Genomic DNA, 72,089 nt, shown 5'->3' with positions numbered 1-72,089 from the left:
TTCTCCCAGCCCACCCTTGGAACTGCAAAGAACAGACTTAAAACTGCAGTCACCTGTTATATCTACTTACAGTGTAGTGATAGCACCGACTTAGGTTATCACTTCTGGTTCTCAAAAGGAAGATTTGTGAAGATTCCTTGATTTGGGGGCTTTGTCTCTAGCAATAACACCTGTCAACTTTAGTGAAAATCTGACCATCCCCTTTTGAGAAAAAATAGGGCCCCAAACTTAGCTTTATCACTTCTGGTTCTAGAGAAATATTCAAATATATTCAAATATATATATATATATATATATATATATATATTCAAATATTCAAAATATTCCTTAATTTGGGAGAGGCATTTGGGTCCCTGTGGGCTCCCCTCACCCCCCCCCCCCCCCCCCATGGGTGGTTGCTCACTGAGCCTTCTTCTCAGGTGAGCTAAAAATGAACTAGAAAACACAAGCACAAATTAACTTTCAAGGCACATGTTCCCTGCACTTATACCATTGGACATAATATGGGTCTCGTTCGTAGCTAGGTTGGAGAGGATGGATGAGGTGGTCCCATTCCAGTTTTTATTCTACAATTTGCAATCAATCAAGACATCACTTACCTCACAACAGCCTCATCAGAACTTGGCTGGATAGGATAAAGAGATGCATGGCACATCACTAACATATGGCCCTGACTGCCACAGCATAGCCCAGTAACTGACGAAAGCATAGATGGGTAACATAATGAGAGCATCCCCATTCACTCTTCTTCTATCTGTCAAGCTCATGTTCTTCTTTTCTCTCTCTCTCTCTCTCTCTCTCCCTCTCTTACATTTACACACACACACACACACACACACACACATGCTCTTTCGCTCTCACTTCCTCCATCATAAACTGATATACACACACATTATTCCTCCCTATACTTCCCTTGCTCAATTTCAGTCTGTCTGTCTCTATCTGTCCCTCTCTCCTATTTTATTTTTTAGTCCACTGCCCAAATAGAAGAACTAGGTATAGTTGGATGGATTAAAAATACTGCATTAACAAGAAAACTATAGCGGTGTTTTTCTTCTTTTTTTTAAAGTGATCTCAACATTCTTTGGACCAGGAGAAGGTGTGTGTGTGTGAGTGTGAGAGAGAGAGAGGGAGAGAGAGAGTGAGAGAGAGAGAGAGTGATAGTGAGTGAGAAAGCACTTATCTTGCAAGTGTCAATCAGCATACATATCAATAATGACAGTACAGAGCTATCCACGACCATTTAATTATAAGAAGTGGTGTCACATGTGGACGTGCTCTGCAAATAATGGGCGACACACATTCAACCACCACTACTGTATACATCAAACAGCCCTGCTTGGCATTTGGTAAATGACAATGCATTGTACTAATGATACATTTAAGCTGTGTAGTGTACTTCCACAGAGTAAAACCAAACAAACAGAATGATAGAAGTCTGATCTAAACTGGATCTATGTGAAAAAATCCAATTTTGATGAAACTTCTCATTTTCTGTTTGATTTAACTGCACTCATTAAAGTCAACTTGTAATATGGCGTAGAAGTGCATTTTAACCCACTGAGGATTGGGGTTTCTCCTCTCGATCATTACACTCTGGTCTGAATCAACTTCAGCTTTTAGTACAACATAGCAAGCATGTCTTTTAAAGTCTGAAAGCAAGGCAAGGCGCAGTGTCATGATTGATGTTCGAGTGTCATCAAAAGCACTATTTACATCACTCACTCAGTCTGAAGGAGTTGAGAGTGAATCTGAATTGCGAGGACATTGAAGACTTGCACAAACTTAGACACGTCACAAGACAGATACAAAAAATCTTTCAGTCTCATGACACTCAAGTATCTTATGCTGGTCAGGTGACTTTGATGTCACTGTATTGTCCCATTGTACTCATATGTATGTGAAATGCCAGAGAGAGAAAAGAGAAAATGTTTCTTCACCGTTCATCCTAAGATGCATGACGGACAATATACACGCCTTCTAATCCCAAAAAGACAAACATGGGTAAATATCGTCTTAAGAATGAATTCTGGAAACATTCGGGGGGGAAGGGGGGAATGGGGGGGGGGGGGAGTTCGTCATTAAGAGATTACCCATATTAATGATTTCTACAGGAGTGAGGTCAATATAACATAACCATAATATGTTTATTAGTTGTTGGTTTTTTTTTTTCATAAGAGCAAGAACATGTCATGCTTGATGAGAGACTGGTATTCAAATTTGTATCACTTCATCATCATAAATATGTGACATATCATTCAGAGTATCATAAATACTCATGCACTCTTTTCGTTTCATTGTATTTTGAATGAAAATTACCTATGCTGCACAAAACCTCATTTAAAAAAAAAACAAACACACACTTTGGTGTAACAGAAGCACAATTGAAAAAAAAAAATGGATTTCCCTACAGGACTCTCATCACTTCTCTGCTTCTCTGCAGCAATTACCGTTAACAGCTCAAAAGCCTGTCAAGAGGCAGCGAGAAAGGAGTCTTCGCAACCACTTCTACAACTGGCGTGAATCCGCTGGACAACCCGATGAGACATCCAGGGTCAAACACCCCATTAGACCACTCTGCATCACAGTGTCAAGTGTTCTCTGGTGTATCACTGAGTGTGTATGTGTAGATGCAAAGAGAATTGTTCACATGCCTGCTCAAAAGAGTGTCAGTGCCTCTTTCTTCATACCAAGGTATTACCAGTAAGTAGGATGCTTCATATACTAGCTACTTTTGTTGTTTCCTATTGAGAAAAGAGATTGTTCATCTCTTTGCTTGTTTATTTTGATTTCTTCTTCTTCTTCTTCTTCTTCTTCTTCTTTGCAAGGTTCGATACTTAACCCTATTTTAACTGGGCTATTTGAGACCAAGTTTTTACTGGGGGGGGGGGGGGAGGGGAAATTGACCCCCCCCCCCCCTTCAGATCTCGGCCGCCGATCACATGATCGCCACAAAATTTTGCCTGAACATAGAGCCGGATGTCAACTACAAGATTACATGGTCATACGATAGAAAAATGCTGATTTTGTATTTTTTAATAAATTAATTATGCAAATTTATGCATGAAATCATATTTTCACCTATAACTCTATCAAAAAGACTGAAGGATTGCTGAATTTTTGTGTCAGAGTTCCTCAAGACACATCAAACAATTTTCTTGTAAAAAAAATAGCACAATCATTTATTGTTTTGTTCATTTCTTATGTATTTTACTGTTTTTTCGGCCTTTTGTTTTCTATTGTTTTTTGGCCAAAATTTGTTGCAGGCACTTTTTCAAGCCTATCTACATTAGAACTGATTAATTTCAATATATCAATTAAACAAACAAAAACACAATTTGCATTGGATTTGCACACGAAATCATGAATTTGAGCTGTTTTCGGGTTGACATGCATATGCCAAACATTGCGTAACTTCAGAACGGTGTACCGGGACGTCGCAAATTTGGTTTCAAAATATGCGGGAGACTTCAATGAAAAAAGCCACGGAATCGTGGCGCGAAATGTCGAGGGGGGGGTCAATTTGACCCCCCCCCCCCCCCCAGTTAAAATAGGGTTAAGGTCTATAAATTACATTTCAAGCTGATAGCAGCAATTTTAGAAAACAACGAGAAAAAAAAATGAGAGAATTGCAGTATGACAACATTATGTGTTTTGAATGAGAACATAAACATCTAAAGAAATATACTGTGGATGGGGAAATGTCAGTCATGTCAGTGTTTACCTATATCCTGTCTTGACCCACCCTCCTCACTGTCTATTACCAATGACAAGGCATGAGGAGGACTCCTGCCTCCTTTTGTTCATGTCAGGGAAAGCCAATCACCCCTATTGTGATTTTGGAAAAAATGAATAGAAAATGGCTTTATCAACTCTATTAATGTCTAGACTCCAATTTTGTATTCTCTGCAGCTGCAATTATACAACACCTAAAAAGAATGTAGCTATCCGATTGGTCGATTGCCTACCACATGACATTCAGCTAAAAGTTCCATTGCATGCTGTGGCTGTCAGCCGTGCAATTTTGCTTGAGCAAAAATGGATAGTGCATGGCTGACATCACCCATTTCCATTGACTCCCGTGTTAAACTCACAATTGACTTGAAGTTTTTGTTCCATGGCTCTGATGTCACAATAAACAAACATTTGCCATGCACACTCAACATTACAACCATGCTTACAAGCCCATACTTTTGTCACTCATTTTCTTACACAACTTCAACCGATTGGTTTCGCGTACGTATTTGTACATAGCACGGTGACAGTGACTGTGCGGCTACTCATTCGTCTTTCGCGGAAAATGGTTGCCATTTCTGTGCTATTATGAGTTCAAGAATCTGTGTGGACCACATCTGTTGACATTCGAGGTGTTGTATAAAACAAATAGCGTATGGTCTTTACTTGTGCAATGGAACAATATTTCACACTTGTGACCATTCACTATTTGTTTACTAGTAGAACATAAAATGATAACTGATATAGAACAGGTTTTTGTAATGATCAATTTTCTTTCTTGTTTTTTTGTTCTGAGGGAGGGTGGGGATGGAGATGGGGCTTTTTTTTATGACAGAATGTTTTAAAACCCTTGTGTTCAGGTAGGGAGGTAGGGAAGCTCTTTGACAGCCTACGCGAAGTGCAACTAGCCTATGATGAAAATTGCCTTGGGTTGGACATTTTCATATTTAGATCACAGCTTTTTATCCTTCTTCCTCCATACAAATGCATATTTAGTCACACAAGCAGTGTATTACGGAGGCATTATCAGACTCAAATTTGCCGACACAATATCCTTGTCCTTCTGGCTGGGAATGCTCACCATGCGACCTCAAACGATAGATCACGCGACAAGCAACATTAACTCGTGCCAACACCACTTGCTGTCGGAGATGAGCTACCGAGAGCACATGATTGGTATCTATCGGAGAGATGCCGATTGTCATCACCGCAGCCCACAAGTCAGTAAAAAAAAAAGAGCAAGCTGTTGGATTTCCCTGCGGGGGTATCCATCACGCAGAAGTGTGCGGAATATTGATGACCCCCAAAAGCTGGGCTAAGTGATTCTTCTTCTCCTGTCTAATATATTTTTCAATGACTTTGCTACAGACACTAATGTTTCTTCCTGCAATCACATTTATTTCTTCCTTACACTTCCTCTACTCTATCTGTTTTTCCTATCCTTATTCCTCTTCTATGTAAATTATTTCTCATGGAATAAAATTCAGTATCTTCATCATTTCCCCACTCATCGCTTTTCGGTTGTTCTCTCCATCTTCATCATTTTCTCCTTACAACCATGTGTTTTCTTCTTCCTTTCCCATATATTTCTTTTTTGTTATTCTCCTCTTTATACCACTTATTTCAGTCCTAGTTTAATTCTTTTTCTTTCCAATCCTTTGTCTGTTCTACCTTCTCTCCACCCAACCATGTCTGCTGCCTTTCATCCCCTTGTTTTCTTTCATGACTATCTCCTTCTTTCCCATGTAACCACCTCTGAGTAAATGCTCTTTTTGTCTTCTATCTAACCCTGACTGATTTCTCCATCTAGTGATCTAACCTAGATCTATGCCAGCTTTCAATTCATTTCAATTCAATTCAATTCAATTCAATTCAATTCAATTCAATTCAATTCAATTCAACTTTCTCCTTTACTTTCCCCCTTTCTTCTGAGCCTGCTTTCTCCAAGTGACTACACATTGTAGTATTGCTTTAGAATCTATTCTATCTCTTGCTAATGTCATACTCTCCTCATTATTACCCTGGGTGGGTACTTTTTCCTTCTTCCTTTTTTTGACCAATTTGTTGTCTAAATTCCCATTTTCCATTTCACCCTCTGTTGTCTGGGGCAAATCATTGTTGGTGCAGTGAGGAGAATTAGAAGAAAAAATGCTTGAAATTACAAGCCTTGTTATGACTGTGCCACAGCAAAAAAAAAAAAAAAAAAATGTCTCATCAATCACAGTATATGCCTAATGGACAAATGTATAACTCTTGCAACCCTCAATGATGTTAAGATATCTTTTAGAAAAATTGTATGAAAGTAGCAAGAATGAAGTCATAAAATATTTTCCTTATTTATGGCTCAACCAGTCATAAAGCAGGGCAGAAATGTGGCTCATGCTAATCTGGATTTAAAAAAAAAACAATGTACATATTAAAGACACTTGGCAATACTTTAAAAGATAGGCTCAATTTTACTTTGCTTGTTTAAAATGCATACTACATGTGCCATATAAAGTTTATATGCCATTTATCTGGACATGTAAGACCATACTGCAAGTGGTTGAATTCACAATTAAGAACCATAATAATAATAAAAATGACTAATGATTTATATCTCTTTTTGTTAGAAAGGTCAGCAAGTTTCCATCCTGGAGACAATACACATTGCATTTTTGCAGTAGTAAGCAATTAAAGGTAGTGAGTAGTTAATTTCACTAATATCAGTATGTTTGTAAAATTTGCAAAAATTGCAAGAAACAAGTAACAAGAAAACTGCATACATCCCAAACAGCCAAAAAGTACATAACAACGACTGAGAAAGGATATTCCATTCACCACAACAATAATGAAAAGGTTTGAAACTGCTGATGAATACATCCCATCCACTACAGGCCATCCTGATGAGAGTGAAAATAATGATAGCAATAATGACAACTATAGTAATAGCAATACTAGTAATGTGTAATACACAAATAACTGAAACAGTAATTTTTGGTTCCAGTGATGAAGGGATCAAAAGATCATAGCTGATGACACCATATGATCATAGCTTCGCACAATTACCCCCCACTCAGTGAGTGGCAAGATTTTCTTTATGTATCTCTTTACCTGGGGCCATCTTCCTCGTCAAGCTTAGCTTATGATGATGGTCCCCTGCATTTCATTTTTATCATTTCCTATTGCTTCCTTTCATATATGATATTCGTTCTTGAAAAAAAAGATAATGTATGTAAGATCCAAACGCTACGAATATTAGCTGTGTAAATGACTATGTAAGTATTTTGTTGATTTGTATTGATTTTGAAATGCAGAAATAAAAACTGAACTGAACTGAACTGAACTGAACACCCAAATGCTGAGGTGGAGTCTACTCACATGAGAAAGTTGTGTTAAATTGTGCAGAGACTTATGGACAAGATATCAGTGAATTTCTGAGAGAAAATTGGACAAATATGACTGTCATAGCCATTTGAATATCAACAATACTGACATTTCATATGAACCAAGAATAAACAGCCTTGCTTACATACCATGACATTGCTTGCTTGACTGTGTCATTACTTTCACAGTTATCCTCATATTATTATTTGTTGAAATCATATCAATGAATACACATTTTTTTTTTTTTATGATTCTGGTTAAGAGTTGTCACTGTCAACATTTTTTTAACCCACTGGCTACAAGAGAGCTGCTTGATCCACTTTTACACATTAACAAATGTTCATGTCTAGGTTCAGAGTAAACATGGAACATGACATCAACAACTGATGCAATGATAGTCTTGTGTTTTTAAGATTGCCCCCCTCAAAAAAAAATACAAAAAAAAACCACTTGTTGAATGATAAACCATAGCTCATAGCAAACCGATATATTTGAATCTCTGAGGAAATGTTCGTATCTTAGAGGACAATGGCTCAAAATGGCCATGAATTCTCTGCTGCATTCTGGTCACTTCACATTTTTATTGATAAGTCAGACAAATGCTAATGGTTTTAACTCCATTTTTCTGAGCTGGACTGAACTGAACTGTTCTCTTTTTTGAAGGCCAATTCTATAGTTTCAAGATCCCACACTTCAAATTATTCTACTTTGTAACTAGATCTTCTATTGTTACATTTATTTCATTTCATTTCATTGATTTTATCTATGGGTTTCAGGAAGTTAAAATACATACACAAAATATGATGAAACAATGGAAACATTTTGATTTTGTGACATGCATTGATATGATATTACACGTTTAATGTAAACAATGAGCAATATGGATTGTATTTTATATTACAGAATGCTTAATGAGGTTGCAGATGTTGACACAAAAAGCAAAACTTAAAAGCGTGATATTTCTTTAGTCTCTGTTCTAGATGGTTTACACAATATTGTTCTTCTTTTCTAGGACAATTCAAACACGATTTCAACACACATCCTTTTCTTTCAGTTTCTTTCTCTTTCCACAGAAATGTACCATTATTTTTATCCTATCCTTCAAAGTTCATTTCCCTGTCTTTTTCTTAAATACACACTACCATCAACATCAGTTACATCAATCTGTCTGTTTGTCTGTCTGCCTGTCTGTTGGTCCGTCTCTAAATACTGGTTCCACTTTTTTTCCCTTCTATCCTTGTTCTATGCTGGTGCCACATCAGACCAAACAGACTGAAAATATACATGAGGACAGAGTGCAATTGCATTACTGTGGGGATTGTTAGGAGAGAAAGGTTGCACACTACAGGCAGAGTGACAACATGTATCTACTACAAGTCTTTGGCTCACATGTAGAGGAAGAGACAACAGGATTTGACAGGACAGCTCTTACGGAAATGGACAGCTCTCAGACCTTTTGGGGGCGGAGTAATGTGCCCGGAGACACTGCCAGTTGTCATCTAGAAAGAGCGAAAGAAGATAGAAAGCCCCTCCTTCACAGTAATGATCCTCTCTTTAAAAGCTTTGGAGAAAGCTTGCTAATTACATGTACAAATTCTATTTGTAGTCTTTTTTTTTCATTATTGACAAAAGGAGGGGAGTGAGTTTAGGCAATGATCAACTATAGGAACGGTGTAAACTGTTCATCTTTAGTGCGAGAAACTTAATGCAAGAGAGGAGACAGGAACACACCACAATTTGAATGCAAAACTCTGCTACATATCTGACTTGACTTTATGAGATGGAGTGCTGTCTAATGAACAGAATGGTACAAGTTCCATCAAAATCGCATGCATGACATAGGGTTTTTTTGTCCTTATACCTCTGCCAAAGAGGTGATTTTTTTTTTCTGGTACTTATTTGTTTTTTACTTGAAAAGGTTTTAAACACGTCTACTGTCCCTGCTGGAAAGAGAGTTCTCTGTGAAACTGGAGTATGTCACCATGATGTGTTCTCTCCAGTAGGGGTAGTAAAAGCATAAAACAATTTCTTATCTTTTTGTGGTAAACTGGATCATGATCACAAGATTTTTGTTGAGGATGTGGACAGAGATTCTCAGTTTTGTGGTGTTAGTAACCCTATGGCTTTGGCCAAGGTTTGTAATCTCTGAGGACGCATAGCTTTTTGAGTGTGCACATTCAGTGGATGAAACATATGGGACAACCTGATGGCCAGGTTATTCCTTTCACACATGTCAAAGGCTGTAAAAGCTGCAAATTATAGGCAGAACAAATACTTCAGACCAAAGTATGTATAGGTGCACATTATAACTTGATTCCAACAAGAAAGTAGATATTCTCCTTAAAAAAAAAAAAAAAAAAAAAAAAAAAATATATATATATATATATATATATATATATATATATCGGGAAATCACAGGTATGTAGAAGTTTGATCATTTTTTTTTTTTTTTGGAAAAAGTATGCACTGAAAATGTCAAGTCCCTATTGCCAAAAAGATAGTAGTTATCAGCTCTATGACAGTCCCTAAAGATTTGAAGGGAGCTTTGGCATTAAACAAAAACAGCTAAGTCTTCTCATCTGCTTTCCTTTATTTTCATTCTATTCTGTTATTCCCTACTCTCTTTTTTCTCTGTCCCACCAGAGTTAATCACCTAAAATACTAATATCATATCCTTGACTGTCAAAAAGAAATGACAATGTAAAAAAAAAAATGAATGAAATCCTTGGAACATTCTGGCAGACTTTCTAAAATGCAATACAATGCATTATCTAAGACCTTGGAAGTCATCAGACTACAGGAAAATAGCTTTGTTGATGACTGAGTTGGCTGCCATTCATTACACAATTGGTTTGTGGTAACAGATCTTGAGTGTGCATATGAAATCTGCTGTACCTGTTGCATTATATACAAAGCAGAACATTAATTTTTCAGCACAATGCATAGGCACTAAAATTTGTACACGTGGCCTGATCATTCTCTGGGAAGCATTAACGACATTGTGTCAGACCCATCACACTTTATCTGATAATCAAGAGATGGAAAAGGCAAACAAGGCAAACAGTCTCCTTTGTCTCTCTAAACATCTCTCTGGCCATGAACCTTTTTTTCTTTCCTCTCCCCATCTCTCTCCCTCCCTCTCCCTTTTTCCTGTCTCTATCTATCCGTCTCTCCCCTCTCCTCTTTCATTCCTTTCGTTCTCTCTATATATATCTCTCTCTTCTCTGTGTCTCTTTTCTACATCTCAAATCTTTTCTTTTCTGTACCTATCTATCTCTTATCTGCGTATCTCTCTCTCTCTCTCATTTTCTCTCCTCTCTGTCTCCATATATATCTCCCCTCTCTCTCCCGCTCTCACTTTCTATATTTTTTTTTCTCTCTCTATTTATCATATAAGTATATATATATATATATATATATATATATATATATATATATAAGATTAAAACCTAAAATGGCACTAAAACGCTTTATCCTGGCGAGGAAAGCGCATGTTTTAGAAACAAGACACCAAACAGGTTAGTCATCGCATTCTTCATCAGCGACCAGGAATATATATATATATATATATATTTATATATATACACTTATGTACATATTGGAAACTATAAAACTGATTTTAGGAAGAAAATTATGAAATATTACATATTTATGATGGTGCCTACAGCTTAGATTAATCCTAGGAAAACAACAATCCTTCAAGCACAGAAATCCACGATTTGAACTTTATCTATAATACAGATGACTTAATCCCTGACATATTTGAATCAGAACAAAGTTCTTATTCCCCGGACATCCCAATTAAAAGTTAGCATCAGTCTTTGCTTATATCTCCTTGTCTTTCTATTTCTGTATTCCTAATTCTATGTTTCTCACTTAATTTCACACTCTATTACCCTTCTGTACCTTTTCTTACCTATATGAAGAGTTTGTTTGCAAAAACCGATAAGTCCATATTTGCCAAATGGAGATATTTGCGATTAAAGGTCAAGAAAAATAAAGAGGATAATAAGAAAAATATGGCTTCTTTTGACCATAACTTCAAAAATGTACCTTTATATGTAGTGACCAATATATCATTTAAAAGGTATTATTTTGTACTTTATGACAGAGATTGTACTTTAAAATCTTCAAAAATGGACTTATCGGTTTTTGCAAACAAACTCTTCATATGTTTCTCCTTTCCACGCACCCAGTTATCTCTTGAAAGTTCCACTATTCTCTTCCTCATTTTCTCTCTTTTCTATCTATTTCCATACTTATCTATCTCTTCATCCACTTGTATATCTGATAACAGTCAATTTGTCTCATCATTATTGTCATCATTAGTTTCTTTCAGTAAATAGAATCATAGAATGTTGATCATTAAGTAGGATTTGCATAAACCTGTCTGTTCTTGTATGAAGAAAACAGTGTTGTGTTTTATGGAGTAGCTGGAGAGCGTTACGTAAAACACAATATTTTCGCGGCATGACATTTTTGCAAATTGGAGCGAACGGCCTCTTTCACAGCATGAAATTTTCGCAAGTTGCCTCTAACATTCAATGCATATAGTATAAACAAGAACTTTTGCATGCATTTCAATTTCGCGAATCTTGGCACTCGCGAAATTCACAAAATTAAAATGCATGCAAACATTCCTCGTTTTACAGTATGTAAACACACACACAAATTATGCATGGTCTATAAACTTTGCCTGTGAAAACATAACATTTCCATCCTTCCCCCTTTGTGCAGAGAGCTAGCATCCTTTTTTTTTTTCTCACTGCGAGCCCAAATCCAAAAGTGGACATAAGTAAGAAACTCCCTAAAGGGCACTCTTTTTTGACATACAAATGGACTTTCCACTTAATGCAAGCGGTACTTTGGTGTACCATGCAGCCACTCTCTCCATTACTCTGATGGTCAATGTTACATTGTTTTGTTACTGTGTCTTGCTTTGCTTTGTCTTCCTTTGTGTTCTTTGCATATTTATGGGACAGTCATTGCAAACATTTTGTATATAAAATATTGTATATCTGCCTGAGTGTTGGACAAACATTGATCTTTATAGAATTTAAGCTGTTTCTTGTTATGTTGCATGCCAGACTGTGCAACCTCAATGTGGCAGGAATGCCAACATTGGCTATGTGAGAGGATTTACATAATGGCTGGCTCAGGAGTGAACATACAGAATGTTTTGTCCGAAGGGTTTAAAATGCTATTGAGAGGGTTGTATGTCCTGAGACAAAGTCAACTGAATTGTTACCCTCCAAAACAGCCTTTCAAACCATGAGGTTATAGTACATTTAGCAGATTCCATACAGGAGTCACGCTCTATCACATATCACATCATGTACATGTTTTTCAGAGTACTTTGAGAGTACCACATATTTCCAATTTGAATTTCATATCATATAAATTGCTGCAGGTAACCATAAGAAAAAATCACAAAGCCTCAATGTCTTTTCTGTCCAAAGCACATATGTGCACATACAAATTACAAGCTATAATCTTATGCACTACTTCCTTTATTTGCCATTTGTTCACACATAAACATTTTCTGTACATGATATTTGAAGACAAAGACTTTGTCTGAAATCCTATTGGAATCATAACTTTCTTAACCTTATATAACATATTCTTCTTTTCTTCATTTTTGGCACATACATTGCATTTATCACTGAAATATCCTGTCATTTACACAAGTGCTATAAATTTAAGTATAAATTTACAAGGCTCAAACTTAAAGGGACTGTAAAGTACTGGTTGAGATGGGGATTCATGTTTGACACATTCCTAAGTGAGATAATGAGAAACCTCTTCTGAAATATGAAAGAGCATGTAATTCTAAGAAGGGTTCGACATTTATTTGATGAAAATTGGTTTTCAACTGACTGAGATATCCACAAAAAAAAATGATAATAATAAAAGGCGACAGGCCACAACTTTATTAGGATCTCTTTGTTTCACCTTGTTTTTGGATATCTCAGCCATTTCAAACTGATTTTCATCAAATAAACTTGTGATACCCCATGGAATTACATGCTCTTTGACATCTCATAAAGTGGTTTCTGAATATCTTGCAAAATGTTAAAAGCTAAATCCTCACCTCAACCAGAACTGTACACACCCTTTAAGCATTTTAAAAGCTTACATTGTAGCAATTCAGCTGGCCTGCTATTCAGACCAAGCATTACTGGAAAAAAACACCTTGCCTTTGCCTTAGACAATATGATCTATTGCTGTTACAGTACTGTGCCATATTCATTACAGTCTACTGAATGTGACATGACTGAATGGTTCCTTGGCCTTGTTTTTTCCTGATCTCACTTTTCACACAGCTACTTGTTATGAACCACCAGATGAAAGTATTAATTTGCAAAGAGCATGCCAGTGTCGAGATCTTTTCATTTAGCTGAATGGATCTTCACTTTTAATTTACCTATTTATAGTAATCCCATGAGTAGTAATCACAAATTTGGTCTCAACTTTCAAGGCCTGATCTCAGACAAAGTAATCCAAGCCTTTTTATATTAAATAGATTGCACCTAATGAACAACAGCATTAGCAGTTTTGTGTACTAAGCTTCATCAAACCATTTTCTCTTGCTGTTGCTAGGCACTGCATAAAACAAGAAATTGCCAAACTTTGAGCTTGGCCATTTTGTGACAGTACAAATACATATGATAATTTAAATTTAGTCAGTTCATTTTAATTAGACTTAGAACATCTGTCTCCATAGAGATGGAGACACACCAGTGGATGCATTGCTTGATCAGCAAAGCAGTGCAAAGTTGACAAAAATATATAGCAGAGTCATATACCACTCCATGATCAAATTAAATGTGATAAAGGGAATGATATGAAAATGACAGACTGGCTCAAGTAAGTCATTAAAATCAGACATGAGAAGGAAAGGTATGGCATTTCATAGTTTCAGATACTCCAATACATGGTGATATTGGTCATATGTATATTCAAATAAGAAGAGATGCTGATACGGTCGTGGAATCACAAGTTTTTCATTGTCCTTTAATAAGTTTCCTGTTTGTTTGTTTTTTATTCATATCACATCCAAATCAATAGTTTTATATCCATCACAAAATAGACTTGCAATAGCTATGAAAGAATAATGACGAAAGGGTAGGGGTGTATAGTTCCTGAATTATTCACCAAAGTCATATTGTTTTAGTATATTTATGTACAGACCAATAGCAAAGTTGCAAGGCACTAACATTATCCGCCCATCTACTTGGAATTATTTGTGAGACTTCTTTCTATCTTTTGTAAAAATATATAAAACAGTACTTTTCCATAATTTACAGCTCTAAACACACAAACATAACTTGCCATAGTTGAAGAATTAATGAATCAGCTGATAGCGTTCAATGTGCAATTCTGCACAATGTTCAACCTGACTTTGATAAACATGATGAAAATCTAACAATAAGGATATCATGATGTAGGGCCTATAAATGCTTCATCAAAATCAGACAGACATGAAATAAGAGAGTTAAGTTATGGTATGTTCAAATTTCATGTTTTCACTACATATCCTCATGTGCAATTAGTTGAGGTGATAATGCCACCATATCACAACTCTCCTTTTGGTTCATACAAAAGAATGTCACCAAAATCATATGTTTGGTGAATGATTTAAAAAGTGTAATGCTTTCTATCTTGTGTCATCATGCCTACATTACTGTAACATGACTAAAGTTTGATGTGAAAGATAACTATTTTGTTTTGTTAAGCTTTGTGGTTTTACATCTACTGTAAAGGTGGAAATTTTCACGGTGTTGAAATTTTAGTGCATTTTGCGCAACTAAATAAAAGCTAGCGCAAAAAAAAAAAAAGCACACAAATATTTTTGCTTGCCATATGTCCCTGTGTGTGATGTCTTGAATTAAATTAAAATTGATTAGAATTAAAAACATGTGAAATTCTTCTTGCCCGGCCAAGCATGAAAAATTAGTTGCACGAAAATATCCACTTTTACAATATAAGAAGGAAAATTTGCGGCTAAAGATTAATCTGCATCCATGGTTGCTGACAATGTCACTCCTGCATGAAAACATGTAAAAATCATAAATTCTATACAATGTCTATCCTACGTACCATTCAATTTGTGTGGTTTTACTTTATGTATCAAAGCTCACTCTGACAAGGGGTGGAGTTCTGATCTCATGTTAAAACAAAATTTAACATTACCTTCAGAAAAAGAGTATTTCATATTGCCTGGTTGGTTTCGGTGTCATTGCTTTTTTGGCAAACCAGTCAAAAGGATGAATTGTCTCATGAAGATATGAACATATCGGTATAACAATGCATATCACATCATTGTCAGATTCTAATATGCAAGACTCCCCCAAGTGATTAAATGTGTAGCATAAAAATGTGACATCATGCATGGTTGAAAGTTGTTTGAATCTGTATGAATTCCAGGACAAACCTTGAGTACCTCTACCACCAACAGAAGCTCTTGTGTGTATGTGTTTGTGTGGGTAAATTGTGGGTGGTTAGACCGCAGAACGGGGGGGGGGGGGGGGGGGCTGGAGCAACCCTATACTTTAGGCTATATAGAAAAAAAAAGATGGAAAAAACAAACAAAAAATCCAATGGGTTTCAAGGGTGCCCATCTAAGGATTCAAGCCTAAGGGGGGGGGGGGGGTCATTGACCCTTAACCAACCAATATTCACTGGTCAGCAGCACCCCCATGCACATACTGAATAAACATTCAGCAGTCCCTATCCGATGTGCTTTATTCCACTACATGTTCATACTGGGTTTGATGGATTGAGTAAAATCAAATGAATAAAGAATCATAGTTGTCACTTTGGAATTTGACTTAATATAAGAAAGTTATAAATTTTCAGGTTTCATATGTTTTCAAGGAACTCTCGTTTGTTTTACGTACATATGCAAATTAGATGATGTGCTAACAAGACTGCACTTTATCTTTCTCCTGTCTTTGATTAGAGCCTGCTGTACATTTCATATTTCAGTAGAACACACAAGGAGACAAACAAAATATAACATAGAAGTTTGGAATATCATTGCCTGAAGTGTATTTGCCCCTGTCTGATAACAAAACCTGATTACTATTACATGCTTTAACCTTTAGCCTACTCTGCTCTGCTCACTAAGCAGCTCATGTCCACCAATTCTGCTTTCTTCACAGGTCCAAACCATGTCCTCGAGTTCACCGCGAATAGATGAGAGTTATATGATCTTCCCAGTCTCTTGTGTACCACTATGACCTCTGAAGGGGACCATGGCTTGCCAAGTCTTGAGTGGCCTATATGATACCCAGTACAGTCAAGTCTTAGGGGGCATTCACCAATTATGCAAATGAGCTGGATTGACAAGTTAAAGTAAAGTGCATGAGCACACAAAGGGTTATGGGATAAAAGCTTGGATACCAGCAAAACATCACGCTGAATTTCCATTAAAGAATGCAGCAATAGTACACTAAAATGAATGTAAGTGCCAGCTTGTTTATTTCTTCTAGAGTGCATTTTTCGGGATGGGAATTATAAGCAGGAGGGGAGTGCAGTAGTAAGGCTTACTGCTTGTTGATCCTGGCATCTCAGATGAGATTTTTACAGAACCATACTTGGACAGGAGACTCCTATGATTCCACCTTTAACTATCTCCTGCAGATAGGGAACATACCAGTGCCTATAGATTGTTTTCCACTGATTTGATTAGGTACGAGGTGTGTTTGTGTGTGTGGGGGGGGGGGGGTGGGAGGGAGAACAAATGCAAAAGCCTCCCACATGTGCCAGCTCTATTAGTCGGGCAAACTCGCCAAGTTAGTAGGAGAGACGTCCGGACCTCAAGAGAGCTCGCTGGACTCTTTGCCTTGCTCACACCAGCGGATGTTTATTTGGGTCATTGTAACCACCATCATTGCAAGACAAACACCTGACAGACAGGCTGGGCGAGCCATGCATGACCCAGTTTGGAGGCAAAGCCCCTGTGAGGGTGTAGGCTTTCCGTGTCTATTTATGCATAAAAGTGCAGTGCAACTTGGTGTGCATGTAAACTTTGGGTAACGCATTTGTGCATCATGTGCTGCCATCACGTCATGGTTGCATTCCCTATTAACAGTGTCTCGATCTTGTCTTGAGTCTGTTTCAATCTAAGTCTGGCTGTAACACAAGAACTCCATGAGCCTATTTTATAAGACTTTTGCATTTGTAGGATAAGGTAAATGCCTCCCAAGCACTCGCCGCAACCAGATTTAGACAGAATAATTGCAAAAGGAATTAAAGACTTATCTGCATATGGCAAAGACTTAAAGGGTTGCACAATAATCCATCCTTTGCTAAGAGATCAAAGTACTGTATAAGCTGTTATTTTCGCGAGGGTTTGATTTTTGCAAATTTCGCGAATCACAGTTGGATCGCGAATTTAACAACACACGAAAATGTCTCCATGCACTGTGTTAATAGACCATTAACGTAAGCATTGGCATCGATTCGCGAAAACAACATCGCGCGAAAATGTCTAAGACCTCGTTATTCGTGAAAATAACAGCGTATACAGTAATATCTGATCCTATTTAATACTGCATATTCCTTCAGAAGAAATGAGTGTAGAATGACAACAGGAGAGAGAATTAGAAGATGATAAAAAGAGGAGGTAGGTCTTTAAGGCAAGGGGAAAAAAGGAGAGGATGGCAGACAAAATATGGAAGGATTTTGAATAGTATCTCATAAACCTATGATTACTGTGATCCATCACTGTTCAAAATCTAGAAAAGTCTGAAAATGGTCTGTGACATGTATGGAGTATGAGTTGATTGGGATGGGATGAAGTTAATCAGGCAAAGTCATGGACAGAACTTGCTTAAGTGATGATCATTTGACACTAAGTCACTTTCTATGCATCTTCTGAAACCTGCAAATAAAAGTCTTGTGCTCCTTGTTTGGCAGATCGAAGGAAAACAAATGAAAAAAGGAGGGAGATGAAGGTGATGGAAAGATTTGAATAAAGAAAAAGAAAAAAAAAAGAAAAAGAAGAGGAAGAAGCAAACAAAAAGTTATTATGGATTCATGATTATAATGATAAAATAATCCAAATGACTGTGATACCATGTAGTCCATGCAAAACAAAGCCCAGAGGCCCTTTTCTGGATGAACCAAGTGAGTGAAATGCTAATGAGCCATCCCCTGAGGTTTCTGATTTGTGGATGTGATACAGCATATGTGATATACAGCTGATTTGTTCTACCTATATTCTCTTACAGGTTTTGAAAAATCAATAGTTCGTCCTACAGATGGTCAAAACTGATAACAGAAAGTGGACATGCAAGCAATACATATATAAAAAACCTCACATACTATAAAAATCTTTCCAGGTCAGATCACTGTCAGTTTTTGCACAGTGACTTACATGACCCAAAAAATTAGCATCAGATCTAAAGGACTGTGTGATACAATGCATTATAAAATGGGTTCAAGGAAGTAACCAATCAGAAGCGCTGAAATGAGTCACGTGTGCCCTCTTCATTTTCTTACTAACATGCATGGGCATTCAAAAAGTGTGCAACAAAAAAGCACAACAGGATGACATGTTACCTTATGGCACATTACCATAGAGCATAACTGCACTCTCACTGATGTCACAAAGCATACTTTGGCAATGCACACTCAATCAATTGTTACAAGTGCGTATTGTAGTGCATGGTGCACTTTCAATCACTGATTTCTATAAACAATTTCTCACGCATGTAGGCCCTAGTCTGTGATTATTTGGAACAAACATCTTTGCTTGGCAAGTTCTACATGTAGCTGACTGATATTTACCCACAAAGGTAATACATTAAAAAATGCTGCTAAATTTTGACCCATTTTATAAAACAAATGATGCACAGTTAAAGTTTGTGACCTTAGTGGATATGCAGTTCACTCTTTCACCCTATTATAAATGCCCTTGAGTGGGCTGCTTCTCCACTAATGCACTCTCACCTGTGCGATATTTGTATAGTATCCTATAGTACACGTCCCCTTCGTACATAACAGGAAACTTGCAGGTCTGGTTTGTTGCAGTCGGGGAAATTGTTTTCTTTTGTGGGCCTTTTTTCTTTGTCAGGGTAGGTTCTTCCTTTGCAAGCTGATGAAAGTAAAAATTCAAATCATGTTTATCTCGAAGTGTATGAAATGTAGCAATGTGTTACATGATTTACAGCAAAATGATTAAGTACTTTCCCCTCACTGTGCTTTGTTTGCTGATTGGCACAGATGCCTGGAAAAAAAAAAAAAAACAACAACTTGTCAATTAACAGAAATTACCTAATCCCTTTAATCCCTATTCCATCAACATGGCCTTCCTGTTGTAGTGATGCACATTGCTACACCTGAACAGGCTTGCTAATTTTACAACAAGGTCAAGTTTGGATGGATTACTAAAAGCTGCATGAAAATGGCTTGGCAAGTTAAGGTAAATGCCTGGGCATAAAAAGGATTAAAAATCATGATAAACAAAAGTTGATGTTATAAATTAATTATGACCTTAATGCATGTGGAATGAAATGATGTAGTTTCTAGAATAACAAATGAAAGGTAGCTTGTTTGATGTTGGCATTTACAAAACTGACAAATTACAAGGAGGTTCACTTGCTATATGGGAATCAAAACAATGCAATTTGGCAATGTGGAAACTAACCCGTTGAGGACGGACTGACATTGCTACAACACGCATTTCGTCCGAGTATACTCGGGACTCATCCTCAACGGGTTAACAAAATAGTTGCAATATCCACATGGTTGGATGAATGACTATCAGAGGAGTGAGGTGTAAGCATTTATTCTACAGCACTTTTGTGGCCAAGCCATAGCATATCATATCATGGGTTAGATACAGAACATTAAGAGGGAATAAGAAAAATATTTTTGAATGCAAGTCTCCACAGCATCAAAGGAACAACCTTATGAACATGGTGGCATAATCTACAACCATTTGCAAAAACAAAAAACAAAAACAAACAAATCTGTATCAAACTGGCATTCAACAATGGAAAAATTATGCTTTGACCTCTTAGATACTATCCATGCACACAAAGAAGAAATTAATTTGGTGTGATACAAGGGTGTTCGAAAGTTAAATTGAAAACAAGAACCATGCTGCAATACTGTAAGTGCCATTATCTACTATTGAAGGACAAGTCCACCTTCATAGACATGTGGGTCGAGTGAATGCAGCAATATTTAGTAGAGCACATCACTGAGAGTTTGAGGAAAATTGGACAATCCGTCCAAAAGTTATGAATTTTTGAAGTTTCTGCTTAGTCACGGCTGGATGCGAAGACTACTACAGCTTGTGATGACACATGAGTACAACGATATAAAGAAAGTATAAAGAAAATTCAACATATTTCCATTTTTCTCGCATAACAAAAGAACACTCGACTTCTCTCTTTCAGAAGGCAAGGGGAATAATATTTCCCTTAACATACGTCAGTAACGAGTCAAAGAAATGTGCACTTTATTCAAAAAACAAAGTTTTGTGAAATTCTCTTTTTATTTTCCTTATACCGTTGTACGCATGTGACATCATACACTGTAGTAGTCTCCTCATTCAGCAGTGATTGCGCAGATATTTTAAAAATTCATAACTTCTGAACGGATTGTCTGATTTTCCCCAAACTTTCCCAGATGTGTTCTACTAATATTGATGCATTCACTCAATCCATATGTATATGAAGGTGGACTTGTTCTTTAATGATGACAATCTGGTGCAATGGTGATTGAAAAATGCATTTAAATATAAATGAGGAGAATTATTGATGATTTATAGTCTGCCCTATGAAAATATTAATGAGAGTATGGTTGATACAAAAGTTGAATATCTTGCTTTTATAGATCTATCCCTCTCAACTCCTCCTCCCCCCCCCCCTTGAAGATAGACCATTGATGAAAAATCTATAAATTTTTCTGTATTCATTTTACACATTTCATTATCCTTTCTTTTTTATTCTACCTTTTAAAAACTAAAGATATGATACTTAGTGAAAGTGATATTGTAGAATTGTCTCTAGTGTCAACTAACGTATCACTTAATGACATTTACAAAGATAAGAAGTGATGTTTTAGTTGGAAATATATGGCATACAAATATTACATGCAACTAGTGAAATATTAATAAATGCACAAATTAAACAGAAATTTTCCAGATATTTGAAAATTTTAGAGAGGCAGGAAATTAAATCCCCTTGAAAAAGTATCGTCAATTCAGGGACCAATTATAAAGTCAAAAAGTTAGAACTTTAGTTAGAAGTTAGAAGGTAGAAAATTCCACAACTGACACAAACATTTTGCTACGAGTAACAGATATGGCCTACATGAAAGATTTCACTCTACTTTTTTGTAGTAAATAGACAGGCTTGCTTTGCACGTTGCCATGCTACTTATATCATTAACAAAACGAAACAAAAACATTGCATGGAAACATATACAAGCTATGCTTAGTCTAGGGAAGGTGCAATGAATCATATTAGCAGTTTACTAGTCACTGACATGTAATCAACAGAATCTTAGTTTGGAAGGTTTGTTTGTGGGCCTATCAAGTAATCTGAAGAAAAATAGTAGTAAAGTTATTATAGAACATATTTACATGTATGACACATGTTTAGATATGCTTTGGGCCACTCAAAAGATGATCAGGCTTATACAAATCAATACATGTCAACATGCATTTGCATTGCGTATGTTCTTTAGGTAATGTGAATATTTGCTATTTTGAGCTTCACCATACAGGTAGCTTGCAGTGTTCATTTATGACTCAGAGGGCTCTTTCACACACAGGATCAAGGTAGTAATATCAAGAACATGGAGTCTGAACTGGCTCTAAACTCTTTCCCCTGATGATATCTGCTATGTATTAGTCCTGCATCACAGACGGGGGGTTTCAGATGATGCCAATTTAGTGCTTGTGAACAAGTCTCTCAGATATATTGTATCGACATTAGTTAGTCAGTAACAAGCTGAAATGAGTCGATGCGCAAAATGTTGCTTGCACACCACAGTCCATACAGCAGCTGTGTCTTTGGGGTTAAACTTGTCCCAAGAATCAACAAAGCGCAAAAAGAAATACCTCTGACCACAAATAATTTACTTATTTGAAAACATGCTCAGGATAATTGTAACTCCAAGCTGCCTTTACACTTACAATATGAATTACCTCACCAGCATGAACTGTGCATCTAAATACATTTACTGGCAAGTTCTTCTGTCGGTATGAAAGAGCTCAGAGACGTCACGCTGTGAAACTCGAGGGCATGTGGGTCTGTGAATGGTTGGCTTGCAGAGGTGGGTAATGGTAGTAACCACAGCTGAGACCTGATTAAATTACAATATGCTTTTGTTGGTAGCCATGGTAGCATACTATCATCTTCACACCCACTTTTGTTTTGCCATCTTTTCGATCTCTACACTACATCAACTTCCCCTGCAGTGCAATGGTATCAAAATGCTAAGCAGTATCAAATTAACACACATTTACAGTCCATTGTATTGGAATGGTCACAACTACTTTGCATTCTTGATTACTATGACTAGAGCTGTGCAAGTGATATCATTCTTGCCAGTGGGTTGGAAATGTATGATGCAATGCTTGCCCAATATCTGCATAATACTGACTATCTTTTCACCTACATAATCCATTCCTACACAATAGGGATGTATCCCCCTGGGGTCATTTTATGTGTTAAGAGTACACCATGATTGACCAGCACCCCCCCACCCCCCCCCCCATAAAAAAAAAAAAGGGTGGCAAGTGGCATGTACACAAGACAGTATTCAAAATATTAACCTTGACCCTAAAGAAATATAGGCCCTAAATGGTACAGCCCAAAAAATATAACTTAAAGTGGCAATGCAATAAAGACAAAACATTTTAAGTACTGATCAAGATTTAATGAAGATAAACCTCTGTACAAAAACTGAACAAAATCCTTCAAGAAATGTGGCCAGTAGAGTGCGAAGATGTTGCCACCAAAAGGTACAGGCAAATTGAATTTTAAATAACACATTACCACATCAAATTTGGACAAAATCTGTCAAAAACTGCAGCCCATAGGCCATGCACAAGACAACAATCACAAATGTAACCTTTTACACCATGAAAAGAGAACATTGGTGACGTCATACCAAAAACAGCAAAGGAGTAAGTTTACAGACACCATTATGCACACCCATGTGACTTCTACAACAATCAATCAAGAAATGTGGATAATAGACACACAAAAAAATATCTATACCATGGTGGCAACCTATGACCTTGTAAAAGGTAGAACACTGGGGGCAACTTGCAGGGCTTTAAATTTGACTTAGATACACATCTGTACAAAATTTGCACAAAATCTATCAAGAGATGTGTCCATATACCATAATTTCACTAGTGGTTTGAAATGGTGCATGATTAATATGTTTTATGCCTGTGAGTTTTCCAGCTCACTTTTGGTGGTACTGCAAACCTTTCTTTCACATAAATTTGTGAATTTGTGACTGTATACTGTAAGTGTAGTGGAAATTCCCCTTATACTGCACTACCTTAGCCTGAAAAACCTCTATTTTCTCTCTCTCTCTCTCTCTATCTCTCTTGTTACACATAAGCACACACACAAATATGTTTTCTATCTTTCTTTCTTCCTTTCCTCTCTCGAATTGCATAATCAATTTTACTTTCAATTGCCATACTGTTGTCACATTACATTTTACAGTACATCATTTTCCATTCAAATTCTAGTTTGAATCAGGTCTTTTCAGCTTTTCCACAACCACATGTCACCAGAGTTCTCAAGTGGGCTATATATTTCCTTTTCTCTTTTTCTTTTCTCCTTTTGCTGCATGTACTGCAAATATTGATAACTCATTGTATTTCTGTCAGTCTCCCTGCAGGATTCAATTTCCAAAAGTAGCAGGCATCAGAGACGGTGCTCAATACATCAAGAAACTGGAAAAGTGCGCCTCCGATTTTACGAGCCAAAATTCATCAGGGAAACTGGGCATGTACATGCACATGACTTGCAAATGCATCGGAGCTGATAACAGCCACTTGAAGAAAAGTACGCAGGGAATACAAAGAAGAAAATCATTTATGGACGAGTTGACATGCTGACAAAATGCACAAAATATTTCTGGCCATTTCAGCAGAGAATGATCTTAAATGTCAAAAGGGGTACTGCCAATTCAAAGATGGATATGTTATAGTTTTGTGCAAATACAGTACACACAAGGAAACCACACCCTACAAATTTGTATATTTGTCAATTCATTTTAAAGGAAATGCCTACATATTAGCTCTTTGCAGTGAAATACCTTTAGATCAGTTCCACTGTAGGAGTCCTTAGTAATGCATTACCCAGTGGCATGAGTAACAATTGCATTGAAGGGGGATAAGGGAAAACAAAATATGTATACATGTATATGTGGACTTACTCAGCTTTTCTAGCTGCATTTCACATTTCTTTCAATACAGTTAAAATATTGTTTGTTTGTTTTTTTCAGTCACAAAAATAGAATGATGTAGCTCTAGCAGTAATAGTGTAAGTTGCACTTTGATATGTTAGCTGTGCGCAGTGGAAATTGTAGGGGTTGCATCTGTATAGTAGCAGTTAGATGCTACATATTTTCTTAAATTCGACAACAAAGTCAAAGTATGCCACCTAAAAGTAAAGTTGCTCCACAGTTGTACTCGTGGAGCTTTGTACAAATTACATTCATGTCATATGTTACAACAGGCATAGTTGTGTCATATCAACACTATATTCACAGTTCTTGTAACATACTTCTTACTACAATTTGTATGCCACATTCACACATCACAAGGAAAAATGTGTCTAAAAAGAAATTTGTTCCACAATATCTTGAAAAATAACAATAACAAATATTTCCATTTCTGATGATGTATCTGTATTGATATAAGACTGCCAAAGATTTCCCTTACTACAGTTTTTGCCAAGAGTTGCATGCACATATGTAAAGTTATATATCATTTAGATATATGAAAACTGATAGAGCTCTGTAATGTTGGTTGATTTTTTTCTATTTCTGGAAATTTTTATAAATATAACACTTAAGCTGTATGTAATTTCACATCTTCATTACTTGACAGTTGTGGCATAGTATTAAAAGTAAAGTCCTGCAATTTAATACATTCAGATGATTTCTGAACATCAAATTGTAGTATTCACAGAATGCTTTATGTGTCAAGGACATGTCAGGTACATAGCACACTCCTAAGCTACTTTAAATCTGTATTTCAGAATGAATCATGAACCACAAAAAAATAAGTTCCCCATGTAAAGGAAATCGGAGTGCAGAGGTCCATTGGCAGACAAGGAGAGACAGACAGACAAACAAACAAACAGACAATGAAATAAAAGAAGAAATGAGAGAAAAAGAGAAGCAACAGAACAAATGCTTCACTCTTGACAAAACTGCACATTGATTGATGTTAATTTGTACTCAGCCATTCATCTCCAACAGTGCTAAGTGGAATTCTGGGAAGGCAGTCATCTCAAGCAGGGGTGACTAGAGCAGGTCTGAGAGTCCTATACTCACATGAGTTTCAGAGTAAAGCAGCCAAACCATGCAAACCTCAGAAGCATGTGACAAGGACATGTTAAGTTCCGATTGTGGTTGTGAGAGAGTGCTTTGCTTTTGGGCCTCAGTGGAATCAATATGCTCCAGCCAGCTGACCGATAAAGAAAGGTATGCTACTTATGAATTCTCATTAGCTGGAAATCCCATACCGCTGTATATACCTCTAGGAGTTTTCATCAATCCCCCCCCCCCCCCCCATTACCATCATCAGGGCACTGGTTGCATTAAAGTTTCTGTGTTCAATATTAAGTAAGCCAGATATCAATCCTTCGCTCAATATGCACTATCAAACTTAAGCTTTACCTAGGGGTTCAAAATTGAATATTGCTATTCTGTTTTGTGACTGGTGTACGGAAAGGAGCTTTGAAGATACATCACCTATATAGAATCCTAGAATGTTGTTAAGAGTGCAGGCATACTTCACTTTTAGACTGATCTTATATTGTCATAATCCCTAAGGGTGATAATTTGTCTGTTTGTTTGTTTGTTTGTTTGTTTGTATAGGCCTGTATGTGTTGTGCACCTTTTATATTACATCTAGCAAATTGCTTCCTTGATGTTATTTAGTCCTTTGTCCACGAAGAGATTGCAAAATTCAAGCTTAGCTTTTTAGCATGTCTCCTCCATTTCCTGCAACCTTAATTTTAATTCAGTTTTCATTTGCTTTTGTGATGTGTAGTATTGTTAACTTCACATATTTTTCTTTGTTACTACATTGTATTGATATTGTGCTATTTTGTGTATGAAAATGTTTTGCATTGCTGGAAATGAAATAAATGAAATGAATTGAAATGAAATGAAATGAAATAAACTTCAAAGCCCCTTTTCTCGAAGCCATGTTCTTTCATGCTTGGTTTTTCATCATCCATTTAGACGAGTTAGGATCACACAATCATGATGAATTATAGGCCTATATAGATATTGATATACGAATCCCCTCTTTCTGGACATGAACATATCATATGATATATATTTTAAGAAAAAAAAAAATCTGTCAGCTTTTTTGTTGGTTTTGGGAAGCAGGGTCATATTGACCAGCTTTGGTAGGTTCATCATTCATTCCCCTTGACATATCCAGGAATTATTAAAATGGATGCAATCCACATAAGATACCAAACATTCAAGACTGTAATGGGAACCTCGTGATAAAAATGTAGAATAAGCATAGGATGAGGGGAAAATATTCTTCCCGTGACACTTGCTTTTAAGTCATGTATTATGTTAAACATTCTATGTTCTTCAGCTCTCATTTAGACACTAGCTGACAAAACCAACAGCAACATTCAATGAATTGCAGAAGGAGTTTTTCTCACCTCGAATCAGGATCTCGCTGACAAGATGCTAATCATGGTCTGAAATTCGCCAGAGAGCAGAGGAGGGATCACATTGGTGGCACGCATCGGTGTGAAATCTAGCGCGGACCTGCGGAGCGTTCTACACAAAACTTAGCCGACCTTCTCATCCACGGAGTCAGATTTTTCCCTGCAGAGCCCGAGTTTCTGATGACTGTGATTTATCCGGGGAAACTAAAGTTGTATTTAACTGAAATAGTTCACTTTCTCTTTGTTGCCTTGGTATTTGGAAATCCAAAATTGTCCACAGAATTATTATTGTTTTTCTTATTCAAATTATTTGTTTTCGTCCAGGTTGTTGTTTTTTTTTCTCTTCCTGCTTGAAACTCTACGAACAGAACAGATAAAATGATTTAAATTAGCTGTGATAATAGGTATCGATGGTGTAGCAGTGATCGACAGGTTTTAATGAAACATTGATCGCTCCTCGCTGACCTGGGACAGATGGTGGGTTTCACTAGACTCCATGCAAGACGCCACGTACATCTTCAAGTACTGCGATGCGAAAAACCAAACAAATCAAACGCAACTCGGGTTGAGGCGCGACGAAGCCTTCGGGTGATCAGTCGTTGCCAAGTGACGTCATTACATCGAATGATGTCATCACAGGGTTGAGATTATTAGCACTGCAAATTGTCTGGGCAGAAGATATTCTGGAAAATGCCTGAACTGCTTGGTCGTGCCGTTCGCGATTAATGCATCAATATTGTACCATTGGACAAGTGGAAATATTGATACACGTTGCTGTGTGAAGACTGAATAAATGACATTGAATGAATCCCTTTTACAATAAAGCAATTAAGTTCTTTTCTTTTCTTTTTTCTTACTTATTTTTTACTTCCACAGTACGTCGTGCGATGAAAAAAAAAAAAAAAAAAAAAAACGAGATTTAAACCCTCGTTCGATGACTTTTCTGCAGTTTCAATGTTTTTTCTTACTCATGTCGGACTGAAGCTATCAGAAACCAGCCATGCTCTTTCTCTTGAGATGTCATGATAAGGGACGTTTTCTACCACTGATCATTATTTTACTCAACATTGCTCCCTCCCCTCAAAAAAAAAAAAAAAAAAATAGAAGAAGAAGAAGAAGAAAGAGAAAGAACAATGGAGGACGGAGAGACCCACTGGTGTCTTGATGTCTTCCTGGTTTGTACATCTGAATTATAAAGCACACGAGGCAAACATTGAGTATACAGTTTATTGATCAACGTTTGAGGGATTTGTTTGTTTCAAAGTTTATACTCAGCAATGTAATCCTCAATGTATTCATTACAGGATCTTTAAAAAATATCTTCAATTGGAACAAATTATTATCGATCTGAAAAAAAAAGAAAGAAGAACGTTATGTAGGCCTAATATGCTATTCTGAAATCCTCTGTGAATATCATCAGTCGTATCATACGAAGGAGGTGTAAAAGCGTTGAAAGAAACAATATAATTTGCAGTCTGTGTCAGTCACAACTTAGACCTGATGAATTTCATTATTACTGTTGTCGTTTGTTTGCCAGGCTATTTATACGGAGAGAAAATTATATTCAGATAGTTACCTCACAAAGAGGCCTACAGCACTTTCAAAATGGAACAATAACCATACTATTCAACAAAACTAATATCTGCACACTTCTGAATTTGGCTTTAAGTATTGTAAGTATTGTCACACCATTAATATGTTTCACTTTTGATTACTTCGATAATTAAAGAAAAATTGTATTTTCATTTCATTTTTGCTGTTTTTGTCTTGTATATAATGTACACCGTACAATATGTAACAAATATTGCTAATTTTCATTCCCTGTTTACTACTGGTGCCTTCCCATCATTTGTTTTTACTGTGGTTCTCCTTTTTACTATATTACTATATCATTCATTTGTTCATTTATCAATTTGGTGAATAATATTGTATTATTTCTTCTATCTTATCTAATTTGATCTTCTTTAGTTAATTATGTTCTTGTAATAAACTAATTGTGTATGTTTCACACATTAATGTAAATGTGTTTTAAACATCATTGTATTCTCTAATATTCTATCATTTGGGGTGACTTGAGAATAAACATTACAAATCACAAAAAAAAACACTCAAATTCGATTTCAACAATTAAACACACACACGCATACACAATGCACACAAACATTTTATAATATAAAACTATGTACATGTATCAGTCTCTCCGTCCAGTCATTTTTTTTTTTTTAATGAAGTGAAAATTATGTTAATCACGTAACTTCAATATTTTACTATTAGGAAATGATTACAACAAATTTTGGGAAACTCTACCAGCAGCACATGATCCTTATTGCTATTTTGTAAATTATAGATAATTTATGAAGTTGATAAGAATAGAATTGCAGCCCCAGATTGTCAGTATTTATGGTCGCAATACTTCTTATGGTATTGTGACAAACGGCACTCTGCCTTAACTCAAGCCACGTCAAGATGTCTTAGCAGAAACAAATTCTTCTACATTGAATTCCCTCTGTGACAGCTTGTCAAAAAAAAAAAGACAATGTTGCGTGCAAAGTTATAGTGTTCACTGGATATCCTTTGTTTGTTCGCATTATAGATAGAACTCTCGGAGTGGCAAAAGATAGTATGTTTGTTGAGTGCTGTTATGTACTAACCTCTTGGAATACAAAATGATGGAGAGGTACGGAGCATAAAGGAAAAGACGTCATAATCATGATAGTGACGTCTCAGGGCGCCGTGTTAGTGGTCTCATAGCACATGTCAATAAGAATTTTGTTTAGATTTGAATTTCCTTCAATTTGTCTCCTCTACAAATGAAATTTGGTAAGATCGCAACTGCTGATCTAATTAACAAACATGTCGGGAAAAGGAACCACGGGACTCGAACCTGTCATCTACTGCTTTCTGGGCAGCGACACTACCGCCAGGCTATCCCTGGTTGCCGGCAGTGACACGATGAACTTGGAATAAATACTCAAGCTCCGAAATTCAGACATTGTTATGTTAAGTAGTCTTAGGCGGACAATGCCACTCAAGATTTTTGTTATTGGTCAAAATCGATGTACTTTGTAATACATAATTATCATGACTCATTAATTATATTACTTCATTGTACGTGTAATGTAACGAAGTAGTTTCCAGTCTTCTGTAAAGTCTCCTTTGAAATGAAGCAGTATGCCTTAAAGGGGTGATACAGTTTCGGTTGAGATGGGGTTTGAGGTTTCCAATTTTTTTTTTGATGATTTTTTTTCTTTTAAATATAATGACAAACCTCTTATGAAATATGAAAGAATTCAGTGAGGAATTCAAAGTTTATTTGATGAAATTGGTTTTGAAATGGCTGAGATACATATCCAAAACAAAGCAATCCTAATACTAATAAAAGGTGTGATCGACCTTTCGTTAGGATCACTTTGTTTTGCTTTTTTTTTTTCAAAACGATTTTCATCAAATAAACTTTGAATTCCTCTTAGAATTGTATGTTTTGTTTTTATATTTCATATTTTGTGCAAACAAGAGAGGGAGAAAGAGAGAGAGAAAGAAAGAGAGAGAAACAGATGCAGGAGTGACAGGGACAGCAGCTTGAGGCAAAGAGGGACAAAATGAATGAAGAGATGGAGGAATAGATAGACTAACGGAGGAATGGAAAAACGGGCAAACAACCAGTAGAAACAAAAAAGAAATAGGCAAAAAAAAAATATGCAGAGAAGAAATAGAGAAGTCAGAGAGAGAGGGGGAGAGGGCATGCAGAGAGAATAAGAGAAGGAGAGACAGTCCTAAACGGAGAGAAAGAGAAGAATGGTGCTGTGAGTTGTAAAACAACAATTTAGGGTATTGGAGATTTCATCACCTTTTCATTTTGCAGCAATTTGGCTCGATGAAAAAAGAAAATAGCCACGAAGGGTCTTTTACCCCATTCTTTGGACAGAAAACCGTGCTTCTGATCAAACGATTAACGCCGGAACTCTAGATCCAAAACTGTGACAGACAATTATCACCCGACCTGATTCACAGTGGACCCCCACCCCTCCCCCCCCCCCCCCCCAAAAAAAAAAGAGAGAGAAAGGTGCTGCCACGTTGCCACGAACGGATATTGCAGATATTATGAAATTGATATATCTTCCAAAACGGCGCCAGAAGTGATTTCCTCACACACCTGTATCAGGTGTCGGATGCTGAATGCATTTTTGAAATGTCATGATGAAATGACTTTTACAAGCAAATGTCTCCGCTTCGTTTGTTAACATGTAAAGATCGTCTCGATATAGGTATTCTTCTCATCGCCCATTTCGTATATTGTATAAACCGTCACGAGACGAAAGGAAATGCCGTCTTATTAAATGTCTTGCTCCTGCTGGAGGTTCAAAAAACCTGTCAATAAAATTCGGTTTGATTGAACAATCTATACTTGGTATTAATCTTGGGTCTGTAATGCTATAATTGGGTCGTGACGATTTTTCATGAATACAGCTTGTATAACTGAGTTGACTACTTATTTGTTAGCCGCAAGTGTGAAAAGGGGGTAGTGCTATACCCTGGGTATCGAATAAGTAATAGCAATGCTACGATAATACAATGATGTTAATGAATATACGATGTCGTACATTAGTTGTAGTAATAATGACGATTAATGAAAATCGTAATGATGCTATGTAATGATAATCATCATCAGCATCATCATCATAGAATGATAACTGTATTTGAAATAAACTGGAATGAAATGCAATTAAGATACCAAACACAACATCAATAATATTGATATAATAGTAAAAAGTTGAAGAAAATTTTACATGTAGTTGCTAAAGAAGAACCAACAATAGCAAACAGGCTAGTCGAGGCAAGTCCTTTCACAATACGAATTATTACGTATTTGCATTCTTTACAGCAGTAACAGTAACATTATAATACTTAAAGTTGTTTTCTTTTTTTATACAGGGCATCATCAAACAAAGATCAAACAAAGATACATTTTCGTAATTATTTGCGAAAAGTGTTACGTGAATTTAAATTTGTTTTTGTAAAAGAACGAACAAGAATCATCCGCAAATAATCGAAATACAAAATGATCTGCAGGAATTGTGGCAAATCGTTAATATGACTTGAGAACAGAGTATAGGCCCCAATGCTGATCCTTGTGGAACACTACTGTGCAGACATTGCATTTCGGTAACACATATTAAAATCGGTTCTATAAATAACTGAGCATCCATTAATGGTAACCCACGGACAAATATGCCCTAGTGTTGTAATTTACAGAGTAAAATGTCAGGATTTATCGTATCGAAAGCTTTTGCAATGTCAAAATAAACTAACAGTAACTATACCCTCGTCAATTTGTTTTATAGCTAATTCATCACTTTGATTAATCAACGATAGTTTTGAACTGTGCTCTTGTCTACAACCATACCGGTGTTTACTGAATATTCTATATTTATGCAAAAATTTAATCAGACGTCTGTTTACAAGTTTTCCGAATACTTTACTGATTATCTGAAGGAGCGAAATAGGCCTATAATCTTTAAATCCCTTTTTATAAACAGTTATTGCTTTTGCAAGCCTGAGAGTATCAGGAAATACACCGGAAGATAATGATAGATCTATAATAGCTAAAGGCTGAGCTATGCATCAACAATAAATCTTACTGAGATATCATTATAACCACATCCCTTCTTTGCGTAAAAAAAAAAAAGAAGAAAAGAGAATACCATATTGCACTTGAGCAGCTGTCACGAGAAATATGATTTATCAACTTCACGTTTCATTAAGGTGTAAGAATCGTTTTCAATGTTTTATATTTTCTTAGCTAAATTTTCTCTAATTTCAACAATAAGTTGAATGAACACTTCACTTATTTCTCGAGGCGTTTTACATTACTTGAAGTTTATTTACAAACGATTTATATGCGTTATCATTCTTCTTGTTTGATGTTTTATTCATAGTTTATTATGGCTCCACGTTTCCTGTATATATAATCCTCTTTATCTCTATCAAAAAGTTCATAATGATGCATCGACTTTAGCATTCCGTGTAGCTTTTAAGGTACTTCTATAACGTTTAGATTTCACAGTTAAGTCAATATCATGTTTAGACGCAATATCGTATTATTATCATCACTGTTATTGTTTTCATCATATTCATCGTTGTCGTCATATCCGTCGAGATCGTCATCAAAGGTTGAAAACCTCTTGAAAATTTCATGACCATCATTTAGCGATAGAAAGGCTCTTATGGGGCATAGTACCACTGACAGTTGGTGTCACAAGAGGGCGACAGTATTGCTACATGGACTCGAGCCTTTGTATAACAACAACCTCACTGGATTCGTGCTTGAGTTTCCGAACGTACAAACTCGGCGATGGTTAATGTGTGATTTCACGGAGCACGCGAACGATTTGCGAAGGACGCCAATGACAAAATCCAACATTCGGAAAAGTTTTTCCCCGAATGTTTTCCGACAATGAAGCCGAAAACTATTCTTGCGCAATTTGTGCGAAGTTTTCACGACGTATGTGCGAATGTCGTGTGTGTCATTGCTAAAGTACAGCATGTTACGTACACGAAGAACACGCGACGGAAATGCGAACAACGAAAAAAAGGTGTGATTTCACGGAGCACGCGAACCAAACGATGTGAAATCCCACCCTTAAGGTGTGATTTCACGGAGCACGCGAACGATTTGTGAAGGACGCGAATGGCAAAATCCAGCTTTCGTATTTTAGTCTGCAAAAGATCGCCAAACGAACGTGATGGTCCGGAAGCGTCGTCAATTGTTCGCGAATGTCGTTTTTACTTCGGCGAGAATTTCAAAAAAAAAAAAAAAATTGACATTTTTTTGCGAACCCTTTCCGCACTCTTGGTCGTGATTTGCTCGTGATTTGTTCTCGAAAGTGTCTGTAAAGCCTCGTCATATGCGCAAGACCCTCGCAAGACACGCGCGATGTTCGCAAAATGTTCGTAAAACCCCAAACCAGACACCGAAACTTTGGATAATATCTCGCGTATGTTTCGCGAAATCTGCGAAGTTTTTCTGATCATTTACAACGTAACCGCAAGCTGTTTGCGTACCTTTTGAGACATTCTCATGAACGTTTAGCGCATGTTTGGGGATGTATGACCTATGTTTTCTACAAGGCGAATCAAAATCGTAGCATACTCTAAACATCAAACAATTATTAACAACTATATAGTAAAAAAAAGAAATTAAAGACTAACAAAGAGAAAGAAATGTTTGATGTACACAAAAAATCGCAGAATCAAAAGTATGCCAAAATTACATTTGAAACTAGAGATTATATTGTGTTGGAGAAACTGCAACAACAATAACAAAAAAAAAAAACCCCAAATGCTTTACTAGTGGAGATAGATCCTAATTAGAAAAAACTCTAGGCCCACACACAATAGAGAAATGAGAGAAAAAGAAAAGAGAAATACAGCAAAGAATAAAAAAATTCAACTCAAAACAGCTCCCACCTCTCCTTGGGTACATTTTCTCCCATGATTACTGAAAAATTTGCGTTGTTCGCATTTCCGTCCCTTGTTCTTTGTGTACGTAACATGCTGTACTTTAGCAATGATACACACGACATTCGCACATACTTCGTGAGAACTTCGAACAAATTGCGCAAGAATGGTTTTCAGCTTCATTGTCGGAACACATTGGGAGAAAAACTTTTCCGAATGTTGGATTTTTCCGTGCATGTATGATAATGATATTATATACCAACACGTGGACTACGAATTACTGAACGCAGATATATATATATATATATATATATATATATATATATATATATATACATACATATATATCATATAGGTCTACACATGTCATGCATTCCCCGTCGAGACTCCTGAAGAAGGTGGAGGCCACTGAAAATTTGAGTTGTTCAATAAACTCATTCTTATTGGCGAAATAATGCATTACTAGTTTATTTCTTGATTCTTCGCTATATAGGTCTATAATATACGTGTATATAAATTCATAAGTACTTTTATCCCTGACGAAGGGGGAGGCCCCGAATATTTGGATTTTGAATAAAACCCAAGGCAATTGGTATTTAATGCATTCCTCTATCGTGACATTGCTGTTACTATGTATGATATATACATTCTTATGTCAAGTAATTTTGTTTCTCAAAATAAATTACCGAGAATCAGGATCACTTGACAAAGGGTAAGGTGCCCGTAAATTCTGTGTGTTCCCGTTACTGTGATATTGGTATTGACATCATGCTCACATCTGGAGTTCTGTTCTATAACATGTATTGATGATATGTGTGTATGTGTGTGTGTATTTTTTTTTTTGTATGTGAGGATGTGTGTGTGATTGTGTGTGTGCATGTATGTACAACCGCATGTACATGTTTGCGAAACTGAGTTTAGATATCATTTCTGATGGTTTTGTGGTTTAACTATTGGTCGGCTTACAGCCAAATGAGTATTTTTCAAGAAACATGATGAAACTAAATAATGTGTGCAATTGCTTTGAGCAGACTATACGTTGTCCTCAGTTTTTGGCACTTTGAGAGAATACATGTGTGTAAAAAAAAGCAAAAAACAAAACAAAAAACAAAACAAAAACAAAAACAAAAAACAAAAAATAAAACAAGCAAAACATAACAAAACCCGGATTTCGTCTTTGATCAAAATAATGCATCATATAATGTACGATCTGTAAGATTGACATACCTCTGTACAATGTTTGTGTATGATGTTGTTTGTCTTTGTAAAATGTTTTTTTTTTTTGTAAATGTGAATTTTGTGGCACTGAACTAACTTCTAATAAAGAATAGAAAATATATATTTGAAAGACAGAAAGATTATTGATATGCACGAACGCACAGCATTTTCTTCAATTTGAAACTTGCTTTTTGTCTTTTGGCAATAATAAAGAATAAATCACATAAAAAAGTAGGACAAATGACTTTCAACTGGTGGCCTACTTACTCATGGTGGTCGAGGAACAGGGGCTACACTTGACTGCAGAGCAGACAAGTCATGGATAACGCACCCCCCCCCCCCCCCCACCGCCGTTTTCCGCTATTAATAATCTGGGTCTGTGAACCAAGACTAGACGATCAGGTCATTGCGTCATCAGCAAAAGCTATTACATACCCTCATATCTGCAAACAGAGAACACCACATGACCAGTATACAACTGTACGTAGTCAGTGACTTTCGAAACAGACGTAGCATGGCCAAGGTTTACTGACTGTATCGCCTGACTGACTGTGTTTAGACGTGGAAAACGCAGAAAATAACAGAGACATTTTCAGTACTTGGTGAGTTCCAACCGATAAACTTTCCTTCATTTGATCGGGTGCCGGGTGTCAAGCTTGCCTTTAGTCCCATACGCCCAATTCGATGTAATCTAAATATCTAGTGACCTCTGCACTGCTGATCTGGCCTGGCGTGTATGGTAAGTAGGTTAAGCAACATAGCACAAAATATTTCCTACAGTACTCACGTGAATGTGAACTACATGGACTAGTCTAGTGTAAAATTACGCGAACCGACTGTGTGGCGGGTATGGCGTCGAGTGGGTGTTTTCACGCCAATGTGAAAGGAGACTCGAGAGCTAGATTTTAGATGACGACGACGACGAGGGCTATCAAAACTGAAATTGAGTAAATTTAAGGTTTCCATGATCCAGCATTGTAGGTCACATTTAGATGAGTGATGCCACACATACTTTAGAATATTTGGTGTAATTTTGATGCAGTTTGATCTGGCTGGTGCTGGCTGAACTTACTTGAGATTGACTATCTGCTTATTAGATACGAAATGCACACAAATTCTAAATTACAAAGCAAACTGAATTTATAGCGCTATCGTTCTTTACACCAGGGAGGTGATGTCTCACCTCCCTGTTTACACACAGTACCAGTATGGGAAAGACTTCCATATGTACCCCCGCCTAAAATTGCGTGACACTGATAACAGCTCTAGGTTGACATTCCAAAAGAGGGCGATAATTTTGATGGGGGATTGAGTAAAAAATGGGGCGTGGTATTTTTGGGGGATCATTACTAAAAGAAAAAAGAAAAAGCATCGAAAATAATGTTTTTCTCTCCCTCTCTGTTTTCCCTTTTCTCCTTCTTTCTGTCTCTCCTTTTGACAATTGCCATCTCCAGTGGACTTCCTGCAATGAACCTGTAATGACAAACATGAGATAAACAGATACATGGTACATGTAGATGGAGAAAACATTTTTTGTTGAAACTTACTGATGGGTCTGGGAATCAAACTCACTATCATGAGTATCTGAGCCCAGTGCGCTCACGATGACTTGCGGGACAAATGTAATTCATGGCAAATATACAATGCATCATCTGTACTGTGCTCGGCGAAGATGGCGCTGTGTACATACTTTCTTCCGAGTCATCTGCCTTGTATTGTTTTGCATAGTAGGTGCAGTCTCGGCAATTGAAGTTTCACTCCAGTACAGACCGACCTCAGACTTCTTCTAGTTTTGACTGTTTTTCAGGCAATTGAAGCACCATGTGCATAAAAATGAAAGCCATAGAAGGTTTATAGGTGGATAAGAGTCTATGTCACAGGAATTTGCATAACCCAGGGATCCGCGTCACCCTAGGACACCAGGGTTCGCATCACCCTAGGACGCCGGGTCCGCGTCACCCTAGGACACCGGGGTCAACGTTACCCTAACACTAACCCTGACCCTAACCCTAGGACACCGGGTCCATGTCACCCTAGGACACCGGGGTCCGTGTAACCCCAGGACACTGGGGTCCGTGTCACCCTACGGGACACCAGGATCCGCGTCACCTTAGGACTGCGGGATCAAGGTTACCCTTACACTAACCCTGACCCTAACCCTATACCCTGACCCTAATCATTAGCTTTAATGTTAACATAACCATCCTGACCGTAACCTGTACATTGTCACGGCCGAGTTGTGTAATATTTGTGGCGAGTTTGTGGCGAGTTGATATAAGGGGGAGTTACCTTCAACTGAGCAACGTACAGTTGTACGTACATGTATGTGCAAAGACGCAGCGTACACACAGCAGTATACACTGTGTAGTACGCATGGTGTCCATCCATTACATCAGTCTGTGAATACTAAGTTACATTTCGCTAGCAATTAGAATCTTGTTTAACATCAGAATTCATCTTTCTTTTTAGAACTACTCTCCACCAGGAGCTTAATTAAGAGGAAACGACGTGGCATTACCGCTTAAACTTGATCAGGACAAACAATTGGCTGTAAAGTGCGCGCAAAAATTAGGATTAATTGCTAGCAGCGTGTTCTTAGTCCCACCTACATGAAATAAAGTTGGTGAGTAAATTTTCACTCTTATTACATTTTTATAGGTTTTTCTTAAAGGATGTGTACAGTTCTGGTCGAGGTGTAGATTTAGCTTTTAACGTTTTGCGAGATATTCAGAAACCACTCTATGAGATGTCAAAGAGCATGCAGTTCTAAGGGATATCAGAAGTTTATTAGATGAAGATTAGTTTTAAAATGGCCGAGATATCCAAAAACAAGGTGAAACAAAGAGATCCTAATAAAGTTGTGGCATGTCGCCTTTTATTATTAGCACTTTTTTGGGATATCTCAGCCATTTGAAAACCAATTTTCATCAAATAAACGTTGAATCCTTCTTAAAATTACATGCTCTTTCATATTTCACAAGAGACTTTTCATTATCTCACTTAAGAATGTTCAAAACATGAATCCCTACCTCAACCAGTACTGTACAGTCCCTTTAATTTCTGCCACTATTTCTACCTAGATATAAATGTGTTTTATAACTAAATATATTTTCTTATTTTTTTTTCTCGATTTTAGCGGGGGTACATATGGGTTAGCACTCTGCTCTTTACAATGAATGAGTGTGTTTTATTTTTTATTTTTTAGGATCTTTCATGGGTGTAAGTTGTGTCTAATTCACTTATGGGATCTCCTCCATTTATTGTCCTATTTGAGGGACTAGTGTTTTGCCTCTTATTAGAGGGGATGATGTGATTATTAAAACATAACATTGCTCCTCTAGACTCAGGAATCAGAACCAGGTCCTTTGGATTGGGAAGCTGCCTGCTCCCAACTAAGCCGAAAATCACCGCTCTCTCCTTCAGAATGTCCAAAACTTTTTATTTTGAGGACCCTTGTTGGCCTCATCCTCAGCTCATCAGCTCACATCAACACAGTGATTACTGTAAAAGTGGATATTTTCGCATGACTAATTTTTTGTGCTCGGCCGGGTAAGAATAGTTTCACATGTTTTTAATTCTGCAGAATCAAGACATCAAGTACAGGAGCATATGGCAAGCAAGTATATTTGCATGCTTTTATTTTCGCGCTAGTCTCTGGATGAGCGAAATGCGCGAAAATATCAACACCGCGAAAATTTCCACTTTTACAGTAAGGAGCAGGGGGTTGTGATTGTGTACACTCACACATACTCAAACACACTCCCACAAGCACACACTTCTAGCTTTAAAAAAAAAAGTAAAAAAAAAAATAATACAAACTCCCCAAAGAGTTCTTCCGTTATTAAGCATATGTGATAAACTGCACAGATATTTATCTTAATTTTTGTTTTCTAGTTTACTAGTTCAGTAGAAATTAGTTCTACTGTTCATAAATATTTACATGTACAATTGTGTAGTTAGGTTTCTAGACCCTACACAAAAATTGACATGATCTGAAGCACAAATATTTGTTTCAGTGGGCCACAGTTTTTTGGTTTTTTTTTTTTTTTTTTTTGGGGGGGGGGGAGGGATGGCATTACCCCTTGACATCACCATAAGCACATTAAATCATGTTTGTTTTGTTTTCATGCTAAAGTGCCATGTATGGAATTATGCAATAATCTGTCATGCAGAATATATAGTGTAATGATGCCCAATGATGGGACACACACAGCCCACCATTGTGGATATGCACAGACCCACAACCTGTGTTTAAATAAAATGGCGTGCACAAAATGTTGGTGTTCACAACATGCATACAAGGCACAAAACATGTTTATATATTTACAAGTACTGCTGTGGAGTTTTACTAGTGTTGTTGATCAATTTTGATAAAGGCATTACAGGAACTCTTTTCTGATTTAAACTCGTGACTAACTAAATGTTTTTGATCATTATACAGTTGATTATCAAGTTCTTTGTTATGAGATGGAAAATTCACCATGTGTGTTGCAGGTTGTTTGGAAAACTGCATTGTAATGTACAACATTGCTAATACTGTGCAAGGCTGTGGGAGTTCTCAATGAAATGGAAAGTTACAATTGGTACTTAAAGACAGAAATCTCCTGGCTATGTTTTCTTTTTCAGCACTCTTTCCCAAAATTCAACATCAGAAGGAGCAGCATCGGACCAAAGAGGCACATACATTATGGGTAAAGGACGATTTCTGTTGCTGTATGGCTCTGAAACTGGCCAGTCACAGGCCATTGCTGAGGAAATTCATGACTTATCATCAAAGCATGACCTGAAGTGCGACATCTTTTGCCTGAGCATGACGGAGAAGAAGGTAACCAGTACAGCCTGACAAATCAAATAGTAGCACCAGAACACCCCCCCCCCCCCCCCTCTCCTTGGTCGGTGTCAAAGGTTGCATTCAGTTCTACACAATAAAAGAGTTTAATGATTGTGGCATAGTAGCAGGGGAAAAAAAACACAAACAAAAATAGATACATGTATGCTATGTGTAAGGTATAGCTCAAGATGTATTCAAGACAACTCTGTTCATTCACAAATGTGATTGGAAGTTTCATCGCCTGGTCCACAAACCCAAGTCTTGAGTTTGGTATGAAGGAAGTGCTTGAAGCACACCTTCAATTTTAAGGCAGTGTGCCCTCTTGAACAATGAAACATGTGTATACTGTAACAATCATCACAATGTTTTATGTGTATAGCTCATTTGAAATCCATATTTTAGTAATGTTATTTATTTTTAGATTGAGTTTAACATATCAAGGAAGGAGTATGTCAACGGTAGTACTTGCTTTTTGTTTCCAGGGTTTCACTTTTACCATAGGAGAGCATGATTTCATTTGCTTGTGTTTCTTTTTGTTTTTGTTTTGTTTATTTTTTTCACTTATCTGATCCAAGTGGCTCAAGTTGGCTTTTATGATCATCCTCCATCTGGCATCTGTCATGACCCGTTGAGGAAGGACTGATTTTGCTGCAACATGCATTTCCGATAGACACCTGCCCAAAAGTATACTCGGGACTCGTCCTCAATGGGTTAATGAAGGGAAGGGGTTATGGTTTGTACAAATGATAGTGGTGCCCCCAGGAGCCCCTAGGGAGGGGTCCAAATACCTAAGATTATGAAGGTTTTGCCAAAGGGGCATGCAGTAATCCCAGAATCTCAAGATTTTTTGAAAAGTTTATCTCATATGAATACCATGAAGTGTATCAGGGCAATTAATCCCAAGGACAATATAGAATAGAGTTTGGGTTAGGGTTAGGATCAGGATTAGGATTAGGGTTAGTGTCAGGGGAAGGGTCTTGGGTAATTGCTCAGGACTCTGGTGAGTGTTCAACTGTCTGGTCTCTTGTTTGACAACAGTTTTTCATCTCATGGTTTGATAATGCAGTTCAGTCTTCCCAAAGAGAAGTGTGCAGTGATTGTCATCTCCACGACTGGGGAAGGCGAGTGCCCTGAGACAGCCATGAAGTTCTGGCGCCGTCTCCGAAAGACTACCCTACCTCCAGACCACCTGGCCCAGCTCAACTATGCCCTTCTTGGTAAATGCTATTTGCATGATATGGAACCTGTACATACACTGTACAGTCAACCTCACCAAAGTGGATCTTACACGAGTAAAAAAATTGGCATATTCAAAGAAAAATTCTACCGTGGATGGACATAAACATGTTGATTATATTGTGTAAGTCAAAATTCACCTAAGTCTCAGAATTTTCTCTGGTCCTTACACTGTATGGATTTGAGTTTCGCGAGGTTGACTGTACACGGATACCAGTATATATTCATTTGGTTTAAAAATTAGTGTTAGATTGTAACCGTTTGAATATTATTTACCTACTGTATGTGACACACCTGACTTCAGCTGTAAGGAGTTTACTTGGTAACTGACTAACAGATATCATGGCGATGTTACCTTATTTATGTGCATATTAATATCTACAATACATATTTTTCATTGGTAAATCTTTTCTGTTGTCTTGCCCTTTGAAGAGGATGGTAAAAACATTTTTTTTTTTTTCATCTGTGGTCACTGCAGTGGCTTAGAATATTTATTATCATATGTTCAGTTAAATTTAGCATACAATTGTAATTCTCAGTTATGACTCGAGACAATAGGAAATTATGCAAATGACACATTTCATCAATATGTCTTCTAAATGAGCAAATGAATGTATGCAAATTTTGTTTGATGCTTTCTCTTTGCTTTGTCTTAGAAATGTCACCCCACTTGTATAATGAGTGTCACAGTGCTAATTTTGATTGTCTGTCTTGATGTGAAGAAATTTTATAGTCCACTTCATCATATTCATATTTGAATTAACTCTACCTCATGTGAATCTTTTCTGACCATATCTTTATTTCTTGAATATCTAATTCATTGCTGTTTCAGTGATACGATGTAAGGTGAAGTGGCATGGACATCTTCACACTGAAAGTGATGTCACATTCTACTTACATATGATTTTTCTTATATCTGTTTGATAACCTGCAGCCTTGGGAGATTCAAACTACAGTAACTTCTGCAGGAATGGAAAGAACTTTGATGAGAGGCTGCAAGAATTGGGAGCCAAAAGGTTCTATCCCACAGGGCATGCAGATGATGCAGTGGGGTAAGTTTTTGTAGTTGTTTGACCACTCTGTTTCTTTATGCAAGAGGTGTTAAATATTCACATGATATAGTTTGCCAGTCTTTAAGTGTTTTCTTAAAGCTAAAAGGAACTAGAACTGATACAAGAACTGCAGCATTTACTTTGTTGTGATCAGTTATTCTGTGAAGACACTAATAGTAAAATTGTTTGCCAGTGTTTGAATACTCGGGTGTTTCATTACATCATGGAGCTTATTGTGCACAATGTCATTCTCATGCATCTTTTTTCCTAGTGTCCAACTTGTGGGCTTTGATTGCCTTCTGTAGAACTCATGGGCTTTTTTGCCTAGTGTCGGACTCGTGGGCCTTGTTTGCCTACTGTCGGACTCCTGGGTCTAGTCTGGTGTTGAGCTCGTGGGCTGTATGACTCATACAACGTGTACTTGTAGACCTTTTTCCATTGTCGAGCTCTTGGGCCGTATGACTCTTGGATGTCAGGCTTATGGGATGACCTAATTCAGACAACCACGCTAGCATCAGTAATGGGCAAAATTAGCTTCTAACTATGAAATTATGTTTACTCAGTGTTTTTCATCAATAATAGAATTTGTAGTAACCTAATAGCAAGTGTCACTTGATGACAAGTCCGGAAGTACAGTCGGCCACATGCAATGACTTCTGATTCTTGCGTGGCAAGCATTTTTGTGCAGGTGTTCATAAAGTTCATCTGTCCCTTTTGCAAGATTCCTTTCATAAGCTGGTATATTGTAGACATAGGTAATTCAGACCTTTCCTCAGAATGATAAAACTAGAAACTTTGGAGTGCATTGCACCAAGAGAAAGCTATTTGCACGTATGTGGCTTTCCAAACAATAAAACAGAAAAATGTATATTTTTCACCTCTTTAGCTTCATGAAAGATAATGATACACCTAACTGGTAATCAATATCTTGGACAATGCTTGTGCAGATATGATATTGATTTGTCACCTGTGAGCCTGATCTGAAAGAAAACATAATTGTTTGTCAACTGTAAGCCAACAGGTGGTGCCAAGGAAATTTACAATGTTTTTTTCACATATTTTCAAGCCTCAAAAGTTGAGTGACCTGTTACTTTTGAAGTCAAGATAGAGTAAATGAGGTTAGAATGTGCAGGAGAAATTACATGTTATGTTGGCACTGCACTTTTAACCCAGTGAAGCATGATGACTGAGATGACTTTTACAAGTGTATAATGTACCCTAAAATTTAAATTTGAGAGGTGTTAGGGCATGTCCTTAATAGTACCGTAGACAAAGTGTAGCTCATCACAAAAAGCACCCTTACTGAGAAACATAGCTCTTTAGCAGTAGTATGTGCATGTTTCCCATGCTTCCCTCTGTCTTTGTCATATACCTTCTATCGGTATCGCTTCACACCGTACTATGTCCATGTATGTATGCCTATGTGTACCTGCGCCGTTTCAATGCCTAGATGCAGTAGCAGTCGAGTTGTCTTCTAGGTTACTACATGCTGATTGATTAAGTCTCATGTGGTAGGTACAGGTATTTCCCTGTGTAGTGTAGTTAATGGTTTATTGGTATGTGACATACGTATGTACCTACTGTAACAGACAAGTTCGTGCCCGCAGATTTGGTGGAAGTTCTATTCTGCCAGTTTGGTCTTTAACTGGGATTGGCTTGCGAGCCCACCTGCAAGAGTATGCGAGAAAAATTTTAAGCCTGCGGACTTCAAAATTTCCATACCTCATTAAACTGACCTGCAGTGGGGAACACTAGTATCAGTAGTGGTATCACTAGAAATACAAAGCAGCAGGACAGTAGGGTCAGGCCGGGGTCAAATGCAGTCCCTTTCATGTTTTCCAAGCATGCTTGTGAGGACAATGAATCTCACACTGAGTCTGACACTGACATAGAAAATATGTTACATGACAGTGACAATCATGCAGTGAACTTTATGTGAGGCCTAGGCATATGTAACAGGTCACTATTAAATTTTATTTTCAAATATTTGTATTATGACCTATGGGTGTACTAAAACAAGAAAATGCTGTAGCCCAGTCTACACAAAAATTTTATGATCTATAGACCCTACTAGTAGTAGTATTAGCTAGACCTACTTCTACTTTTACACACTAGATTTCTACTGGGCCATACGCCTAACAAGGTTCCATCGTATTTCTCCAGCATTTACGTTTGTGCGACATTTAATCTGTCTTGCAAGTCATAGTCTGTTTGTGTATTCAAATCAGTTGCAAAAATTTGAAGGGGGTGGGAGATGAACATAAAATCACGCTCTGAGATCTCTTGCCCGGACGCACACTCCAACATTCACACAAACACATGTATGTACATGTATACACACTCACACATGCTGCTGATATAATACTGAACCACTATATACCGCCGCAGTGGTCTGAGAGCCCCAACCACTGTGGAACTTACATGTACAGTGTATATGTGTGCATCTGTAAGTTTGAAAAGTAATACCAAACAAAGAGATCGCTTGTACTAAGGCGCTTGAGACTGAACTTTTTAATTCTGTGTGGGAGCAACCTCACACTCGGATTTCTCAGGGACATTGCCAATTAATACAATAAACTACAATGTCAGAAATTAAAATTGTAGGGTACAGATACTCTTTAAGACACCGGGAATCATCGTCTGAGAGGAACATCCCACAACATCTCATCAGTGACTTGATACAACCAAAATGTGCACATGTTTGGCTCACTACATATTCTATGGCTGTTGTTAGCACAGAGAAAGTTGAGAGATAGTGCATGATCTATGCACGATAAGACACAGATGCAGTTGATGCAGCTGGTGTTTCAGGTGAAGATGATGACGTCAAAGTAGTGAAAAATTAGATCAGCAGTAGATGTGGGAGAAATATACTAATTTGTGTATATGCATTGTTTCTGATTGCCATACTCAGCTTGGAGGTGGTGGTGGAACCCTGGATTGAAGGTCTGTGGAAAGAATTGCACAGGATAATGGATGGGTTAGATGTGGACAGTGCTGCCCTATCTGAAAATGCCACGCAGCAAAACATGATTTGCAATGGAGTTTCCTCTGATGTAGGGGAGGTCAGAGGACAAGTTAATGAGGAAAATGATAAAAGAACTAGAGTGGAGAAAGGAGAGGAAACTGGGTCAGAACAGAAGCCAGGCAAGGAACAGATTTCGGGCAAAGAGCAGCAGGATGAATGTACCGATGACTCCACTGATGGCCTTACAGAACGGGGAAAGAAGCGCCCGCTGTCAACTACCTCCGTCGACGATGTTGGGAATAGCACATTGCTTTCAACTGATGGTAACGCTCAAGAATCATCTAGTACTCCAGAACAAAACAAAGCTCCATCTCAGCAGCAGGAATCTAATGGGCGTGGTTCGATTAACGGTAGTACACCAGAATCCGGGGAGCAGCATGCTTCAGTGGAGACGTCGGGGCAACCGGACCTAGCTCCCCTCACCTGCTCCCTGCCTCCCCTCAGTGAGAGCGCACTCACCTTACCCCTGCTGCCACATCCCTACCTCAGAGTGGAATATATTGCCAATGAGATGGTGGTAGGTGTACCTTTATTAGTTTGATAAAGATTGTCATGAAAATTGAATACAAAACATTTGTATTTGAGCTAGACTTAAGGAAACCAGCTCAAATATAATGTTGATTTACTGAAAGCAACAATATAGTAGAACACATCTTTGAAAGTTTAAGGGAAATCAGACAGTCACTTAAAAAGTTGAGTGAAAGCAGCAAAAGCAGTAGAATACATCATTGAAAGTTTGAGGAAAATTGTATAGTCTATGTAAAAGTTATGAATTGTTAAATATTCAGTGTTGTAATACTACTAGGAATGAAAAACGGAAGTAAATCTTAATTCAAAGTATACCATGAGTATACTATGTGTATGTTGACCATTTCACAGCAATTTGTATCCTTTTTTTTGTCACTGTACTGCTGAATTAACAACTCTGACACAAGGCAATGACATTTTCCCTTTTGAAGGACCTTGAATCATTGCCAATCCAAGGAGGAGCTCCACTCCCATCGGCATCATCTGGAGTCACCACAGCCTCCATTGTCATAGCAACCAAGCTGACCACAGAAGACTCTGTCAAGACTGCCTTAGACATTGAGCTCAAAGTTCCAGTGAGTCTACATGTTAAATTCTATGCCATTTTTCATGAGAAGACTTATACCATTTGTAAATAACTGCACCCCTTGGTACGTTTGATTCAACAATGTTACACCACTGCCAAATGGCATCACTTTTTGTGAAGGCAATTCTAGCCATGTTTCTTGACAAGAGTTTATTCAAATTCGGTATGGAGGTGTATCACTGAAAAAGCTAGTGGCCTATAACTTTTTGGTGGTAGCACCTTAGCTGGTTCCATCTTTGTACACAAAAAGGTTCTTTTTTTTTTTTTTAAGGCATTATTTACCATGTGCAGATGAAACAAAAACCCAGCTTAAGTGCTTCAAAATAGTTCTAAAATGTGAGTTAGGGATGGAAACAACCAATGTAGAAATTTTAATAATTATAATCAGTGTTAATTGTTGTTAAATATACAAAATGTGAACAATAATCACAATAGACTTATATCTAGACTGAACCGTCTCCAGTAAATGTTTACTGTAAAAATTTTTCGTGCTTGGCGCGGTAAGAAGAGTTTCGCATGTTTTTGAATCTGCAGAATCAGTACATCATCTACTGGAACAAATGGCCAACAAAAATATTTGCATGCTTTTATTTTCGCGCTAGTTTCTGGTTGCGCGAAATGTGTGAAAATTTCAACACTGCAAAAATTTCCACTTTTACAGTAGTGGGTAAAATAGTCATATCTCTGTATATTTTAGGCTTTATTACAACATTTCTATGTGGTAGCATGTTTTTTGATACAACTGACCTACACATATGCATCAAATGTGATAATTCGAACATTTTGTAAATCACTGATCCTAATGGTAAACAATACATTTTAGGGTCTGCTTGTGTGCTGTGTACTAGCCACATTTGCGATGGATTGTGTTCAAACTTTTTTTTGGGTTGTCACCAGCAATTGCTTTTTTAGGGTGTCATGTTGTCTTGTTTATAAGACCCATGGCATTGAAGCAAAGATGCTGGTATTGCAATAAACTGTGAATGTCTACACGTATATCCTTTGTCTTCCTAATCACCACATCTCCCATTTGCTTTGCAGGAGAACTCCTTTGACTTCCAGCCAGGTGACTCCTTTAGCATTATCTGCCCCAACAGCAATGAAGAAGTCAACGACCTCTTGAAGCAGCTGGAGGTCGCTGACCTGGCTGACCGTCCAGTCAGAGTGTCCATTCTGGAGGGCACCCAGAAGAAGCGTGCTGCTGTGCCCGAGTTCATCCCTGCCTTTTCTACACTCAGACACGTCTTTACCTGGTGTCTCGACATTCGTGCCCTGCCAAAGAAGGTGAAGATATATGCGTCAGTGGTACAAACTCTCATTGTTTATCTGTGAACCCAACTACGCTAGATACAACCTGCACTTACCTGTTTATTACCATGATTTTTGTTTTCCTCATGTTTAAGAGTAGATTGTACTTCTTGCTAGTTTCCTTGATTCCCTGCAAAAACTTAAGTTCTCCTTTACCTTTGCATGTGAGGGTTATTTCATCTGCAAACCTGAAATTTATAAACCTCTTTCTATGCCTGTGGAAGAATTCTCAATAATTTCTCTCATGATATGCTTGCGTAAATATTGTATAGTCTGGTGACATCACACAGGCTTATGCAACATTTACTCAGAGCACAGCAAGGGTTCAACAGTGGGTCAATATGTTGTCATATTCATGATTGGCAGGCATTTCTACGAGCACTGGTGGAGTACACCAGCAACCCAAGGGAGAAGCGTCGCCTCCAAGAGTTGTGCAGCAAGCAGGGCCAGACTGACTATGCCACATACCTGCGGAGACCGTGTCTGTCACTTTTGGACATCCTTCGGGCCTTCCCATCATGCCATCCACCGTTAGAGAGAATTCTAGAACACTGTCCTAGGCTCCTACCAAGACCATATTCCATTTCCAGGTATCTAACATGCATAGATTTGATTTTGTTTTCTGTTATGCATTAACTCTCTGTGTGACACTATTCCTTCCCACTTACCCTCTCCTCCAAACACGTGCCAACCTTAAGGTGTTTTTGTTTGTTTGTTTGTTTGTTTGTTTGTTTTTTTTGAAGGAGGGGGTGATGGGGGCTGGGAGATGGTATGAAAGTATGACATTTGTTGCTTTCTTCTCATTTCTAATTGTTCTAGCTGCTTAGAAATCTCATTTTCAAAATGCCTAGGAGTGGTGTGTAATTGACTACCAATGAAGAGCAGTTGGATATATGGCATCATAATAATAATAATAATAATTGCATTTATATGGCGCTTCATACTGACGTTTCTAAGCGCACTTTGCTACTCATACAAATAGATTAGAAAAACACTATAACATTAACAAAATTAGTGTTAACAGTAACAAAAGAAGAAGAAAGAAAAGAAAAGAAAAGAAAAATACATGTGATACAATGGTACAATAATTGATAACTGTGTGCGCCTCCAGGAGAAAAAAAAAAATAAAAATTTACAACTGATTTAACAGGTGAGTTTTAAGAAGAATTTTAAATGATTCGACAGATGAGGCATTCTGAATATACAGTGGGAGCAATGGAAGAGAAGGCTCGGTCACCATAACAGGTTTTTGTACGTGGGCCATGAAGTAATTGGAGAGAGGAAGATGAACGGAGGGGTCTGGCAGAAGAGGAGGAGCGGAGAGAGACTAGGTTTTGAAGATATATGGGTGCAAGATTACGTGTGATTTTGTACGTCAGAAGTAGGATCTTGAAAGTAATACGGGAATGGACTGGAAGCCAATGTAGTGAGCGGAGAACAGGAGATATATGGTCATGTCTCCTACTAAGGGAGACTAATCTAGCGGCTGAATTTTGGATACGTTGGAGAGGGGATATGTGAGAAAGAGGGAGGCCGGCAAGGAGGGAGTTGCAGTAGTCCAGATAGGAGGAGACGAAGGCATGGACGAGCCGCTCAGCTGATGATTGATCAAGCAGACGCCTGATCTTCCCTATTTTGAAAATACCCCATGATGCAGACTTACAAATGTTTGTGATATGGTGTTTAAGAGTTAAGTGTTTGTCCAAAGTAAAGCCAAGGTCTCTAACACAGTCAGAGACCTTAATAATCCCATCCCGAGTAGTTAGATCTGGTAGAGGAACTGTGCTCCTAAACTGTGATGAGAAATGGATGAGTTCAGACTTGTCTTCGTTCAGACGGAGTCTGTTGGCAGTGGACCAGGCTTTGATGTCATTGAGACATTCTCTCAGTGAATTAACAGCAGCAATCCTATCGCCAGGTGACATAGTCATGTAAATTTGAGTGTCGTCAGCATACATAGCGTAGTTGACTCCATGATGACAATTGATGATTCTGGTGAGTGGACCTGTATAGAGGAGAAAAAGAAGGGGGCCGGCAACGGATCCTTGCGGAACTCCGCAGCTGATAGGACTAGGACGTGAACAGGTCCCATTGATTATCACCCTCTGTGTGCGATCTTGAAGATATGACTTGATCCATTGGATGGCAGTGCCTGTGATGGAGTAGTCATTACTAAGTCGTTGTAGTAGCAACGTGTGGTCGAGCGTGTCAAACGCAGCCGAATAGTCAAGAAGAAGAAGAGCAGCCTCATTGCCCTTGTCATTCATGCAAATCTTACAATTTTTTATTGTCCAGTTGTTTTCATGCTTTCTTTCCATCTGCAGTTCACCTCTTGCTAGTCCAAGCACCTTTCACTTCGTCTTCAACATTATCGACATTCCGTCAGGAGAGGGGCGGAGCCAGTCCAGGCAAGGGGTGTGTACAGGATGGCTTAACCACCTGGCAACGACCAGTGGGCGTGTGCAGGCAACTAGTCAGCAAATTACCATGGATTTGAATGAGGAGGTGAACAAGCTGACCCTTGGCACTCCGCCAGAAGTGAGTACATCCAGAACATGTGTCATGAATAAAAAAACAAAGACACATAAGTATAATGACTTGTGCGTGATGGTATTTCCTGTTTGGAATCAGAAAGGATGTATAGTTAGTAAAAAGCATGCTTTCCAGCTAAGGGTATAATGTGTCATTATGTTTTGATCAATTCAGTGAAGTTATGGCTCTGATGAGTATGCATAATGAGTATGCAAGTGCTGGAAAACTACACATAAGAATAGCTGATAAAATTTTCTCTGTATATACCTCATATGACTCAAATTTTGATTCACATATGAATGAACCTCTTTTGTGTTTTTACTTTTCTGTTGCCATTCTACATTCAGATAGGAATCTATCCTCGAATCAACCAACACTTCCATCTCCCCGATGACCCATCCGTCCCACTCATCCTCATTGGTCCTGGCACGGGTGTAGCACCATTTGTTGGCTTCCTGGAGCATCGCCATCACATGATGAAGGGTTTGGTTGATGAGGAGACAGGTGGCCCGTCGACCTTTGGCCCCATTTGGCTCTTCTTTGGCTGCCGGCACAAGGAAAGAGACTATCTCTACAGGTGACAACCAGGAACATGTCTATGTGAAGTGTAGCTGGTCACAAGCAGTGTATTTACTAGTCATGGCAGAAAACAAAAAGGAAAAATGAAGCAAAAATAAAATCTAGATGCTGATAAAATGTTGATGATGATGAGGAAGGCTAGCAAAGGGAGCTCTCTCTCACTCAAATATATCTTGTTTCTTGCAATGGAAGGTGCAACCACAGTTTTAAAAAAGAAAAGAAGTATCATTCTTGTGGGGAAAATCCAAATCTGAGTATTTCTTCCAAGATGCTGCATTGAAAATAAATACTTTTTTGGTGTCCATTTCATGATTAGCAACAGTGTTTTGTGCCTTTTTTGTTTCAGGGAGAAACTTCAAATGTTTATGGAGACAGGTGTCCTATCCCAGCTCTGCGTGTCATTCTCCAGAGATGAGCCAAAAGAAGGCCAGAGTGGAGAACGTGCACCACGCTATGTCCAGGATAACATGAAGGTCCACAGCAAAGAATTAGCAGCATTGGTTCTGGAGCAGAATGCACACATTTATGTATGTGGGTGAGTAGAACAATTTCATAACAACTTATTTCCTTCCAGTCCTATGCAATTTAAAAAAAAAAAAAAAAAAAAAATCATTTTGACAATCAGCAAACCTTTCAAAATGTAGAAGTAGAAGTATAAAGTGTACAAATTTGATCAACTCAGTGTGCTTACCTTTTGAAAACCTTTTTTGTTTTGGTTATTTGTGTTTTATAATTGCATTGAAAATGAAATATTCCATTATATTGGTAGTCTTAAATGGAGACTTGCAGTAGTTAAAGCTATTTTTACCTTTGAGGAAGAGAGGTTTGCTTTAAGACCATGTGCATGGAATCCTTGAAAGGACTATTGATCAGCAAGAGAAGAACCTAGAGAGTGGAGAGTGGAGGAGGGAAGTGATATAGGCATAGTGTAAGGATGGCAAATTGTAGCAATCAAAAGTCAGCGGTGAACTGGAAGATGAGGTTTCATTAATGGAGAAGGGAATAGGAAACAAGTACAGTTGTAAAAATAGAGTGAGAATCAGGTAAAGAATTAGGAAGTGTTGGTGAGAGGAGAAAGATAAACCAGAAATGAGTGAGGAAAGTGGGAAGGATAAGGTTGGAAAATCACATTTGAGTCACCTAAGTGAGATTTTTATTGTCCCTTTGGGTTCAAAGCTGTTCATGGTACGTATTCTTGTCCCTAGAACTGAACCTTGACTGGCATATGTTGGTAGACAGCATTGTTACTCAATCAAATGTACTCTGTGTTTTTCTTGCATCACAGAGATGCCAAGAACATGGCCAAAAATGTGCTGGACACCTGGAAGGACATTATGAAAGAAAAGACTGGACAGGGAGACTATGAGATCGTGCTCCTCATCGCCAAACTACGAGAGGAAAAGCGATACTTGGAGGATGTGTGGACATGACGCTCAGGATGATCACCCTCAGTTTGGGCAAGAAAGGCAGACTTGCTACATGCCCAAGATGATTTTTGTGAAGTATTGTATGAAACTATGCACAAATGTACAATCACTGCAGTTCAACAAGTGTACAACAGACCATGGCAGGCCAACTTATTTAAGTGTATTGTGAAAGAAAGGTTCTTTCCATAAACCCTCTTTTAAGATCATTTTATCCAAACATAGGGTAACTTCCATTGTTTGAAAGGACAGTTTCATTGAGGATTTATTTTTAGTGTCATAGTGTTACTGTGCATAAAAATGTAGGACTACAGTAAATTTGTAAAATTTTTGGAAACTAGACCAATGTAATGAAACTTCAGGGGAAAAAAATTTTATTAGAAGTGTAGATTCTTTTGCGTGGTGGGTATTTATCTTCAGTGAACTTGTGTAATACTGATTTCTCTTTGGAATGTTCTTACAGTCCCAAGATACATGTAAGAAAGAAAATCTCCTATTATTACCTTTGCATCTAAACTACCAAAATTTTCCCATGACTTGTGGCAGTGATTAGTTGGCTTTAGTGATTTTCTGCAATATGATTAAGCAATATTCATGTACAGTGCTTATTACTACAATTGTGCTATCTCACACTTGGTTCATTTATGAGGATATATATATACATTATTCATCGCATAATCGGGACAGGTTGGGAGTAGCAAACATGGCCCCTTTAAGCGGGGTGCCCGATTTTGCGATGAGCACTCACCATACACTAACAGCATACGACATGTACATTATGTACAGTGCACACACACACACACACACACACACACACACATGCATACTGACGTACTTTACATGTACATGAATACACAACCACGCTACCCCTCGGCGCGACCCTCTAGCTGTCCCTGCATTCTCGCAATGATGTAGTCATCGCAACTGGGTTCTTCTTCTGTCACCTCTCTTCGAACACAAAATATGTGGATTAAAAGCTAGCACTTTCTTAAACATTCGTAGAATTCTTGGACACGTAGGGCGTTCTGTATAAATACATATCCACAACCATGGGAAATGATTACCCAGAACTGATGTGGGAACGTCAATGAAAAGTCCTACAATCATTCAATCATCACGGCTTGATTGTTTACTTGCAGCGATCACTGCACTGTACATGTGTTGTAGCGATCTAGCTCGCCATAATACATGTGTACAGAAAAGCGAAGGCGGGCAGCGAGCTGAAATGTACGTGTACTGGATGGACGGAGGTCAAAACACACCAGTCCGAAGCTTGCTTTGTAAGTTTGATGTAAACGACAACTGACAGGGAATCTATGAAATATTGTTGTGGTATTTTGGTAGATTTTTTGTGTAAAATATCAACAAAATCAAAGGTCGCTTGAAGAAAAATTGTCCCGTTTATCAGAGGTCCCCGCCCGATTATCCAGTGAAAATAACGTGCATTGGAAATGTTTCTGGGAAGCGTATGTCATTTAAGCGAGATTCCCGATTATCAGATGCCCGATTATGCGGTGAATACTGTATATATATATATATATATTTTTTTTTTTTTACTTCATCAAGACATGGAAATTCATCTATTTATTGCACAGGAATAATCAAAGTAAAGGTACCCCAAAGTAAGGGTTATGAAGAGGAAAGAAAATGACACTGAGGCATGGTGCAATGATTATTTACTTTCATACTCTGTTATTATTTCTTGCTTCAGGGAAGTGTTAAACATAATGTAGCCCCCTTCCCTGAGAGGGAGTATCTATTGAAAGAAGAAGAAAGACTCCATGTGATGCTTGAATGGTGGTGATGAGCACAACTACTGACCTCCACCGATACCGCATCACATAGATCTACCTTGCACTCCCATACGGCTTGGATATTTCACTCTGATGCTGGGGTGGAAAAAGGTGCTTCCTCGGAAGGACTGCTTGAGTATTTAGGGGATAATAGTATTGCTCTTGAGGTGGTGAGGTGGGGAGTGTATGCTTGGTGTATGTTTACACTCATCATTCTCAAAATGTGTTTATAATTACCTGCTAATTAAATAACTACTTCAAAAACTTACAGGGTGGGGTCCTATTTGTGGGGACTCCACACCTTCCCCTCCAAAAGCACATGTCTACCAGACATTCCCCATCCCCCCCCCCCAAAAAAAAGACACCAACAAACAAAGAGGGGATTGCAAGGAAAATATGTCTGAGATCCAAACATAGGCTGTGCTTGTAGTTGGTGCAATTGTGGGCCGTGGGGGACAGATGGGGCACAATAGGTTGGCAGTGACTTTAGCAAGTGGGGTGAAGTAAGAGTAACAGGCACAGTGGGGTTTTGTCCCGATGCAATTTGGGGGGTAAGGATTGGCAGGCATCTGGTGCCTGTCAAGATGCTGTCCAGAAGCACTAGCACTTTCCAGGGTGACATTAGTAGGGTACCTTACAGGTTCACCTGGGGCTTCATAGGTAAAGATGGCTGGTGGCCATCTCTCTCTTGTACTTCTGCTTGGTGCATTCTGTACCACAGGTGGTTGGATTTGGTTGTGAGTGGTTAGGCTGAGTCTGGTGCAAGCGGGATGTTGTCACTGACATTTTTGGGTGCAGGTGGTCCTTCTGGTGGCTGATCTGGACCTGCAGGATGTTCCCCAGTAGTTATGTTCTTACTTTGAGAGGCTAACTCTTGCTCTTCCTCAGTCTGAGAAATGTCATCTGTTCTGGAGATTTGTCTTTGTGCTGTGTAATAATAGGCTTCCTCTTCAGAGCTGGAATTGTCTGGGGTAGGGGTTTGTCTGGACCATTTCTGTTCTTTCTTGGAACCTTTCTTTTTTGGGATGTCCTCTGGAGGAATACTGTCTGGGGTGCTTCTCCTTCAGGGCCTTGAGGGCTTGAGTGTCTTTGGGGTCTTGGTTGTGGCCTTCCTATGATATAATCCTGCCCAGGTACTTGGCTTTCATGTGGAACAGGTTGCATTTGGCTGGCTTTAGCTTGATGCCATGCTGTTGTGTGGTACACTCGTTGAAGGACTTGTTGGATATGTCCAAGGTGCTCCTCGAATGTGCGACTATACATAAGTATATCGTCGAGGTATACAACTCAACATTCATTGGTGAGGCCTTCCAGACATACCTCTATGTGGCGCTGGTATACTGCAGGGGCATTCTCAAGGCCGAAGGGGATCCGTTGTCACTCATATAAACCTCACAGGGTTTACAAAGGTGGTCACATGCTTGCTGTCTGGATAGACAAAGCCTTGATGGTATGTTTTGCCTTGGCCAAGAGTGGTAAACCAGGTGCTCCCACCAAATCCATCTAGTACGTCCTGAATTCAGGGTATAGGCTGTTGATCGTCAATGGTCTTTTTACTAAGACCTCTGTAATCAATGCACAGCCACAGACTTCCATCTTTCTTCCACACACAGACAATTAGTGAGGCATAGGGACGAGGTGGATTTCCTTATCCAGCCTTGCTCTATCAGGTCTTGCAGATACTTCTTCACTTCGGCATACAGGGGTCTGGAGATGGACAGGTATGTCTAACTTACAGGGGCATCATCTGTAAGAGGAATGCACATCTGTAGGTCTGGAATACAACCCATGTCAGAGTCATCCTTGGTGAAGGCATTCTTTTCTTCCTTAAGCATCTGTAAGTTGACACGTGCTTGCTGTGACGATGTGGGCTCAGTGAGGTCCATTGCTGCAAACATCTTAGTTGTTTTGGGTGGGGAGGGACTGTCATTGTTTGTTTGGTCTCTCTCTGGATATGTTTGACATCAAGGGACTGACTGGATGAGGTGTAGTTGGCCCAAGACTTTGCGTCCCTGCGGTAAAGCATCATGATGGGTGGGATTCGAGATAGGGATCACTATCCGGGTGATTGATCCTCACTGAACTCTCATCGACTTGAAGGTCTCCCATCTCATCAATAGAGCCAGGCTGGAGTAGGACATCAGTGCGACAATTTACAGGAAACGTATGCACTCTGCATACCACACCTACCGTCTTCCTGCTGGGAATCGTGATGCTTTTCCGTCCATTTCTTACCAGTCCCACCGTATCATCTTGTTCTTGGGAAAGAAGGTTGATTAGACAGGGAATGTCTCGAGGCTGCGCTCTCAATGAGGATAACATGGCCTGAGTCAACCCTGCTCCCGTTGTTGTATCTGCTCCCGGGTGTGACTTAGAAATTTCTGCTATGACATTGTATCCAGTGATTGGGATGTCCGGGGGATCTAGGATAGCCAGGGTTGATACCTCGATGGCATTGCACTGTCCATCAAGGTTGAATTTCACATTGGTCCATGCAAGGAATTTTGCAGCCTTGAGGGACAAATCTTCGCTGAGTAATTCGGCAGTCCATCTTGGGATTATATTTGGTGTAGAGTCCTGTCTTCATTTCTCAGAGATAATGGTGACTTGTGCACCAGTATCCCATAGTGCCTCAGTCTTCACACCATTCAGAGGAAACAACTAATTGTACATCTACTACCTACTAACTTTGATACCTTACTCGCTTGGGGGCTCATGAAGACTGGGTCATGGAAGGAGGAAGACTTTATTGTGGTGGCACCTGAGATTATGGCCCGAGGCTGTCTCTGGGGAACCTGTTGCCCCTCTCGGATGCCCCTCCGAAGTTTCTTGCTCTCCGATACTGACAATCCCTCAAGAAGTGGTCACCGCTTCCACATCCGAAGCAATGCTGGCAACTCGGTCCCCTCCCAGCTAGACGGCAATTTATTGTTTGAAGGTGCTTTAGTTGGCACCATTGGAGGCAGTGGGGCTGGTGACCTTTGGGTTACAGCTGCCAACTCTGAACGCACTGTTGCGCAGATGTCTTCTTGCATCCGCTGAAAGTTGAACCAAACTGGCGCTTCTCTTTTTGTCTTTCCTTCTTTCTTAGGGGCCAGGATATTTATTTCCTGGACCTATGCTTTCTTTGTTGTTGCCTGTTTCTGCTCTTCTTCTCATTGTTGTTGTTGGTAGCAATATTTATTCTCTCCACCAGGGCCTCATCATTTGTTGACACATATTGCAACAATGGCTTCAGGTCCCCCTTCACACTCTCCTTCATGATTCCCGTTGTTAGGGAATGCATAAACATTCCCTGGACGAGAGTTGAGTCATAGGTAACCGTGGCATCCACTTCTTTAGACGCAAAGAGAATTTTCTGACGGAGTGCCAACATCTGTAACAGAAACTCCTGAGGGCTTTCCTTAGGATCTTGAATGGCACGAATCAAATCGTGATACAACTCAGTAGCATCTTTTTCTCGGTAATGGCTACGGAGTAAGCATCTCAGGTCGGGCAGGTTGAGGTCAGGTTTGGTTTCGAGGTAGCCACTGAGAAGAAGACCATGGACCATAGCGTTGATGATGGCATCCGCTATGTCTTCTTCCGGATACCCTCTTGAGATGGCATGGTCGATTTGATGCACCAGGCTCGAGAAGGGAAGTTTATCTTTTTGGCCGGGTCTCCAGTTTGTCCTCTTATCTTAAATTCCTTTGGTATGTGCTCAGGAGGGATCGTGTTAGTGGGTGATGGTCTTGTGACTGGTTTGGGTGGGCTTTCCTTGCTCTTCTCTTCTTTGCTCACTTTCCCTTTTGCCCACTCATCCAACCTTCCCATTACCTTACCCAGCAACTCCATTCCCCCATCTGTCTCTCCTTCGAACTCTTCCCCGGTCAAGTACGATGTTACCAGTCGCAGAACTCCAAAGTGTCCTTTACTCTTTGCTGTCTCTAATTTTTCTGCAGGGAGGTCACACAGAGCAGCTATTTCTAGGAGCTGCTTTTCATCAAGCTGAGTGAGGCCTCCTACCACACAGCTCTTAACACCCTCTAGCATTGCCATCTTTCCTCAGGTATTCAGGCCTGTGTCTTGGGACAGCACATATTCTACTCTCACCATAAATGGCTGTCCTGGCAAGGTTGCCAAATTTGTAGAGCCCCTTATGAAGATGGAGCTTATCTATTGAAAGAAGAAGAAAGATTCCATGTGATGCTTGAATGGTGGTGATGAGCACAACTACACACCTCCACCGATACCGCATCACATGGATTTACCTTGCACTCCCATAGGGCTTGGATATTTCACTCTGATGCTGGGGTGGAAAAGGGTGCTTCCTTGGAAGGACTACTTGAGTATAATTGGGGATAATTGTATTGCTGTTGGGGGGTGTTGAGGTGGGGACTGTATGCTTGATTTATGTTTACACTCAGCATTCTCAAAGTGTGTTGTGTTCATAATGTACTTACTGATTTAATAACTACTTTGTATACTGTGCTTCAAACATTTATGGGGGATCTTATTTGTGGGGACTCCACACCAATATTAAGGAAAAATAATACTTTTCCTCTGTTATTGCTTATTGCAAGTGTTATGTAATGATGTCTGTCCACTAATTTGAGTGTGATATATACATGTACCTCCTTGTAGTTGAAGTAATTTTCACAAGGAAGTAAGAGATAATTTCTTGGTAAGATTGGAGGATGAAATGCTAAGTACTTTACATGAAATGTGTAGTTTTGTGACCAGGATGGTTACTTGGCAGAGCAGTGGCATGGCATATTATGTGATGGTGTGTTATCATGTGTACTGTACTCATCTTTTCCAGGTCTTTGTCATAATTTTCATTTGTTTTCTGTGTGGAAAAAATATCCTGTAAGTTCCTTTTAACATTGGCATCATATTAACTCCTGAGTTTCCTTGTGTTTGTTATGTGGTTATATGATGGTGCTATGTCTTCCTCACTCTATGCCATTGTAAGATGTTACAAGAAAATGGGTGCAAACTGTCCAGAAAGGCCTGTGTAGGCCCTACAGTGTATCTAGGTGCCACACATGTGTGCTTTACCTTGTTGTCATCAAATATAAGATATATTTAATATCTATCTGTGATGGATTTATGTCATAAATAGTGTTTTTATCACTTTGCCAATGCATGTACTGGTGCTGCCCTGTAAAGAAGTTTGTATATTGTGAGTGAATAAGCCAGTTAGGTGTCCATATACTCACTTCTGTGGAGCCCTCATGTTTATGTTTTATCATGATATTCATCCAAACATGGATTGACCTCAACATATTTGTGATACAAAGAGAATTAAAAGTTATAATCCCCAAATATTCACACAGAGATTTAAGTTTACTTTTGTTATGAATGCTCTCATCACAGAATAGAGAGAATTTTTACACCACTTCAAGCAGAGATTTTTTTTTTTTTTTTTTTGGTGATGTCTCTGTGTATTTCTGAGAATATGAGGATGTAGTTCACTGCCTTCAATGGAATGTGTGCATATGGCGATGAGTGTTGTCTGTGGTTATCCATTTTTCTGTTTGTCAAACACATGCCTCATCTGTCCCAAGCTGAAACAAATCACAGCTATCTCACTCAGCCATCTTACAGCTGTATAATTTTCATCATCACTAAGGCCAAAAAGAACAAAAAAAAAAAATGTTCAAAAAGCTGTCCATGACCACCAGTTAACTACATCATGAGATACAGTGTACCTTTAAAGAATCCCCCTCCCAATCCCCTCCCCCATTAAAAAAATGATAAATGAATAAAGGTATGAAAGTTGAAAAAGAGAAGAGAGTGCTCTAAGTCCCAAACAAGCATAATACATGAAACTATCCCGTGATGAAATGACATAAACAAAATAATGACTTGACCATTTGAAAGTTGGGTCAAATTTGTAATATTGAATCCAACACTGACTTGCATAAATCCCCTCTTGTAGCATGTGTAGTGCTATCCATCATTTTCATGATACTCAAACGTGTATGTGACTTTTTTCTTGTTCTTATTGTACAAAGAAGGTACAAAGCAGTCTGCTTGTGCTGTAAAAAAAAAAAAAAAGAAAAAAAGAGGTGGGGGTGGTGTCCAGGGTAAACAGCAGTAGCATACTGGGGTCAGATCTCACAGAAACGATTCTAAGATTCTGTGGGTTCATGATTTCTGTTCAAATTTTTTTGTTTATTTTGTTGGCACCTTCTCTCTCTCCTTTGCCAAGAGACACAAAGAGAGAAAGAGAGGGGGGGGGGGAATAGAGGGAGGGAGTGTGTGTGTGTGTGTGGGTGTGGGGGGGGGGGCAATCTGTTGCAAATGCCGTAGATGTTGCAGAAGTAACTGCAGTGTACTCCAGTTTTAAGGGATTCAGCATAATGTTACACACATGTTGAACTATTTCTACAGCAGTGTGTTGCCATAGTGGAGCTCATTGTGTTCTCAAAATTAGGTAAAAGGCTTCCTGATCAAATTACTTTTTAGCAATTCACAATAAACTTACCACACAAGAACAACATATGCACTAAGGATTGCTAAAACCATAATGGAAAGTGCATTGCTGTGGTAACAGTACAATATGACCCCAAATCAGGTACATAAAAGCCTTACAGATGGAACTTCTTCTCCAGTTCAAGAAGAAAAAAGAGTACCCTTGTTAAACTTGATGTAGTGGTGTGCAGGACAAAATTTGGTAAACACCGAGTGATCGGTTTATTGCCACTTGGTCAAATATCAGATGGTCTACTTCCCAGTTCGTCTAACACCACTATGGCTAAACTCATTTGGTCTACTATCAATTTCGTCTATTGCCCGTATGGTCTAATGTCCAGTTTGGCTAATTATCATTTTGTCTAAAGACCAGATGGTCTAATTGCAATTTAGACTCCTTGGATTTTTCCCATTTTACCTAATAAACTGTGGGTATTAGACGAAATGGGCGTAGCTCATCTACAAGTAGACCAACTGGTAACGAGGCTAAGTGGCAATTTGACTAAATGTGACCGTGCATCACAAAACAAACAAAAAGTCGCACCCCTTGATTTTGTGTGAGGACTGGAAAAAGGTGAAATGGTTCAACCAAGTCAATCTTGTTTTTCATATTTTCTGAAAGAGTTATCCTTCTACATTATTCTTCAGTTTGAGATGAATGGGAAAGTGTGTTTTTAACAGTTTTTCTACAACCCTTTTTTGGGGAAGAGTAGAATGATCAGGTATGTCTTAGAGGCTGCTTTTCATTTCTTGAAATCCTTTGCACACTCTTCACTTACAAGTCTAATAAGTATTGAAAGGATGAGCCTACTGCTTTGAAAATTAGCATTAATCATTGGCAGAATGTGTTAATAGAACATGCTCAATTTCACCTAAATCTGATAATCCCTTCATTCTTGTTGGTCCAGTGGTTTACATCCTGTGTTTTGTCCCTTTCATGGCACAGCTAGCACGACTTGGTAAATATTAAGCGCTTGAATAGACCCTGTAACTTCAGGGCCTCTTTTCTCAGTTCACACTTTTCCAGAGTGTGTGCTTTCTTTCCAATATTTAAATAGGTTAGAAGAGTCCATTTGAATTGAGTTATACATCATTTTAAAGCTTAGAGTCTGCTCTTTCAGAATCTGCCCTTAACTAAAAAATCCAGGTATGGCGATTTTTTGCTGGTTTTGTGATGTAGGGTCACAAATGGTCATTAGACGTACTGGCTGTAGACGAAACGGGATTAGACCATGTGGGTTGAGACTAAATGGCTATCAGACGATCTACGAACGGTGTGCTGCCCTCTAGCAATTTTACACCGACGGAGGCGCATGGCCTGTTAGTACTTCCCGTATTAAAAGAACTTCAAACCAATGAAACGCGCGCACCATCGGCCGCATGCGCATATGCAGATCTATGCAGTGATCTCTATGCTACATAGAGATCAATCAGATTTTCGCGCAGATTGTCATTTAGATGACTGACATCCAGGGCACGCCCCTTTTGTTCTACAAGTACTCATGTTTTATTCATCACTGACATCCTAGGTACGCCCCTTTTGTTTTACAAGGAATGATGTTTTATTCATCAGCATCCAGTTCCTCCCCTCATTTATTTATTTATTTATTTTGTCATCTGCCTTTCGGTCTAGGGAACAGTCCTGTGTGTACACGTAAATACTGCGTGCGTCCTCCGACTCCACACCGAGGTACGAAGAGAGGAGGAATTCTCATCAGTTTTGTTATGTGCATTTGTCTTATTGTTTCGTGTTCTGCCCTGTTTTGTCTTGTTTTGCGTTTCGACCTCGACTGTGTTATTTGCTCTTTCCACGTGGGTCTTCCTTAGTTTTGTCATCACCGCCAAGAAAACAAGTGCGCAGCGAATGGAACTCAACTCTGAGGAATCCGCTGAAACCCTACAGCATCTTCGTGGTCAACAGAAATGTCAAATTCGTTGAGCAAAATAACGCGCGGAATCCAAGCAAACAGCCCAGATCCTGACGTGACTTCTAATCGCATTGTGTTCAGATAGCGCTGACGAGTTGTTTGTCAATAAATATTTGTGGAATGTTTGTCCCGACAAGAATGTCTCGTCGAGGAAGAGCAGACGAGTGGATTAGGCGCTGGATTATCGACAAGTTTATGTGTGCTTAGTAGTACGATACAGACGTGAAGGGGACCCTGTGTCGTCCAGCCGGCTATAGGGCGGCGCTGCCGTGTCTGCCCGGCTGTCCGACTGGAGTCGATAGGGCTACTCCCTTCGACAGGGACAAATCATGCCTTTAAAAAACACCGAAATAAACAGCGTGTGAGAGCTACCTCAAAGTTTTCTGCAGAAAGGGCTGGTGTAAAGTAACTTTAGGCCCCAACTTTGGTGTCCACGTTTAAATATTGACGTAATGTGACGGAACACTGGTGTTTTGAGCCGTACCAGCCAGACAGTGCAAACATCTTTTGGGGACAGTCTCGCTAGCGTAATAGGCGGTCAGATCAAACCGTAATTCCACGTGGCACATTCGTTTGCATAGAAAAAAAAAAAAAAAAAATTTGAGATAGATCTTGAAACTACGACCACCAAGGTCCCGTTGCATAAAACTTTTTTAGCAACCTTAAAAAATTCAGGTTGGGATTTGCCCAACCTGAATTTTTTAAGGTTGCTAACCTAAGAATGTAAAATCTGTTGCATAAAAACTCTGGTTGGGAGCTTCCAACCGGAATTTTGTGATTTCAACCGGAAAAAAATCCGGTTGGAGTTTTATGCAACGGGCCCTAGGTGTCTTCTGCTACTCTTACTCTTAGGCATAATACAACGCTGCTTGTATTACTACTGCTGCTGTTTCTACTGAAACTACAAATATGACTGTTGCTGTCATTCTTCTTCATGTTATTATATACCTCCTTCAATCCTGAAGATTCTTGCAGATATAACTGTCATGTTTACCCCAAACCAGGGAGGTGGGACAGAGATTTCCCACCTCCCTACCCAAATCAAACACAGAGTCAATCTTGGCTCGGCTAATTGAAGTTAATGGCTGAGGTTGACCAACACGAGTCAAGTTAGATTCATTACGGCTTTACACCTAGCTTATAATAATAAATAAATAAGCAAATAATCGTCCATTTGTCCATTAGCCTACTGTGAAAAAAGTGTAATAACGGAGACAGTGTATTCTTAACTCTTGTCATATTATCATAGGCCCGCCTTCCTTATGCAAAACGCTAATATTTCCTTGGTCGAATTTATTTATTTATTCATTTATTCATTTATTCATTTATTCATTTATTTATTTATTTATTTAATTAATTATTCATTTATTTATTTATTTATTTATTTATTTATTTATTTATTTATTTATTTATTTATTTATTTATTTATTTATTCATCTATTCAAGTTGTCTTTAAAAGCAGGGTTGGCCCGTTCAGAGCCCCAATGGCCTGCTTTGCAAGGGAGCCCTGCATCAAAAATACAAACGTTACAAAATAAAATACGGATTTGTTAATAATATCGAGTAATATAATATACAAATAGAAAATACCACGAAAACGTGGAAACATAATACGACATAATACAAGTGGTGGTCATACGAAATTATAACTAAATCAAAATATAGACTGGTGAAGCCGCAGGCGTTTCTTGAAAATTGGTAATGAAGGGGATGATTGAACGGAAATTGGTAATGAATTGAACATTTTACAAGCGGAGTATGAGAAGAACATTATGAATTAAAGCGTATGTCGGAGAAGCAGCGGTGTAAGTAGGAATGAATTTATTTTTCGTGTTTTAGGGGGAATAGTGAATGTGACACATATCGCTGCTTCTGAAGACCTTACACGTATCGACCAATTTCCAGCAGAAGTTAATTCTTTCTCACGTGACAATCCCGTATTCACAGATACTACATGTATAATTATCTACACAGTATGACAGCTTGGGCAAGGAGATTTACGAGATAAGTCACAACAGTCTTATTTACTGGTACTTTGATCATTATGTAAGAAGCCGCTACTCCAAAAAAAAAAAAAAAAAAATTAAGTATGTGCCAAACTGAATCTGCTCCACAGATAGGAAGATAATTAATTCATGTCTCATTGCATAATGAGCACCCACTCTCTAAGGAAGATAAGTTGATGGTAAAAATAACTTTTCCTTGTCCCTATATATAATACTTATAAAAGATGACCGGTAGATATAATGATAAAGACGTGGGGATGCGCAAATAGAAACTGAGCAAATATTACTGTAATACATTACTCGACTGTGACATATCTGGACACTAATTTGACATATTATGATCAATTCATAAAGAACTATACATGTGTATTTGAAGAATTTACCACATTAGTTTCATTTGTCGGGTGGAGGGTACAATTTCAAACTCACAACATACAGGTCAGATTTACACTTAATGCAAATATTTTGGAACGGGATTTACTTTTGTTTTACATGCTTTATCACTATAGGTGAAGTTTCCTTTCTTTTGATGTAAATTCATAAACAAGCGAAAATATATCATACGTTACGTAAACCATCAAAATAAATCTGGGATTGCTCAGAAAGATGACGGCATCTAACCCCGATCATCAAAGGCACAAAAACGCACCTGTGGATTGTGTGTGTGTGTGTGTGAGTGTGTGTGTGTTTGTGTGTGCGCGCGCGCGTGTGCATCCGTATGGAAAACTGACAACTGCTAGAATAACAATAGCCAGTTGGAACCAAATCGGTTTGGGTAACTGATACCAAGGAGAATCGAAGAGATTGAACCATAACATTGTCATACCCGTTGAACCCGTGTTCGATGCTGTCATGCACCAAAAGATGATTATCTGAAGTAGATATGCCGAACTAACTCACAGACGGGAAGACAATTGATTCATGTGTCATTGCATGATGACCACCCACTCTTTTTAAGAAAAGTAATGTCTTTATGACGGTATTTCCTTTTTGTCATCCCTACTGATAAAATTTAATGATGAGCGGTACAGAATGGTATATAAAGACACGGGGATGTCCGGATACTTATTGCGCAAAGATTGCTGAAATGATAATACGAATCACTTGACTAGACACGTCTGGACATTAATCTGACACGTTGATTTATAAAGAACTGTACTTGAAGCTTATACCTTATTAGTTTCAGTTCTCGAGTGTAATTCGAAAAGTGAAAAAGTCGGCTTTTTAACACTCCTAAAAAGAGAAGAAAGTTATGAAATGGTAAATCAAAGTTTTGAGCGTTAAATATAACATTTACAAAAAGGTTGGAGGAGTGACAGCACTTAAAATGTTGATTTACCTTTTCAGTTTTTTAGAGTGAAGTGGGGGCAGTTTCAAAATTTTTCACGTATATCTGGGTTGGATTGGCATTTACATGCGTTTTCATCAAGTGAAAGTTGAATTCATTTTATAAACAAACAAGCAAACTACATGTGACATAAGGGGGAGTCTGTCGGCAGATTGGAAGTGAGTGATTGTGAAGTGATTGTACCATAAAGCAGTTTTTTAATCTCTCTGTCATTTTTGACAGCTTTCTGCAAAGGTGTGCAGTTTAGCATGGCGGTGGGAGGTATACTCATTTTAACGGTCACTTGAAATAGCAACGCACTGGTCATTTCTCTTTCATTTATACGTAACTGTCTTTCTTCTCAGGAACGGTTTGTTGAAAGACTTGATCTGATAGAGCTGGTGGATTTGCGATGTCGTTTCAAGCGAAACGTGGGATGTATTTAAGAAACTATTTGTCGCTGTTTTTAAGGCATTATAAAGTACGATGACTCAGTATCAAAGCAGTTTGAACTATCCCTTTGTTCTCAAAGAGATGCCTTCTAATACCTTCAAGCCAACGATAAAGGCAACCAGGACAAGGCGTGACAGAGGAAGCAAAAAAAAACAACAACAAAAAAACAACCAAACAAACAAAAAAACCAACCCAACATTTCGTCGCGAGTTCACGATGTATTGTCATTATTGAAACTGTCTGAACAATTCATCTTAAGATAGGGTTGAGTAGATTGCTTTGCTTATCAATGAACACACAATTCATGCAATTTGCGACGTCAGACGATAACAAAGGAAGTTCCTGCATTCACAGAAACAATGTTGACACTGCCTTACGCACATTAAACCACTTTGGTACATCCTTAAGAATCATTTCGAACAAGCAAACCATGTAATAAACAGATAATACTGTAAAAAGAAAAAGTAAGCATCGTTTCTTTTTTATATCTATGAATAGGAAGTACAATGTACTCACTTATTACATATATTCCACTGCTGATGCTTACTGGTTTTTTGTTCGGGTATATTTAGTTTAAAGGCATGGATGAAAATTGTTCAGTTTATTGTTAATTTGAAATGGGAATGAAATCCACAATTCTTAAGGCTTTTAGAAAAAAAGAAAGAAATACAGCAATGGCAGTATTTCTTTTTTTCTTGAAAGAACATTCTAATCAACGGACATTATAGTCACATATTATCAGAAGAGAAATACATGGAAAATGCATGAAAACTTTTTTTCTAATGATACTTTTATTAGAATTCCGTGTGATCGTCGCCATCGTTTTCACAATGACACGAATACAAACATTCAACTAAACGTAATCAAAACTGGAAAAAAAAGAGTTCTGCTTAATCGTACAAGTTAAACAAATGAAAAAGACAGCATGACATGAAAGCCTGCTTAATCGTATAAAACAGACAAATGAAAGGAGAGCATGACGATAATACACACATGCACACACACACACAAACACACACACGCATATTTCTTTTTGTCCTTATTGGCGCACCAATTAATGTTTAAACTGAAGTAGATTATTACTCTTTGTTGGGCAAATGGCGAGAGACATTGATTGAAAACTTATTACAGAGGTTAATGTACTTTGGAGAAAAATATGTTGATCAGTTACAATGAAAACAGCTCGACGCAAGACTTTGATTAAATCGAATCGAATACATTAATTACATAAATAATACATGTATTAGAATGTCGCACGCTGCATGGCAGGACTATATTAGCGAGATGCCAATAAAAGTGCTTTCACCATTGTTTTGACCTTTAACCTTCTGGCATACAAATTATTACAACACTACAAATTTTATTAAATACGTAAGCACATTATTTTGTTGCTGATAGTTTACTAAAATCGTTCCTTTGCAGAAAAGAATATCCTGTGGACAAATCAATATTCATATTTTAGCGCCATCTACGACGTAGATTGCTGCAGTGGATTTTTTTTTTTTTTCGTCTTTGCATTATGCGCTCCAAGAACCAAAGAAGTACACACGTATTTAGGAAATGTACTACCCACGTCGCTTTTTTGAGCTACTTACTTACAGAAAGAAATTAGATTTCTTCTACTTCTTTTTCTTTCGTTAGAACACTTCGAAAGTTCATGTGCATGCAGCAAAATCGTATCAGGCATTGTTTTGCTTTATCTATATTTTTGAAAGAAACACGACATCAATTTCCCATAAGAAAGATCATTTTCTTCGTGTTTGCTTCAATTTTTAGTAAGATAATTTAGCTTTACTTTCGGCTATCATTTACTGCTAATTCAAATGAAATAAGGAAGCTTCAAATTTTTTCGTCCATTCATAGAAAACTGACCGCTGTTTCAATAGGTATAGTGAGTTGGACTCCATCCTTGGTAATGACGTAGATGATTAAATCTTTCTTTGAATTGGAGCACTGCGCTGCAAAATTGTATTGTCTTTCATCAATATCTAGTAATCATTAACCAGATAAGGCATGGCGGTCGAGGGGGTGATAAGAAATACAGTTTCACCAATTTCTACTTTGGGGATTTCTTTAAGTTCTCCCATCTCTTCATATGCCTTTTTTAAGGGGGTTCTCTAAAATGTTGTTCTCCTTGACCTTTCACCTGCGTTTAACACTCGGATTTTGGCATTGTGTTCGAGAGTTTCCAAAATAATATAACATTTTTAATCACTGGGACAGTACTAAACTTGTCATATTTCAGACGTAGGAAATATCATTTAACTTTTGCTGTAATGCAGTCATTTGACAAAGAATTGACTTATGTCACCCATCAGGATTCAGTAATAGGACCGCTTTCATTCATTTTGTTATGTATGTACGTCCTATTAGTTATATTTTCAGAAATCAGGGCTTGAAATTCCAAATGGGGTATACCGATGACATTCATTTTAACCCTAAAATTCCAGGAAATTCAGAATCTGTTGTAGTTAAACTGAAATGTTGTACTAGTGAAGTCCAACCATGAACGTTTTACAGTTAACTGGAGCTTAATCAGGAGAAAACTGATATTTTTTTAATTGGTAGCATTTCCGAGCATCATCTTCTTTCGAGTATCAAGCACAAGGTTATAAGTTATTGATTCCAGTACAGTTATTCACCCATCACCCTTTGTATGGAATTTTGGCGTAGTTTTTGATAAGTTTACGAATATGGACGAGTATGTTACACAAAATATGCAAGTCTGTTGATTATCATAATCGTAATTTGAGTGTAGAATATATCGCTATAGACACCACTGCTATTAGGGCCTTGATTAAGTCTTATTTAGATTCCTGCAGTTTCTCGTTCAGTGGTATCACAAATTACAACATGGTTCGTCCTATAAAATCTCTGCCGAAAAAAAAAAGCTGCTAGACTTGTCTACATGAAACCTAGACACTCGTCAACTTTCCTCTTATTGCTCAATTACCTTGGCTTAGGTACCCCAGAGAATTTAGTATAAGATATTAATCATCGTTTTTTAAATTCTATTCATAAAGAGGCCCCACGACACCTTAACGAACTAATCCATACCCATGAATCTATGCACCATTTCCCTATACGGTCACTTTATAGACCTACAATGGATGGAGATCGTGTATTCTTTTTTATATCGCCACAAACTTTGGAATTCATCACCCCCTAACTTGTGAATACATCATCCAAAATCCCATTTATTTAAGTAATGTTATATAATATTTCACAACATTGTTAGCTTTGTTTGTACAAGTATATTGTAATTTTATCATGTCTGATATATTGTTATTTATAATGTATAAAGCGCTTTGTACCCTTTGGAAAAGGTATTCTGCAAATTGCACAATGTAACGTTCTCTCTCCGTCGATCCTTTGTCTATCTGTCTTATCTTTGTTTTATTGTCTCTTTCGATTGTTTCTCTTGCTTTGCAAACGGGAGACAATGGGCAACAATAGACGGGTAACTCGCTGATTGATGCGTGTCGAGGTCCTGGACAAAGCGAAGCCATTGGGTAAAAAGGGTCGCTGGGTGAAACAAGAAAGAAGGATAGATAATCTTATAACAGGAGAGGAGCCTCGATAACGAGAAAAGGCAATTGTGTGTCTGTGATCCTGTGTTCCATGCCAAATAAAATAGTGAAAACTGTCTACACCAGCACCGAAAGCTTTTCAACTTGGCTACCCGCTATAGTACAAAGTAAATTCCCTAAAATGAGACAACGAAAATGAGATAGGAGATCGCCATTTTTTTTTTTTTGTTTCGTCATGGTAGTACTGTACTACCACCAGAAATTCTGTCGAGATGAGCAAGGTACGATACATGTACAATGATATGACCCTAATGACTAGAATTAAATCGCTCACGATAGTGAACATTACGCCATCAGTGAATGTAATCGTAAGATTCATTTAATATCAGAAAGCACTCATAATAGCCCAACAATGATAAATCAGATACTATTTTGATTTGATGCATGTAAATGCCAGAACAAGATGACGAGAGCAATAGGAGGTCGGGTTCTGTCACCCCGCCCTGAAAGGGCGTGTGTGTGCGTGTGTGTGTTAGTACCAAACCTTTTCAGATTAATGATATTTGGTTAAAATTATATGGAAAAGTGATAAGGATTGGAGGCATACCTTCGAGAAAGATTTACGAGCATTTTTTAAAACTGATTTACAGCAGTTACATACATTGGAAGTAATTTCGCCTTCTCACCAAAAGTAACCCAAGACATTTTTCTCCGACTCAGAGTTACAACTCGTATCCCAAAGCTTGGGGAATTTCAGTTTAAACTTCTTCCTGGTGCATTTTACACAAAAGTTAATCTGTTCAGATTTGAGTTTGTTTCGGATGATCTCTGTTCTTTCTGCAGTAAAAGCACTGACACATATTCAAATGTATTATGGGAGTGTATCAAAGTTCAGGAAATGTGGCAAATTATTATTCCGAAATTGAGTTTAGAAGAACTGGGAAATATGAATTGGGAAGTTGTTTATGTAGGTATATCGGGAACTCGTTAAGATCAAAGGATTAATTACACTTATATTGATGATTAAATAGATTTTATATTTAGCGAGATCAGAAGGGGAGGTGCCAAAATTTAATGATGTTATGAAGTATTTTAGGATGTGTAAAGAAGAAGAAAATAAGATAGCGATTAAAAGAGGAAAAGTTGGAATGCATTTGTTAAAGTGGAAATATATAATGCATGCGGAGGATGAGATGTGATTTTCTTTTTCTGTCTTGATTTTGCCGTATCTGCGAGTTATTGTCACATCGTTGCCGTTTTTATCCTCCTTATTGCTTCTACCACTTCCACATTATGATGTATTTTAATGTATGAGAGAGAAAAAAAAGAGGCAATTTACACGTCAGTCAGAGTTATTCAAGTGTGAATAAAACCTGAAACCTGAGGGCGGGAGGCATAGGGGCGGGGAGTGGGTGCATGTTGGCGTGTGTGTGTGTGTGTGTGTGTGTGTGTGTGGTGTGTGTGCGTGTGCATGTGCATGTGTGTCCTCGCAAATGGCCTCGATTTTTTTTCTTTCGAGAAACAATGGAATATGCCCAGTTGTTTTGAAACTATCATGTCCCTGTTTTGCGGGCATTTTGCGAGAATATCATGTGTGTTTAAAAAAAACCCGCGGATTTCGTTTCTTTAGTTACAAAAGAGTCACAATGTAAGTTTGACATTATTTTGAACAATGTTTGTGTATACTGTATTATGTCTTTGTATGATGTAAAATTGACATTATTTTGTACAATGTTTGTGTATAATACAGTTTGTCTTTGTGTAATGTTTTGTTTTTGTTTCTGTGAACGTGA

At 38.2% G+C, this 72,089-nt stretch overlaps 1 protein-coding gene across 1 annotated transcript; it reads left to right on the top strand.

Moving 5' to 3' along the window:
• The first annotated feature begins 36,180 nt into the window (after nucleotides 1-36,180).
• On the top strand, nucleotides 36,181-53,439 carry LOC140237572 (methionine synthase reductase-like). Its single transcript, XM_072317507.1, has 12 exons — nucleotides 36,181-36,295; nucleotides 40,320-40,518; nucleotides 41,591-41,741; nucleotides 42,695-42,812; nucleotides 45,727-46,357; nucleotides 46,800-46,943; nucleotides 47,996-48,238; nucleotides 48,629-48,852; nucleotides 50,587-50,800; nucleotides 51,142-51,371; nucleotides 51,720-51,908; nucleotides 52,659-53,439. The coding sequence occupies exons 2-12, from the start codon at nucleotides 40,381-40,383 to the stop codon at nucleotides 52,801-52,803; spliced, it is 2,427 nt and encodes an 808-aa protein (XP_072173608.1). The 5' UTR covers nucleotides 36,181-36,295; nucleotides 40,320-40,380; the 3' UTR covers nucleotides 52,804-53,439.
• The last annotated feature ends 18,650 nt before the right edge of the window (nucleotides 53,440-72,089 follow it).

The sequence above is a fragment of the Diadema setosum genome, chromosome 14 (assembly GCF_964275005.1).
Source record: "Diadema setosum chromosome 14, eeDiaSeto1, whole genome shotgun sequence".
In the NCBI taxonomy this organism is placed as follows: domain Eukaryota; kingdom Metazoa; phylum Echinodermata; class Echinoidea; order Diadematoida; family Diadematidae; genus Diadema; species Diadema setosum.
Note: the sequence above shows the minus strand (reverse complement) of the source record. Positions and strands in the feature narration are given on the sequence as shown.

Excerpts from the sequence above, each read along its gene's own strand:
- LOC140237572 (XM_072317507.1), top strand. The coding sequence starts at position 40,381 with ATGGGTAAAGGACGATTTCTGTTGCTGTATGGCTCTGAAACTGGCCAG. Across the intron at positions 41,742-42,694 it reads GCTCAACTATGCCCTTCTTG|CCTTGGGAGATTCAAACTAC; the intron begins GTAAATGCTATT and ends GATAACCTGCAG. Across the intron at positions 51,909-52,658 it reads GCACACATTTATGTATGTGG|AGATGCCAAGAACATGGCCA; the intron begins GTGAGTAGAACA and ends CTTGCATCACAG.